The following is a 72,089-nucleotide window of genomic DNA, read 5'->3' on the forward strand; positions in this document are numbered from 1 at the left end:
GCAGAACGTGTGATTTGTGGAGATTGAGATGGCTCCCCGATGCCGCACCGTAGGTCGCCACCCACGCCAGTGCTGCACGAACATCGTCATTATTGCGTAGAAGGAGTACCAGATCATCCGCATAGGCAGTGCAGCAGAAAGTGTGTCCACCAAGGGACATCCCGGTCAGGCGTTGTCGGAGGTCGCAGAGGAGTGGTTCCAAGACGAGGGCGTACAATATCGCCGAAAGAGGGCAGCCTTGTCGCACCGATCGCTGGATCTGTATCGGCGGCGTAAGACGGCCATTATATAACACCTTGGACGTCGCGCCGCGTAGGAGACGCATCAGTACATTAACTATGACGTCCGGATACCCCATGTGTCGCAGTACCTCCATCAAAAATGTGTGGTCGACTCTGTCAAAGGCCTGGCTAAAGTCGAGTGAGGCCAAAACTCCTGGCAGTTGGCGAGCTTTGGCTAGCACGATCATATCTCTGTATCGGCACAATGCAGTGCGAATATTATGGTCACCACCTAACGATGCCTGGTCCTGCGACACAACACATCGTACTGACCGCTTTAGGCGTGCCGCCAGAAGCCGGATGAAAATCTTCAAGTCACTGTTGAGTAAGGTCAAGGGCCGATAGTCACTGATCCTGGATCCGCCTCGTGGTTTGTGTATGGGCACTATCAGTCCTTCTAGGAAAGCCCCAGGTGTCTGCGTCGTGGGAGACATAAGATCGCGGCAAATATCAGTCCACGCTGGTGCCAGCAATTGTTGGTATGTCCGGTAAAATTCCAGAGGAAGGCCATCAGGTCCCGGGGACTTATGAGCAGCCCCAGCCTGTATTGCTTCAATGATTTCCTCTTCCGTTACATCAGCAGTCAAATCCGCCGCCGCTGCCGGAAAGATCGAGCCATAAGTGAGTTGAGAGACTTCGGCGATCACCTCTGGGGGATGTCGATGTTCCAAGTACAGCATAGTGTAGTGAGCATGAAGGGCGTTTCCTATGTCACGCTGGGTATCAAGGCGTCGTCCGTCTTCCGTCGTGATAGCTTGAATCAGTGTCCTGCGTCGGCGCCGTCGTTCTGCAATGACGTGGTACATAGACGGTTCCTCCTGTGCCACTCTGTCTTGAGTGCGCGCTCTGACGATCGCACCCTCAAGGTGGCAACGTGTTAATCTGATGATCTGTGCCTTGGCACGGTTCACCGTCACCTGCCGTGTAGGTGAGTACGGCAGTGTTGCACATTCCCTTAAGATGCTGTAGTAAAAGTCCATGGTATGTCTCTTCCATGCTGCAACATCTCGGCCGTAGTCTATCAAGGCCTTCCGGAGGGCTGGTTTGGCGCAGAGTAACCACCACGACAGTGTAGACCGGTAGGTGCCACGCCGGCGGCTACAAGAGTCCCACGTGTTCTCTATAAGGCGGCGGCATTCCTGAGAAGCTAGGTGAGCGACGTTCAACTTCCAAGGGCCACGGCTGTGCCATATCTTCTGGCGGCCGAGGGTAATAGCGCAGATGTAGGCGTCGTGGTCAGAAAAAGCTGTGGGCCAAACTTCGGCAGCTCTTGTCCCCACAGCTATGGAGCGCGAGATGTAAATCCGGTCGATGCGGCTGGAGGAATGGCTGGTGTAGTGAGTAAATCCGGGCCGATCGCCACAAACATGTTCCCACGAGTCCACCAATTGAAGATTATTTATAATTGTCGTAAGTTCTGCGCATGGAGAATGATGTGGTAACTGATCCTTAGGTGCTTGGCTACAGTTGAAGTCCCCTGCCATTATCAAGGCGTCCTGACGGCCCATAAAGAGGGGTGTGATTGTATGAGCGAAAAAGGTGGATCGTTCGCGACGCCGACCAGATCCTGACGGTGCATAGATGTTAATAAGTTTGACTCCTTGGATAGTAAGAGCCATGCCTCTGGCGTCAGGGAGATACTCGACGTCTTCTGCGGATATACCGTCGCGGAGGAGGATCGCCACACCACTGCCATTGGCACACGCGTGTGAGACCCAAGTCTGGTAGCCATAGGGTCCCTTGAAGTCGGCGACATACACCTCTTGAAGGAGCGCAATGTCGATGTCTGCTGCGTTGAGTAGATCCTGTAGCAGCGCTAGTTTATGTCGGGCACGTATGTTGTTGATGTTAATCGTCGCTAGACGGTATGTTTGGTCAGCCAGGTCGGCAAACGGGTTGTGTAGGAGGCCAGGTGTGGGCGGCAGGGGCGGCCCCACAGAGGCTGACGATACAGCCGTAGTCACTGTTGTTGGCTGGTGCTGGGTACAGCCGAGGGAGCATCTCTGCCTTCGGCATCCTCCTGGTGCTGTGGCTCATCCTCGATATCATCCGCCCAAGAATCAGATGCAGCAATTGGTAACTGTTGATTAGTGCTGTCAGTAGAGCGCTTGCGCGTATGTTCAGTAGCAGAAGTGATGTTGTCAGACCGAGGCTCAGAAATTGTATCCGCCGTAGCATCGTGATGGGAAGGTTGAGTTGCGGTGGTAGAGTCCTGAGCGTCGTCCGACGCCGGATATTCGTCTGGGTCGCACATCCGAAGCAGGCAATCATCGGACAGCGTATGGCGCCGTTTCTTGCGTTTTCGAGGGGACCGTTGTTGCCGGACATGTTGTTCTGTGTCAGAGTGCGGGCGACAATCATCTGATGCGGTCTCCATTGGTAGGAAGGCAGAGGTCGGGACAATTTTAGTTTCTACTTCCATCTTCTCTTTAGGCTCGTCTTGGTGGCACAATTGATCACCGTCTTGAGGCAAGTCTGCCGAAGGCGTCGTAGAGGGGGATATTCTGTCCGCCACACGGTCATCGACCACTGACTGCAATATGGTGCTACGATCCTGGGCAGGAACAGCTGTTGCGGTTGCAGCCGCTGCATACGTGATGGGGAGTGAAGTAGGCGTCGCCGGGGATGGAACTTCACCGACCGGTGTCTGAGTCAGTCGGCGTTGAATGCATGCCGATCGGACATGTCCTTCCTGGCCACAGCCGGCGCAAGTACGGGGTTGTCCGTCGTACATGACAATGGCTCTGCAGCCGCCAATTACAAGATAGGATGGCACATGCTTCGTCAGTTCAATCTTAATTTGTCTCACTCCATTTAAGACGGGGTACGTCTCAAACGTTTGCCATTTTTCAGCCAAGTGGCTTAGCACGTTGCCGTACGGTTTGAAAGCTGTCATCACAACATCTGGCGGGACTTCGAATGGCAGCTCGAAGACCCTCAGAGTGCGAAGGCCTAATCCAGCGTGGTCGATCGTGACAGTTCCTATGTGACCATCAGAATGCTTAAATTTAAGTCCATGAGCGTGTCGGCACACAATATCAGTGCACGCCTTTTCATTGATCATTTTTATGTAGACGACACTTTGTGTTATAGAAAAGTGGATCCCAATGATGTCTTGAGGTGCAATATGCAGTTCTTCTCGGATGAAACGTTCAACGTCAAGTGCTCGAGGTCTTGCGTAGTCCGCTTGAAATGTGATCTTAATTGTGGACTTGCGATACGAGTGCGCCATGGCACTACCGAGACACGGACGCGTGACACTCGCCGCAGCGGGAGGTAAACAGTAAACACTGGCGCGCGCGGTGCGCTAACAGGGGCACGCGGGCACGACGACCTCGCCCCACCGCTGCTAACAGCGGACTACCACCCAACTGAGCTACCGAAGCACGACTCACGCCCGGTACTCACAGCTTTACTTCTGCCAGTACCTCGTCTCCTACCTTCCAAACTTTATAGAAGCTCTCCTGCGAGACATGCAGAACTAGCACTCCTGAAAGAAAGGATATTGCGGAGACATGGCTTAGCCACAGCCTGGGGGATGTTTCCAGAATGAGATTTTCACTCTGCAGCGGAGTGTGCGCTGATATGAAACTTCCCGGCAGATTAAGACTGTCTCTGTGTACTGTTTCAAGGATTTTTTTTCTTCTAATACTAAGCTACATTCACTATGATGAGGAATACTGTTATCCTCAAATATAATTTGCATTAATAACATGTTATTTACTTCGTAAAGATGTTTACACATTATTTATTCTGTTTTGTTCTAATGCTCATGTGTGAAGTTGATGTTTCAAAAGTTATTCTGATCTTTTATGTATGTACTTATGTCATAATTTTTGTAACACTGATGTATTTATTATTTCGATTGTTTTGTAAAGCCCTTATTACTACAAATGTTATCTGTATTGTTATGTTCTTTGTGATGCATTTTGTACCTTTGTTATTGTATTCTTATATTATAAAATTGTACTTGACACCAGTTCATCAAATTAAGTAACTTGTAAGTTATATTTCACTGCACACGTTTCTGTTAGTCATAGTATACGGACAATATGTGAGAAGTAGGGACTGATAGTGTTTGCACATATGTTAATAATTCAGCAAGGGACTGGTTAACAGCATTGCTGGTTCTAAGAACAATTCCAAAAACTTTGTGCATGCACGAGTGGTGGTTTATGGACTTGCTATATTGTCCACAAGACTCTTCGATGGTGATTGTGCACCTGCACAGTCGCAACAGATGGCTGCTGGCTATCTCTACAAGGATTGAAGTGAGTCTACACCTTTGATGACTCACCAATACCATTATTTCTACAAGGACTGCAGTGGGTCTGCATCTCTGGTGGCCCACCAATACCGTAATCTCTACCAGGACTACAATGTCTCTACTCTGTGTTGACCTACCTACCAATATTCTTCAAAACTTCGACTGACTCTGCTGTGTGTTTGCTCTGTTGTGGGCCATTACCTGTCTGCATGTCAAGAGTCAGCACTGTCTTTCCGTTGGAAGGACAACACTACTTCTTCAAGACTGCATGCAAATACACTACTTCCGTGTGCATTTTCTTTTACTACTCAGACTTTGACAAAAACACGGCAATTTTACTTTGATAAATGATCAGGAATATCTTTATGGACTGTGAGATAATTTTAGCTTTTGACCAACATTGTATCGATAAGTGTGTGCATTTCATTTCTTTGTTATTGTAATTATGAAAAAAAAATTCAAATCTGTATTGGCCACTGCCCAAAACAATTTGTAAATTTTTTGTGGGGAGCATGGGGGCGATGTAAGTAGGCTGTTTAGATTCTTATATTGGTAACGCCGCTGCCACATAGCGCTCTGTATAAAAAATCACTGGTTGTGCTGTGTGCAGTCAGTGGCTGGTTGGCATTGTTGTAATACTCGCCATTGTAGTGTTGGGCAGTTGGCTGTTAACAGCGCGTAGCGTTGCGCAGTTGGAGGCGAGCCGCCAGCAGTGGTGGATGTGAGGAGAGAAATGGCGGAGTTTTGTAATTTGTAAGACTGGATGTCATGAACTACCATATATATTTTGACTATTAAGGTAAATACACTGTTTGTTCTCTATTAAAATCTTTCATTTGCTAACTATACCTATCAGTAGTTAGTGCCTTCCATAGTTTGATTCTTTTAGTTAGCTGGCAGTAGTGGCGCTCGCTGTGTTGCAGTAGTTCGAGTAACGAAGATTTTTCTGAGGTAAGTGATTTGTGAAACGTATAGGTTAATGTTAGTCAGGGCCATTCTTTCGTAGGGATTTTTGGAAGTCACATTGCGTTGCACTAAAAATATTGTGTGTCAGTTTAAGCACAGTCTTGTATAATTTTTCAAAGGGGACGTTTCATATAGACCAGTCGTGTACGATTGTTCAAAGGGTACGTTTCAACCCTTAAAGTACGATTCTTGGTTTCCAACAATCTTTTTCACAAACCAGAGTCCCTAACCACTACTCATTATTCCTTACCTTATTCGTCGACACTTCTTCAATATTTCATCATAACAGATACGTAGCATAATCAGATAACTCATATAGCATCAGCTTATTGATCATAAACATACCGCAACAGCATAATACACATAGTCATCGTAATAATAACATCATAACACCTCAGTCAAATTCTTTAAATCGTCGTAGCTTCCTCCAATAATTTCAAAACCTAAAAACAAATTCTCTGCTCATGTCAAAAGTGTCATCTGCCTCAAACGTACTTTAAAAATCATGATCCCATACCAAATACATCATTCAAAGCTCTCATAGGATCATAATGGTTCCGAAAAAATATGAACATTTCACAAAGTACAGACAAAATACAATTTCCTAAGTGTGAAGTTATCCAACCGTGTAATTACGTAAATATCTGTCACTGATGTAGTAAAATAAATATTTGTCTCTCTCAGTTAAATGATCAGATAGCTCTGTAATTCTGTGGTAGAGAAATATGGTACCGATATGTAAAGTTGTATAAACAAATACCATATTAGCTAGGGCTCCTTGTGCTTGCCATACACATGGTACACAAAGTAAGGGTGTACCCCCCTGAGGATTAATGTAATTATATCCTCAGGTGTTGCAGATTACAGCAGTGGAATGAAATGTATTACGAAAAACTTTTTTTGTATATCAACAATCTTGAAAAATAAATGGTTTAAGTACCAAATTAATTACTCAAATGCGTGCCCTGTAGTGCTAAATGTGTGTTTTGCTGTAAAATACTTCTGTGGAACTATCGTAGTTATCGTCCTCTGTAAGCAAAGTTCTGCTGAAGTCAATGTACTTACCTCATCATAAACGAAAGTGAAATGCTTTCCGTATAGATATTGTAGTTATTACACTTATTGCCGTGATAAAGAAAGTACTGTGCTGTAACGTATTGTTGTGCTACGGAAAAGGCTGTCTCTTTGTAGCTATACCACAAAAGATACTACTAAAACATGTTTTACTTTCCAGAAGAATTCAGAAAAACTGTGTAGATATAAACACATACAGCGCAAAAGCAATAATATAAATTGTGTCACTCATTAGTAGCTCGTGATATAATCGTGTAGCTGTCAAATAAACTAACCACTGTGTCATCTGGTATCTTGCAGAAAGTACTTTAAATCCAGAATGTATTTTCAAGTAAACCAAAATGTTGCATTAAAATCTCATTAGCAGTACCAGTATATGTTCTAAGTATGTAAGCCTGATAGTCGTTACATAATCGTGCAACTAACAAGCAAGAATGTACAAATAACAACACTGTGTCGTCTCTTCAGTATAACAATGCATTCGTAATTTCTGTTTAAATATGTTCCCTAGGTTCTAGACTGGATAGTGAACTTCAAAACATTGTTACATGTTAACAGTTTCTAAGTCTGACAAAGCACACTAGTAAAGTGAAGTGAAAAATTTTATGGCAAAGACAAAGTTAAAAAGCAGATTATCTTTCAATAAACGGTTTTGCATGTGATATGTGGTCTAATCTTTTACCCTTTATAGTACTCAGAGTTTGAACTTGAAAGGAATTATCATGTGGTATACGGCGGTAAAGAATACTGAAGTTTTCTTAAGGTTAGCGTCTATGTTATTTTTCTCTGAGCCAGCCGGCGCACGCGGCTGCCTGCGGTGCGGGTCATTGTCTGTCTCTTTGTTGGCGCGCGTCCTTATTGGGATTAGGAGACCTAACTTCTACAAATTCACCTTGACGAGAAGGCCCTGACCTGTTTGAAGCTCGCTAGTTCTGATGGAATTCAGCTCTGTCGTTTTGTCGGTAGTTTACATAGTTTCTTGTTTGTCGGTCATGTATTACCTGTGTCAGCTGATCTTGTACTTCCCGGATTTCTCTTTGGTGTTCCGTATTAATTTGATTCTGATTTTGTTTGAATTTCCTAATTTGTTCACACTCTTCTGTGTCATTCAGATCATCATCTACCTTTGCAGATAAGTTAATGAACTGATCCGAAAGTTCGGCTACTTTCTCCGATAGTGTATTTATTTGCTCAGTGTGTTTTTCTGAACCAAATTTCAGAGTGCCCATTTGTGTTGAAATCGTATCTACTGTGTCCTTTAAGTTTTCCTGAGTTTTTGCAAGTTGCGTAACCGAATCGGTAGATGCAACTGAGTCAATTTTGGCTTGCAAGGTCTCATGATTTTCATGAACAATAGTTTGCCGTTCTTTTATGGCTGCTTCGTGATTCTGTAATGCATTTTCATGCCGCGAAAAAATAGGTTGAAAATGCTCACAAATTTGTGTTTTTACGTCATTACAGATTTTTTGACATTTCGATTCAATGTTATGTAACTCATTAGTTAAATCTTCACGTGTTTGTTCAAGCTTGGTGTCTAACTTTTGGAGCTTTTGTTCCATTGTGTCTAACTTTTGAAGATTTTGTTCCATTGTGTCTAACTTTTGAAGCTTTTGCTGTGTTTGTCTCTGATTTTGTTCCATTGGGTCTAACTTTTGAAGTTTTTGTCCCATTTGTTGCATTAATTGTAATAACAATGCACTGGTGTCTGAAACATGTTCCTCAGTGCTTTTCAGCAGTGAAGTTGCACCGGCAACATTCACATTTTGAGAAGACGAAAATGTGTCTTGACTTATTTTAGAAATCGGTGAGGACCCAAAACCTGAATCTGCAGTATTTGCAAGATTGTGTCCTGTCATTCCCGATTCATGAGGCGAGCTGTTGCCGACCGATCGATCGATAATGCTTCCCTGTTCACTACCTGTTTCACTGTCTACACCATTATTTAACGCCCGCTCCATTTCCCTATGCATAGTTACCAAATTACTACTTAGAATGTCTGTTAATTCATTACACAGTGGTGCTGGTAAGCTACGCTCGTCGTCACTATTATTTCTCAGTTTACTTTGGAGCCTAGTGTTATGTTTTTCACACGCCATTATTGTCACAATATTTCACACGACAACACAGAAAACCACAATTTGAAGGGCAAAATAAGAGAACACATTAACGTAGCACTGAAAATAATATCTAGTTAATTGCAAGTGTAGCTGCGAAATACTTGGTGCAAATCTACATGCATGCCACAACTGTTTCACTGTTGTTGTTGTTGTCTTCAGTCCTGAGACTCGTTTGATGCAGCTCTCCATGCTACTCTATCCTGTGCAAGCTGCTTCATCTCCCAGTACCTACTGCAACCTACATCCTTTTGAATCTGCTTAGTGTACTCATCTCTCGGTCTCCCTCTACGATTTTTACCCTCCACGCTGCCCTCCAACGCTAAATTTGTGATCCCTTGATGCCTCAAAACATGTCCTACCAACCGATCCCTTCTTCTAGTCAAGTTGTGCCACAAACTTCTCTTCTCCCCAATCCTATTCAATACCTCCTCATTAGTTACGTGATCTATCCACCTTATCTTCAGTATTCTTCTGTAGCACCACATTTCGAAAGCTTCTATTCTCTTCTTGTCCAAACTAGTTATCGTCCATGTTTCACTTCCATACATGGCTACACTCCAAACAAATACTTTCAGAAACGACTTCCTGATACATAAATCTATATTCGATGTTAACAAATTTCTCTTCTTCAGAAACGCTTTCCTTGCCATTGCCAGTCTACATTTTATATCCTCTCTACTTCGACCATCATCAGTTATTTTACGTCCTAAATAGCAAAACTCCTTTACTACTTTAAGTGTCTCATTTCCTAATCTAATTCCCTCTGCATCACCCGATTTAATTTGACTACATTCCATTATCCTCGTTTTGCTTTTGTTGATGTTCATCTTATATCCTCCTTTCAAGACACTGTCCATTCCGTTCAACTGCTCTTCCAAGTCCTTTGCCGTCTCTGACAGAATTACAATGTCATCGGCGAACCTCAAAGTTTTTACTTCGTCTCCATGAGTTTTAATACCTACTCCAAATTTTTCTTTTGTTTCCTTTACTGCTTGCTCAATATACAGATTGAATAACATCGGGGAGAGGCTACAACCCTGTCTCACTCCTTTCCCAACCACTGCTTCCCTTTCATGCCCCTCGACTTTTATGGCTGCCATCTGGTTTCTGTACAAATTGTAAATAGCCTTTCGCTACCTGTATTTTACCCCTGCCACCTTTAGAATTTGAAAAAGAGTATTCCAGTCAACATTGTCAAAAGCTTTCTCTAAGTCTACAAATGCTAGAAACGTAGGTTTGCCTTTTCTTAATCTTTCTTCTAAGATAAGTCGTAAGGTCAGTATTGCCTCACGTGTTCCAACATTTCGACGGAATCCAAACTGATCCTCCCCGAGGTCTGCATCTACCAGTTTTTCCATTCGTCTGTAAAGAATTCGCGTTAGTATTTTGCAGCTGTGACTTATTAAACTGATAGTTCGGTAATTTTCACATCTGTCAGCACCTGCTTTCTTTGGGATTGGAATTATTATATTCTTCTTGAAGTCTGAGGGTATTTCGCCTGTCTCATACATCTTGCTCACCAGCTGGAAGAGTTTTGTCATGACTGGCTCTCCCAAGGCCGTCAGTAGTTCTAATGGAATGTTGTCTACTCCGGGGGCCTTGTTTCGACTCAGGTCTTTCAGTGCTCTGTCAAACTCTTCACGCAGTATCGTATCTCCCATCCATCGTATCTACATCCTCTTCCATTTCCATAATATTGTCCTGAAGTACATCACCCTTGTATAAACCTTCTATATACTCCTTCCACCTTTCTGCCTTCCCTTCTTTGCTTAGAACTGGGTTGCCATCTGAGCTCTTGATATTCATACACGTGGTTCTCTTCTCTCCAAAGGTCTCTTTAATTTTCCTGTAGGCAGTATCTATCTTACCCCTAGTGAGATAAGCTTCTACATCCTTACATTTGTCCTCTAGCCATCCCTGTTTAGCCATTTTGCACTTCCTGTCGATCTCATTTTTGAGACGTTTGTATTCCTTTTTGCCTGCTTCATTTACTGCATTTTTATATTTTCTCCTTTCATCAATTAAATTCAATATTTCTTCTGTTACCCAAGGATTTCTAGCAGCCCTCGTCTTTGTACCTACTTTATCCTCTGCTGCCTTCACTACTACATCCCTCAGAGCTACCCATTCTTCTTCTACTGTATTTCTTTCCCCTATTCCTGTCAATTGTCCCCTTATGCTCTCCCTGAAACTCTGTACAACCTCTGGTTCTTTCAGTTTATCCAGGTCCCATCTCCTTAATTTCCCACATTTTTGCAGTTTCTTCAGTTTTAATCTACAGGTCATAACCAATAGATTGTGGTCCGAGTCCACATCTGCCCCTGGAAATGTCTTACAACTTAAAACCTGGTTCCTAAATCTCCGTCTTACCATTATATAATCTATTTGATACCTTTTAGTATCTCCAGGGTTCTTCCACGTATACAACCTTCTTTCATGATTCTGAAACCAAGTGTTAGCTATGATTAAGTTGTGCTCTGTGCAAAATTCTACTAGGCGGCTTCCTCTTTCATTTCTTAGCCCCAATCCATATTCACCTACTATGTTTCCTTCTCTCCCTTTTCCTACACTCGAATTCCAGTCACCCATTACTATTAAATTTTCGTCTCCCTTCACTATCTGAACAATTTCTTTTATTTCATCGTACTTTTCTTCAATTTCTTCATCATCTGCAGAGCTAGTTGGCATATAAACTTGTACTACTGTAGTAGGTGTGGGCTTCGTATCTATCTTGGCCATAATAATGCGTTCATTATGCTGTTTGTAGTAGCTTACCCGCATTCCTATTTTCCTATTCATTATTAAACCTACTCCTGCATTACCCCTATTTGATTTTGTGTTTATAACCCTGTAGTCACCTGACCAGAAGTCTTGTTCCTCCTGCCACCGAACTTCACTAATTCCCACTATATCTAACTTTAACCTATCCATTTCCCTTTTTAAATTTTCTAACCTACCTGCCCGATTAAGGGATCTGACATTCCACGCTCCGATCCGTAGAACGCCAGTTTTCTTTCTCCTGATAACGACATCCTCCTGAGTAGTCCCCGCCCGGAGATCCGAATGGGGGACTATTTTACCTCCGGAATATTTTACCCAAGAGGATGCCATCATCATTTAATCATACAGTAAAGCTGCATGTCCTCGGGAAAAATTACGGCTGTAGTTTCCCCTTGCTTTCAGCCGTTCGCAGTACCAGCACAGCTAGGCCGTTTTGGTTAATGTTGCAAGGCCAGATCAGTCAATCATCCAGACTGTTGCCCCTGCAACTACTGAAAAGGCTGCTGCCCCTCTTCAGGAACCACACGTTTGTCTGGCCTCTCAACAGATACCCCTCCGTTGTGGTTGCACCTACGGTATGGCCATCTGTATCGCTGAGGCACGCAAGCCTCCCCACCAATGGCAAGGTCCATGGTTCATGGGGGGGTTTCACTGTACAACAACGAAAAACTACAACTACAGAGGAAATCCTCTCTACAATTATGCACTAGCAATAAACAAAATCTACTCTAATTACACAAACTACAAGAAAAAAATCAGAAGATTCCAGTGAGGTATCCTGGTAGGGTCGCCATATGAAACGTCCCCTTAGAACAATTCTACAAGACTGTGCTTAAACTGACACACAATATTTTTGGCGCAACGCAATCTGACTTTCAATAATCGCTACAAGAGAAAGGCCCTGACTAAATTAACTTATACGTTTCACAAATCACTTACCTCACGAAAATCTTTGTTACTTAAACTACTGCAATACAGCGAGCGCCACTACTGCCAACTAAATAAAAGATTCAAACTACAGAAGGCACTAACTACTGATAGGCATAGTTAGCGAATGAAAGATTTTAATACAGAACAAACAATGATTTACCTTAAGAGTCATAATATATGTATCAGTTCATGACATCCAGTCTTACAAATTTCAAAACTCCGCCATCTCTCTCCCCACATCCACCACTGCTGGCGGCTCACCTCCAACTGCGCAACGCAACGCGCTGTTCACATCCAGCTGCTGCTGCCCAACACTACAATGGCGGACAACAATGCAAACCAGCCACAGACTGCACACGGCACAGCCAGTGATTTTCATACAGAGCGCTACGTGGCGGCGGCGTTACCAATAAAAAAAACCTAACTACTTACACTCTTCATGCAAATTATTAGGACATGTGATGTCTGCCTCAAGCATATACCCTACATCAGAATCGGGAGCAATACCCATTATTTTTCCACCTAATCCCTTCAATTCGTCTTCGGGCACCCATCGAAACCCACCAACCAGCAGTGGCTGCATCATGGCATGTCTGTATAAGTTATTCACATCTAAGTACATAATGTAACTTGAATCAAGGGATGCGTTAGCTCATACCTATCCACTGGTTATTTGCCTTGGCATGCCTGTGATCACATTGACAAAGTCACCTCCCCCCCCCCCCCCCCAGATTCTGCGCTTAAAAAATAGAAGCACTGCAGCATCAGTCAAAAGTTCGATGCTATGCCCCATTTTTTTTTAGTATAGAGTCCCAGGACAACCCACGTGCTACGTAATAAAAGTTGGGGTCCAGAGAGTACATGGCCATACGTACACTCCAGAACCTTTCGAAAAGATCTGCAAGCAAACACACCCTCTGTGTCCATGTATAGTCTTGCATATTCTCCCAAATTGGGGATGTTGAATTCCCACCAGACATTCACGGCATGCTCATAATCTGCTGCAGTTACGGCATCGCCTGTGAGACTATTGGTAAATGCAGATATGTCGGGAAGCCTGGTTTCATTGAGTTTTGCCATACAATCAACATACTCGTATGAGAAAACTCCTTTCCTAGTCGCAAGTTGGAACTTTTCCTCATCAGGAAATGCAGATCGAGTGGTATGCATATCATTCTGAGGTAGAGTTTCAACGAGTTTCTGGAGTGAAGTCTGCATAAAGCGTGAAGAGTCAAGGAGGCGGAGCGTAATTTTTGGCGTCATTCATTTTGAGAAAGAGATGTACTTCTCAACACTTTCAGGCAGAACACTGACCTGATTATTTTTCATACCGAAATTGGCCAAGTGCTCAACTAGAAAATGAGCGTCATACACACTCAAATTATGAAAAAGACAGGTATGTGCCGTGGTAACTTATACTTTATATTGCATGTGTTGTGAACTTCACCACGAAACTTTCCTGTAAGAGTGCAGTGATCCCTATGGGGAGTTTCCGCTTTTCTATCTAACAGTAGCCCACAAATACGACAATTAACCGTCTTTTCATACAATTCGTCATTTTCCTTTGATTTGGTCATGGGAATGTTGGTGCTGTAGAGCTTATCAACTTCCCATGAAAGTTTTTCAAGCTCAGTGAGAAGCCAAACCGCAGGTGTGTAAGGCACATGTTTTTGTGTGTGAGGCTACTGGGTTCCTTTCACAGCGAGTAATAGGAGCCAGGATGCATTCAGAGTCGGCATACACTACAAACGGGCTTCGCTGCTGGTGGTGGGCATTTTGAAATTTAATTATGTTATTTTCCTCTGTGGGCATAATAACATGTACCACATCCTTGGAAGCACAATCTAACAGATATATCAGTAATAACGTGTTTGATGAAAAATAATTCAGACACCTTAAGCAAGTATGTCTTATATGATGATCAGTTGATAGTTGGGAGGAAAGGAGGCGGGACATGTCTTTGATCCAAACATGGTGCTAATTATCACCTTCAGAGAAGAGCAGCATGTTTACATGCACCTCTCACTCACCTGCATATTTTGAGAAATGGTGGGGGCCGATAATGGTGTGCTTGTCTTGCTTATCTGGCTTGCTTTTCTTCTCCAGGCCGTAAACGTGAACCGATATGCCAGTTTTCTGGGTCTCAGATTTAGGTATGTCCTAGAACTTGTCAGGGAACTCTATAACATCAAAGTTATAACATGAATAACTATTATCACCTACATGGTATGTACTGGGATGCTCAAGATGATCTCTGTAATTGTACTTTCTCTCACAAGCCACGATTGACCATGCAAAGCAAGCTTGATTATTTCTATTTTCGACAATAATGCATGCCTTCTTGTTAGCTATATCTTTAGGGAGCTTGATATAGCTAGACCCTCCATTTACCGGATCATAGACATCTATATGGATGTCAAAGTGTGGTACATTGCTCAGCATTTTAGTGGACTCGTGTATTTCCATCTTGGAAAATTAGGCCAAAATAGCGCTCAAGGTGGATTCACGATACCACTCAGGAATGGATGTGCCCCGAGAAATAACGCCATTATCACCCCATATATAGTGCGGAGCTGTAGCCTCTGCATCACTTGGATGTTTAGGTGGGTGATTCAGCTCCCAGAATAGTACAGCGCTGCATTTAATGGCGTTAAATCTTGGATCGTCTAGGACTCTGAGGACCTCGGTTTCCAAGACAGGGAGGCACGCCTCTAAAAACCCGACAGGGTTGCGATACCTCTCTCCCAAATTCTCAATCCTTGTGAATGAGATACGCCCCTCAAAAGCCCTAGCAACTGCTGAGCATTCTAGAGGGGTCATTTTACCGTTATTCTGATGGCCTTCACTATCAATAGGATGGGGTGGAGCACCGCCACTAGCCATAGAATAATCAATACTACTATTACTAGTACTACAACTAGGAGCCCAACGGGGCTGGTGAAGGTACATCTGCTGTAGGGAGGGGTGTGCGCCTCGGTACACACACCTTTCGCTGACAGCTGAGGAGGCGCAGGTGGTGATGGTCGGTGGGAGCAACTGGACTGCGGCAATGGTTCCTGGGGTCTGATATCCCCATTACTGACTGATGAGGTGGGAGACAGATGCCTTTCTTCTTCTTCTTCTTCTTCTTCTGCCGGCTGAGTTGCCCTCCGGCACTAGAGGGCGGGGGCAGGTGCTGTTCCCACCTCTCGCGCAGCTGTGGTTGGCGCTATACACGGTGCTGGGTTTCTCCGTGGTGTGCGGCCAATTGCCGCACCCGCAACCACTGCTCTAGATACACGATGTACTTTGTGTGATATGCCTGTAACATAATTAAGAAAAAATAAGTTAAATGATCTGGATTTCAAAGAATAAATAATAAGACTAAAAATAATGGTAATAATTTTCTGTAATGATAAAGTTCAAAAATATTCCCCTTCTCCACTCAGGCTCCATGGCTTGAGCAACTCATCAGCACATTCAGTGAGGTCTCCCTCCCACTCAGGTATATCCTCTGCCTTATCTAAAAGGGTCATACACTTGCGCCTTTCGGATTCTTCTTCTTCATCCACAGTGGCCACCATCTCATGAACCCAATCAGGTATTTCACCCCCGCCTTGTTCTGCTTGCATGACGCCCTCGGTGACTCCCTCCCTATGCACAGACTCATCTACAAAGAAAAGAAAAGAATATGTCTCAGACAGCTCAACCTAGGCACTTGGAAAACCAATATACACTCCTGGAAATTGAAATAAGAACACCGTGAATTCATTGTCCCAGGAAGGGGAAACTTTATTGACACATTCCTGGGGTCAGATACATCACATGATCACACTGACAGAACCACAGGCACATAGACACAGGCAACAGAGCATGCACAATGTTGGCACTAGTACAGTGTATATCCACCTTTCGCAGCAATGCAGGCTGCTATTCTCCCATGGAGACTATCGTAGAGATGCTGGATGTAGTCCTGTGGAACGGCTTGCCACGCCATTTCCACCTGGCGCTTCAGTTGAACCAGCGTTCGTGCTGGACGTGCAGACCGCGTGAGACGACGCTTCATCCAGTCCCAAACATGCTCAATGGGGGACAGATCCGGAGATCTTGCTGGCCAGGGTAGTTGACTTACACCTTCTAGAGCACGTTGGGTGGCACGGGATACATGCGCACGTGCATTGTCCTGTTGGAACAGCAAGTTCCCTTGCCGGTCTAGGAATGGTAGAACGATGGGTTCGATGACGGTTTGGATGTACCGTGCACTATTCAGTGTCCCCTCGACGATCACCAGAGATGTACGGCCAGTGTAGGACATCGCTGCCCACACCATGATGCCGGGTGTTGGCCCTATGTGCCTCGGTCGTATGCAGTCCTGATTGTGGCGCTCACCTGCACGGCGCCAAACACGCATACGACCATCATTGGCACCAAGGCAGAAGCGACTCTCATCGCTGAAGACGACACGTCTCCTTTCGTCCCTCCATTCACGCCTGTCGCGACACCACTGGAGGCGGGCTGCACGATGTTGGGGCGTGAGCGGAAGACGGCCTAACGGTGTGCGGGACCGTAGCCCAGCTTCATGGAGACGGTTGCGAATGGTCCTCGCCATACCCCAGGAGCAACAGTGTCCCTAATTTGCTGGGAAGTGGCGGTGCGATCCCCTACGGCACTGCGTAGGATCCTACGGTCTTGGCGTGCATCCGTGCGTCGCTGCGGTCCGGTCCCAGGTCGACGGGCACGTGCACCTTCCGCCGACCACTGGCGACAACATCGATGTACTGTGGAGACCTCACGCCCCACGTGTTGAGCAATTCGGCGGTACGTCCACCCGGCCTCCCGCATGCCCACTATACGCCCTCGCTCAAAGTCCGTCACCTGCACATACGGTTCACGTCCACGATGTCGCGGCAACCTACCAGTGTTAAAGACTGCGATGGAGCTCCGTATGCCACGGCAAACTGGCTGACACTGACGGCGGCGGTGCACAAATGCTGCGCAGCTAGCGCCATTCGACGGCCAACACCGCGGTTCCTGGTGTGTCCGCTGTGCCGTGCGTGTGATCATTGCTTGTAGAGCCCTCTCGCAGTGTCCGGAGCAAGTATGGTGGGTCTGACACACCGGTGTCAATGTGTTCTTTTTTCCATTTCCAGGAGTGTATAATACACGAAATTATTTTATCTAAGAAGTACGTTTTACAAATGTACTTATATTCGCGCTGTGGTCCAGCTCTCTCGACCTCTAGCTGATGGGCTAGCTCAGCCAAGATGCGAGGGATGAATTCTAGAAAGACGGAAAAGACTGAGTATAATATCCAGTATGGAGAAAACTCTCTGTAACATGCACACACACACACACACACACACACACACACACACACACACACACACACACGCACAATCTGTTAAAGGGAGCAGCAGTCTGTGGATTGTGGCCCAAACAGATATTTGACAAACACAGAAAAGATATAACACAGACACAGATTCTATTAAAGAGCGCAGCAGTTTGTGGGCTGTGACTGAAACAGATATTTGACAAACACAGAAAACAGATACACAGAATCCGTTAAAGGGTGCAGCAGTCTGTGTTGACTGTGGCTCAAACGGATATTTGACAAACAAACATTGAACTCACACACACTCTGTCAAAGAACGCAACAGTCTGTGCTGACTGCTGTCCAAATCAGATAAGACACAGAGACATTGAACACACACACAATCCATCAAAGGATGCAGCAGTCTGTGTAGACTGTGGCTCAAACAGATATTTGAGCACCAAAAAAGTATTCACCAGGTAACTGGTGATCACGTCTTCCACAGCGCTTGCCACTGCTGCAGCTATCGTTGCTGCTGTTGTTAGTACACTTCATGATGATGGTGAACGTACAAACGAATGACCTCTGAGAAACTCGTAGAAGTACAGAAGCAGAATGACGGCGAGTTCAGTTGTGGCTTGGCTTATATAGCTTCTATGACGTCAAGTCACATCACTGATGCAGTAGCCAATAGGAGTGCATCATTCTAGAGGTTGGGGGGGGGGGGGGGTGCTACATCATGAATGTACTATGACTGCGCTCCTACTGGGAAACCTTGAACTTCTCATTTGATCATTGAATCTCCAAGTGATACATTCAATTAGCGAATATCATTAAAAATGGACTGAAATTAAGTACTTAGGTAATTCATTCTCTATCCCAACAGCTACTGCATGTTACTGTCACAAGCAGTCTTCGCTCTACAGGTCCACATTAGTATCCATGTTAAAAGCTATACCCGTTTTACAAATCGAAGTATGACATTACCTCTGAATGAAGTGGTGTTGTCCGGACAAATAGTGTGACGTTGATCATAGGAATGTGAAAGCCCATGATGCAGCCTAGTGATAAAATTACCGCATTTGAAAGTCAATCGGCTAAGGAACGCGGTATTTGCGACTCCATCACAACTAGATAATTCTATAGTATTTCTAGCGCATTCTGTCTCGAGACCATATCAGAGGATCCGCGATATATCCACTGACTAATAGGCGATGACAAAAAGTAGTAGTAGAGGATATCCCGATTGAGGTCGTAAGAAGAAAAACGTACACTGGGTGCTCAGATCTGTAGTGTTACGCTATATGTTAGAAATTATGTCCATCATTTGGAATCAGGTCCTTCCATTCAAGCACATACTTGCACAGCCTCACACCCACAATCATATTTCACACTCTCTCATATCTCTAAACGAGTCACCTTCCTCTAACCGTTCTTCTACAGTAAAATTACAACCTCCTTTTAATCACACCCTACACATCTTACAGTCGCGCCCATTTCTACAGCTTCCCACAACTGCTAGTTGCAATTTAAGTCGGAGAAGCACATACGCAACACATTCGGCACTCCATGCAGAAACAGAACGACCAGAGTTACTGCAACAGGAGCGTGTTTCGACCATTCGACAGAGATGCGTGCAATGTCCTACGTCCCCAAACTAGATTCAAGTACTACACATCCGTGTCCATTCAAATCAATCAGCCAGACATGATATCATCATTATTCTCTACCCCTCCAACATAGAAAAATTACCAACTTTTAAAAGCTCATCCTATTTACAAGTCACCTAGGCACCAATGCGGGTGCAATTACGTATAGCTGTGGTGTGCCTCCAGCGCCGAGAAAGAAATTTCACAATGCTTCCCCAGAATAGCGCAGCGTGCAGCCATCCAAACATTCCTAACGCTGTACCCAGACCCTCACATCAAACTGCTACCGCTACTGCTGCTGTCTGTATGACACGATCGTACTAAATATAGAGGCACCCCAGAGACCACTTTAAATTTTGTTCACCTATACTCTAGACGAATGATCATATGAGACGCTCCCTCTGGTCCTGTTTAGCTGTTTCAAACACTTTTTTCTAACGCGCCTTTGTACAACACCAAACTTTTCCTTTTTTCTGCCACGACTTCGATGTCCCTGTCACGTTCTAAACTGACATTAAGACGCCATGATCGACGGCCTCTCACAGAAAACTAGACATCGTACAGTGTAAATAATTTTGTTACTGTACTACGATGATACGCGACACACGGTGGATAATTTTAAATAAAAGACATTTACAGCATAAGGAAAGTAGAAGACTTTGGCTGCGTTGTGGAGAGCTTCCAAACTGATGTCCGAAAGCTATTGATGACCACTACATTTAAACTCATCTGCCACAATTACGGAATAGATTATGGCTCTGCGCTCCATTTCGAGTGATTCCTCATTCTGCACTCATGTACGCGAACTCTGTTACGCAGCTAGCAACACCCAGAAGCTGTCACCCATTCACAAAACTCATTCCCCATCTCAAAACAGACTTGCCAGTCAATCATTATGTGGTAACCAACAGCGCTCCAATGCAAGAATGGGGTGGAAAAGATACGATACATGTACTCTTATAATAAACATCACACTTGATAGTGCGAAGAATTTTACACTCAGTTCAACACTGGCCAATGATGTGACAGCATGTTTCTCCAATTTCAGTATCATAGCTAAACTAAGGCTTCTAAATGGTTCAAATGGCTCTGAGCACTATGGGACTTAACATCTTAGGTCATCAGTCCCCTAGAACAAGAAATCTTAACAAGATAAGAAATCCAATTAATATAGCAATAAAATAATTTAAAAAACGTATCACAGCAAAGTAGATAGAACAAACATATGGGAGGTGGAATACTAATGGCTGAAGGCCACAACTAAGTTTCAAAATTTTAGAATATGTTACCATAGACTTTTAAAGGCAGAGGGCCACAATGTTTAAAAACAGAAAATCTTAAAAATCAACAAGATAAAGATGCAATTAAAAGGCAAATAAAATAAATAAAAAATTCATATCACAGCTAAGTGGAAAGCCTCAAGGAAAAGCAGATAGAACAAAAATATGCAAGGCGCAATACCAGTGGCTGAAGGCCACAATTAAGTTTCAAAATTTTAAAATATATTACCATAATCCTTTAAAGGCGAAAGGACGCAATGTTTAAGCTTGAAAGATAAATTTAAGAATTAATTTGGGCAAAATTTTTAAGAAAAAATAAGAAATTACCATAAGCCTTATATTTAAAGTAGTTGACAACAGATAATTAAACACCGGTGGCTCTCAGAAGCCTCCCAGGGAGGCCGGTCTGCCTGCCCTCGTTCACTTAGGTGAGACAGGTGGTGAGCCCAACTACACTTGATCCGTTGGAACCCAACCAGGGGACAGCCACGGACCGACCGACACAACGACTTGCTTGACATCAATCGGTACATGAGGACTCAAACAGAAAAGGTCACAAACGTGATGATCCACAATGGAGTATATATTAGCTGCCAGAATTACATCCCATGTAGGACAGCGACAACAGATAAGGAAAAGACACTGCCTGACTGTTCGTTAGTGGCCTGGGAAGGTATCCGGATCACTAACAGCAACAATGCAGAAAATTCCGCTGGTGCAATCGAATTGTAGTCAACCATAATAGTTAATTGCACGGCATGGCGGCCAAATTTCAGCAGTAGAAACACTCTGTGTTGCTCACAGGGAAACCTCCCCAACAGAAAACCACCAAAACGAACCACCACAACATGAATGTAGTAGTTGAAACCACTACTCAACTTTGACGTCCTGGGTCAGTGAGCCACGAAGCCCGTAGTGATCGGACAGCTGCGCACGCGCTCCGACACTGCGCAGGGGCTGCCAGCGGACCCGCCGACTGCAGCGCGCGGAGATAACTTGCCTCGTGCCGCAGCAGCCGACCGACCCCTGCTGCTCCGTCGCGACTGCACTGCTGGTGCGTCTCCCACGCACTTCCAGACACACGACGGCGGAAATACAGGCTCGGACCCAACCATGCAGACGAAACACGCCCACTGGTTAAACGACGTCCCTGCATCGGGAAAGGACCGACCTAAGTTCCACAAGATGGTGATTGAAAGGGCCCAGAAGCACTCAGAAAATAACTTGTCAAAGGAAGTAACGGCAACTAAACACTCAACTTGGCAAACACTTACACGAAGACTTGAACGATACCCAACAGTAACTAAGCACACGCAAATACAAATCGGGAGCGCTCTATACCGCATCGGACAATACCGCTATCACGCTCGGATACTACGATACACTATTCCGTCCAACTACTGCGCTGCACCATTCCTCCGAAACCACGTCCGGGCACAGTGCTACACTCAACCGTAAGAGTAATGTGCTGTACCAGCCCGTCCTAACCCGAATTAAGGTACAGAGGCGATGTGTCCATGACTCGCCGGGGGCAGTCGCCTTTCCTCCAATGAACACCTTGCGCGCTAAATAGTGCAATTGGGCTACAATCTAAGCAGAGTTAATGACCGGGGATCACGTGACCGGAAGTGCCGCTATCGTGTATAAAATGATGCATGACAGCCGCAACCGATCAGTCTTCTGTGGTAGTTGAAAGTGTCAACATGGATTCCTCCAAAGTCCATAACATGCCTCAACTATTACAGAGGAGGACTAGACCATCTGACGAACGCTTTTGTTTGTGGTTACCACTGGAGAACCTGGACAATCTTCTTTCTGACATTGGCAACATAAATTACACCGAAAATGGTACGCTCCTTAACAAGAAGAATTTAAATGTGCTTACTCCTACTACAGAACCTTTTGCGATAACATTATGGTAGTTAAAATCTGTGCTCAAGAGGACTGTCAGGAGCAGTTAGAGAAGGGGCGATCTGTAATGTTAAAGAAGGATATGTGTGGCTCATTTAACTGTTATCTACGTAGTCACCGCGAGACATGGTGTCAAGGCGAAGCTACATGGAAGCGGCAGTGTGACAGCAAGAGGAATATTGGATAAAATCGGCTAGGAAGCACTGGAAACCATTTCGAAAAAATATAAAAATCCTGTGGCTATACCATATAAAGTGGAATTAGCGGACGTTGAATTGGATGTTCTAATGGAAGAGTTGCCTGGAATATTGCAGCAGCTACTTGTAGACGATTATTACCTTTTAATTTAGACTTAACGCAAGACTGCCGGAATTTTTAATAAAATGGATATGTGCGACTCCCTAATATCAACCCACGACTTCTGCATGGAAGGAGACCATCAGGGAAGCAGCAATGTGATTTTGGACAACGATAAGACAGCTGGAATAGACTGCTTAACGTGGATGATCTCCAATTGTAGAGTAAAGGTACATAACAAATTCATATGTCAAATCGCAAGTCCAGGAGTAAACAGTTATCGGTAACCATCTTACAGACTTTATAAAGCGTCCAGACACGCAACTACGGGAAACTTCTACGTCTTCTTTGGCTAAGGAGCATGGTATTACCAGGCTGGAGGCTACTATATACAACTAATACTAAAATGTAGACTTTCACGGCCGGAAATATCATGTCCATTATACTTGTCCGGGCTGTTATGCCGTGGTTGGTTGATGAATTATGTCTCAATTCAGTTTACAATGGAGGAGGAGGTAGACAGCAAATTACATTTCCTCGATGTGCTTGTTTTTAGAAACGAAAATGGTAGTTTGGGCCACTCAGTATACCGCAAACCCACGCACACAGACCGTTATTTGCACCGGGATTCGAACCACCACCCACAACAGAAGCAGGGTGTTATCAAGACGTTAGTGGACAGAGCTAAAAATATTTGTGAACCTGAGTTGCTCGACGCTGAGATGGAACATCTCCACAATGCATTAATGAAGAACAGATATTCGTCCGCCGAAATAAAACGTGCGTTGAGGCAGCCACGCAGAAACCACACTGACGTACAGGCTACTGCAAAATCTAAGGTATTCCTGCCATTTGTTAAAAATGTAACGGAAAGAATAAGGAAGAATCTTGACGAAGCGGAATATTGCCGTAATTTACAAGCCCACCAGGAAGATACAGGAATATCTTAAGCCTGCCAAGGACGCTCGCAAACCTTTGGAAAAAGCTGGAGTGTATATGATCCCATGCAGCTGTGGTGATGTTTATGTGGGTACAACTAAAATAACGGTTTCTAAACGTTTGGAAGGGCACAAGGGAAACTGTAGAAGAGGAGAAACGGAACGATCAGCTGTTGCGGAGCATGCTTTCCAGCCAGGGAACCACAATATTCGTTTCGAGGAGACGCAAGTACTAGCGGCCACAAGCGGATACTACGAAAGGCTCTACAGGGAGGCAATCGAAATCGCTAAACACCCAAATAATTTCAACCGAAAGGAGAAGGGCGTGAAATTAAACGGTATATGGATGCCGGTGTTACAGAAGATGTGTACCACCCGTCCACTATTGGGTGATGGCAACGGCGATCGACGGCGACGGACAGCGGCCAATTGCACTGACGTTTTCAAAACACGTGACGTCACACCGCGGCGCGGGAGCTCGCGGAGACGGAATTTAGCGGCAGTCAGTAGCGAGCCAGTGGGTGTGTTGGACCTTCTATCGACCTACGGGCTCCCTTGAAGATGTCACCCGCAGTCGGAGACGAAACGTTGGGAATTGAGACAAAATTCATCAACCGACCACGGCATAACAGCCCGGACAAGTATAATGGACACTATATACAACTACAGGATGGATCGTGTGTTCGACCCAGTGCAGAGCTGTATACGTGCATTAGATACTAACAAGCAGTATTTACAATGTGCTCCACTTTACTCTGTGCCAATTGCGTATGTGTGGTGTCGGCTAACTAATAATTTACAGAACAGTTGCTTTGTGGTGTTTGACAATGTTCTGCAATTTGTCTTCTGGGGTAATTAGAAACTCGAAAATTGACTGGGTTGCAAGTAAGTCTACCGGATTCTCAGGACCGAGAAAAACGTATAAGTTATGCACTGTCTGCATACAGTTTTAATTGTCTACCAGTAAGCTAAGTAGAGGTTCTTAACACAGACTCCAACAAAGACAGTATTAGCATTACGTAGAAGTGTTATGTTCAAGCAGGAGAAACTTATTTTTCTAAATCTAGAACCCTGTTCTCCACAATACCGTCCGATACAGATCACCGAATTGGGACTGGTTCCTACAAATATTGGTATATTCCAAGTCTTAAGTAAAAGAACCAATGTATCAGACAGACTTATACCATTCCCCATTAAAGAAATCACTCCTTTAAGTGCAGTTAATGTGTTAACTGTACGGAAACGAAAACTGGAAATGAAGGAACTCGAAGTAAAGAAAAGGAGACTGGAGTATATGGAGAAGACAACTGCTATAAAGCAAGAATATAAGCTGCAATTGGAAAAGGAAGAAGCTATGGGCGATGTGCAGGCCAGGTTTACGTACGGATTTAAACATTCTGTATGGAAGAATCTGACTACGAAGGGGGAATACAAAATATTGGCATTTACAGTAAACAGCCACAGAAACTGGTCACGCGTTGGAGTACTGGCCGAAATCAGTGGAGGCGAAAACGATTACTATATCAAGGCATACACGAAAAATATGTTTATTAAGCTCTGTTCCCATTAGGATCGGCTTAAAAAGGATGGTTATAGTATATCTAAGTGTGACGAACTGGATGTTGTCCACCTAGCAACAGAACAGCCATTTGCTGCGTTTAAAACTGATGGAATAACTACATTTAATGGACACTCGTTTGCAAAAGTTGTAAACTTAAACTTCTATACAGAAATGCCGCAAGAATGTGGAGCACAACAGTTATATACAGGAGGACGTGGAACGCTTTAACTGTAGTGGCTGCGAGGAAAAATCAAAATCTCCGAACGCTCTCGCCTAGAAGAACTGCAGGAAGCAACAGAGCCATACATCAAGTATTTTATGGGAAGAAAATTAGGTATGTACTAGATTTCGAGAATATACCATCTCTGTATTTGTTAAATTACTGGTTGGAGAAAGAAATACATGATTCAGATGTGGATTTAAGTCATAAGTTAAAAATTAAATTGGACATTATTAAAGCTACACCTAACATAAATAAGGAAAGAGTTGTTTTCTGTGAGTAAATGTACATGCAAAACTTAATAAATATTTTGTAAGAGTATATTTACCTGCCTTATTCGCTAACCTACCAAAAATCCTAAGCCATTCACTACATACATCGATCTATGTGCCTGTATTTCAGATGCGGAAGTGAGCGGTTGGGTGACCTTGAAAAGTAGTTGAAACTAGGTAGTTCAAAGCGTAGCGAACCCCTTTTCTTACCTATTTGAGTTGGGGGAGAAGTTTTGTGGGTTGGTGATGACTTCTGGGAGTTGCTAGCAGCTAAACAGCGATCGCGTACATAGTGCAAAATTACGAATAACTCGAAATGGAACGTCGAGCCATCATCTATTCCGTCACGGTGACATATGAACTAAAATGTAGAGGTCATGAATCACTTTAGGACTGTGGTTTGAAAGCTCCACACAACGCTGCCAAACTCTTCTAGTTTCCTTATGTTGCAAGTCTGTTTTATTTAAAAATCATTCAGTGTTATGCTATCCGGCGAAAGAATATGAATTGCGTTGTGTGATGTCTATTTTTCTGTGAGAGGTCGTGGATCAGAGCGTCTTAATGTCAGTTTAGAATCTGACACAGACCTCCAAGTCGTGGCAGTTAACGAAAATGTTTTGACAATGTACAAAAACGTGTTTGAAACAGGAGCAGAGGGAGTGTCTCGTACGATAATTCAATTAGAGTATAGGCGATGAAAGTTTAGAATGGTCTACGCGGTGTTTGTATGTGTCGGTGTCGGACTTGGGGAACCGTTAGGAATGCCACGGTGGCTGCTCACAGCGCTATTCTGGGGAAGTATTGTGAAATGTCTTTCTTCGCACTGGAGGCCCACCGTAGATATACGTCATTGCGCCAGCGTTGACGCCTAGGTGACTTGTAAATAGTATGAGCTTTCATAGTTCATAATTTTTCTGTGTTGGGGTGAGTATAGAATAACGAAGTTAGCATGTTAGGGATCTGTAGTACTTGTATCTAGTTTGGGTACGCACCACATTGCGCGCATTTTCACCAAATGCTCAAAACATGGTCCTGTTGCTGTAACTCAGCTCGATCTGTTTCTAAAAGGGTTTCAGAATGTGTTGAATATGCCTTTCTCCGACTTAAATTGGAACTAGCAGTTGTGGAAATCTGTAGAAATGGGTGCGACTGGAGGATGTTTGGGGTGTGATTAAACGGAGGTTGTAATTTTATTGTAGCAGACAGATTCTAGGAAGGTGACTCGTTTAGAGATATGAGAGTGTGTGAAATATGATTGACTTGTGGGTGTGAGCCTATGCAAGTATTTGTTTGAATTGACATAATTTCTAATATACAGCGTAAGGCTAGAGATCTGAGAAGTTAGCGTATATTTTTCTTCTTGGGACCTCAATCAGCACATCATCTACTGCTACTGTCTGCCATCGCCTATAGCGCAGCGGATGTATCGCGGTATGTCTGATATGGTCTCAAGCCAGAATGCGTTGCAAAAAGTATACGTTCCTTAGCCGAACGAGTTTCAGAGTTCATTGAGTATATCGCGAGGTTGCATCGTTGGCTCTTAATACACACATTTCTACGATCACCGTCATGGTACTTGTCTGGAAAACACCACCTCATTCAGAGGTAATGTCGTACCTCGATTCGTGGTTATAGGTTTTAACATGGATACTTAGGTGCACCTGTAGAACGATGAGCGCTTGTCAGAGTAACATACAGTAGTCGTTGGGATCGGGATTTTTCCTTTAACATCTGCTCGATTACGTCTGTGACACGGTGGTATGACTCGTAGGTGGAACATAAGAGACATGCACACCCATTGTCGACTTTCGATCAGTATTATTTCGTGTCGTATGCATACAGTTATTGAGGAGGTAGTATTGTACTTAGTATTAGTGCTGGGTGTATGATGTGTTCGCATTTGAGCATCAGGTTTATAAAGTATATCTGTTTGTGTAAAGGAAATGTCTATATGCTGTTATAGGGAGGGTATGGATTTGACTTGTACCGTGATAGCGAAGGGAAGAGTATATCTAGTGGTAAGGAAAGTACAGCTATTTCCAGAGCCACTGCCGACAAGAGAGTGTATTTCCGATACTTCGCTCATTCTTGAATACAGTTCAATTGAGAACACAATTGTAACATTTAAGTGTAAGTATAATGATAAACATACATGCGACCGGTTTTCCAGATTATGTCCGTGTATGCAAAGTCTATGGTGGTATCGATTCGCCTTCCCATGTTAATGGTGGAAGTCTTCCGAATGCAGAAGCCTGTTGGTGTGTAGGAATGCATCATAGTTTACTTTACCATCTTCTAGACAACCGAATAGCGAACTAATACTTAGTATGTGCTGGGCGGCTTTCGTGATCAGGTGTAATTTTGAGAAGATAGTGCATTTTTCGGTGGAGCATTATTCCCTCCCATGTAAATTGTTCGGTCGACTGCTTCTGCACATTTGGTACCTTTATTTAGTTGAGGGAGTATCGATTGTGGTGTGCACTGGTCTCACGTTTGCCTGTTCTCTAGACCTGGGAAAGACCTTAGTTGGCTTGTAAATTACAGGGATGATTTGGAATGTGTTACATCACCGACAATGGTATTCGAGAGTGCAAATATCATTTTTCGTCTGTTTGTTTCTAGTTATTGAGCTGTCTAGAGCAGGCTCAACCTAGCTAAAGTTTCTGGCTTGTAAAGAAATAATTCACAGTCTATATCTACTGCATTATGTTGCGTGAGTGACCGGTAGGATGCTGCCTGGTACTTGATATTGAGAAGTACAGCTAAAATGGTATAATATTATGATGAAAATATGGTTGTTCTTTTAATAGAGGAGTATGGAGATGTCTGTAGAAATGTGAGCAGCAACGCGCTTATGCTGGGGTGAAAAAAGCCTATCTTTGCACATCAGTTCTGAGAGAGTGACTTAGGTTCGCTGATGTAAAGGGGATGATTTGGTATGGTGAGGGGATATGAATTGAATGTTTACTAGATCGAGACAGTGCTCAGTGATATATTCCCTGGTTGGAGATTGGTCTGACGTTCCAATATTCTTGCAAGTATGGTATGTATTTGATGACCTGCAGACAATTTTGCGATGTTTAGTTTTCGGTGCGAAATAGTGATCAGTGTAAAGTAGCTTATTACCACTGAGTACAGCATCTGTAGAAAGAAAGAACAGGTTGGGGGTGTATAGATTGAGGGAACTGTCTGTGCAGTTTAGGAGTCTTTGCAAAATAACGACAAAAAGCCCCAGAAAGAAAAGGTGGATGGTGCTTCGATACCGACAGCGTTAGTAATTCGACTGGTAAATTCGATAAGAGCCAACGAGAATGCTCGATTGATTGTGGTGGTATATAGGAGCAGTGAGAACATTTGCATATGTTTAGAGCAGGAAGGCTATCACATTATGTCCAGGAGGAAGACTGGATTCGGAGATATTTTGGTAAACAGGTTCTGTTAGGGTAAGAATTTGCGTGCATACAAGCTGAGGCATCAAGAAAGCAAGCGTTAACTATTTCTGGGACACTTTACAATTCCCGAGAGGTTGACTTGGTTCTTATTTTCTTACAGAGCCATGTGACGTAAGAATAACGTTGAGAACGTTTTAGATGGAGAGTCGTCTGCTGGGGGCAGGGGGGGGGGGGGGTGAGTACGTGCGGTTCAACGCATGTGTCAACACGCTCTGTGCTGTTCTGCATTCAATGGTAAAGACAAGTGGCGCCTGGAGATGCCTCGAATATGAGACTGACGTGAACGTGCTTTGGAATGCTATTACAGCACAACGGCGACTGTACAGGGGCATGCAACCTTCACCGGTGTTCGGTAGTGGCAGCTGGCGGTGGACCCGAGCTGTGGCCGCCTCACTTCACAGGGGTTGTGGCGCGCTCAGACCAGCTTCGCTTGCGTCATCGTCGGCGTCTAGGTGAACACGTATTTGAATAGGAATTTCATGGGTGTGGAGTATGAACGCGGCTGACGCCACCTCATGTTTGCGGAAGCTGAGCAGGGAGCTGTGCACGGTTTGACAGCTGACGGGAGTGTGACTCCGCGATCCTATGGACAGGGTGTGGCAGAAGGTGCTTGCTCGTGTTGATTGCATTATTTCGAGCACGGCCCTGTAATATGTGCTATGCGATATTTGGACAGTTTGCAGATATGTGTACTGCATTATTTAGGAGTAGTTTGCTATTGTGTACTGAAATTACGAGTTGGTTGTCTGTCTGTGGGCTGTGCGACATGGCCGCAGGCACATCTCGGTGGATGTTTTGTGATAGTGTGATAAATATACTCTATCGTTAAATAAGTTGTTTCAAAATAAATAGAGTGCTGTCAGTCCTTACTCTCCCCTCCATCCCAGAGTAGGCTGAGTCTTTTTGCCACCATTTTCTCTAATGGTCTTGGTTTACGTCACGAAAACGACGATACAATCCTCTGCTGGTAGAACTATTAGACCTCGTGGAGAACACACTGTTTGCCGCCATCACGGATAGCTGTACTTGCGTCATCAGTTGGTGTCACTGTGGCATCCTCTGACGACGAGGAAATGTACTAACCCAGTTGGGGTCTGGAGCTCGTGGTGAACCCACTAGGAGGCGCCATCTTAAGTTACGGTACTTGCGTCATCACCTGACGTCACTACAGCGTCCTCTAGTGGCATCAATATGAACTATGTCAGTTGAGCTATGGACCCAGTGGCGAATACACTTGGTGGTGGTGCTGCCTCTAATTGTTTAAATAAAGGCTGGTGTATGATTTCGACAGTTGACGATTAGCAAGCAGAGTGTTTTACATGGATTATTATTTTGACAATTTACGAGTTGTCTGGCTATCTGGACGTAAATGCTCTAAATTGTTAATGAGTGGTTCGCATGTCTATAGGTTGTGCAATGTGTTATTTTTGACAGTTTGCAATTAGCAAGAGTGTGTGTAGAGCCTCATACATGAGTTATGTAGGAGTAGTTTGCAGGTCTGTATGCTGTGGGGCATGTCAGAGCGTGTTTTCTGTGATACATACACTCCACCCGTAAGATAAATTGCTCCCAAATAAATAAAGTACACTCCACCCTCTCTCCATCAACCTAGTGCGGGCTGAGTCCTTTTACCACCTGCCCCTAGGAAGAGGTGGCGGTCTGGCGACTTAGGTTAGTGGTTGTGGTGAGCTTCGTTTGCAGCCGAATCCTAGGAGGAAGTGGTGGTCGGGTGGATGAGGTTAGTACAAGTGTTATTTCTTTGCTCCCAATTTTCTTAGGTTGGTAGCGAAACCCCACGTGACCTTTCTTTACTGCCAGAATTAAAACTCGGTGACGGTTCCTAGGAAGAGGTAGCGGTCTGGTCCTTGAAAAATAGTTGAAACTAGGTAGTTGAAAGTATAGTGAACACCTTTTCATACCTATATGAAATTGTAAATTATATTATTTAATATGATTAAAATCGCAATTAATTTAAGTACTTAGGTAATTGATAGGTTAGATGTACGATGTGAGTGTCAGCATATGTACAGAAGACTATGTACGGCGCGTGTATGGAGGTGGCGGTTGAGGGTGTGTGACGTAAGTGGTCGGACGCCTGCGGACCGGTGGCGTGGCGCGTGTCCGGTTATAATGCGCACGCGACAAGAGAGAGAGAGAGAGCAGACTATCTTCCGTGATCAGGCGACGCTGCGATGGCGTCCTCTGGTGTTGACGATATGTACTAAGCTACTTGAGCTCTGGAGCTCATGGTGGATACATCGGGTGCAGCCATCTTGAATAACAGCACTTGCATCATCAGCTGACGTCATGCTGGTGCTCTCTGGTGGCGACGATATCAACTAAGTCAGTTCGAGTCGAGACCCGGCGGCGAATACATCTCCTTGAAACTGGTTAAATAATAAAGACAAGTACTTTTTTCCAGACATTTTCCTAGGTGTGATGCATTATCGTGTTGGAATTTGAACTTCCCGCCATTTCTTTGGGTGGGGGTGGGGGGTTAGGTTAGTGAAGGTAGCACAATTGACCTTCTTCCCGCCACAATCCGCCATATTTGATGACGTCATTGTGTCAGTCTCTAATGCTGACGGTATCACCTAAGTGAATTGCAGTCCAGACTCAGTGGCAAACACATATGCTTGAAACTGGTTAAATAATAAAGACATGTCCATTTTTCCCGCCATTTTCCTAGGTGTGATGCATTATCCTGTTGTAATTTGAAATTTCCTCCGTTTTTCTGGGGGAGGGTAGCTTGACACTTTCCCACCAAAATTCAAAGTTCCTGCCAAAATCTGCCATCTTGGTTGATGTCATGGCCGCCATCTTGGACGACGTCATCGCCGCCATCTTTGATGACATCATCGCCACCATCTTGGATAACGGTACTTTGCACTAGAAACCCTGTTGTTCCAATACTATCGTCAGCAAATAACTGCTGACTGCAGCCCACCCTGTCAGTCAAATCATTTATGTACATAGAGAACAACAGCGAACCTACCACAGTCTCTTGGGGCACTCCTGGTGATATGCTTGTCTCTGATGGACATTCGTCGTCGAGAACAACATACTGCGTTCGATTACTTAAGAAGATTCGAGCCAATCTCATATCTGCGACGCTATTCGTTTAACAGCATGCAATGCGGCACCGTGTCAAACGCATTCCGGAAATCGAGATATATGGCATCTGACTGTTGCCCTTCATCCATAGTTCACAGAATATCATGTGAGAAAACGGCAAGCTGAGACTCACACGAGGGATGCTTTCTAAAATCATGCTGATTTGTGGACACAAGCTTCTCAGACTCCAGAGTATTTATCATATTCGAAATGAGAATATGTCCAAGGATTCTGGAGCAAACCGAAGTTAGAAACATTGGTCCGTAATTTTGCGGGATCATTCTTTCGCCCTTCTTATACGTAGTTGTCACCTGCGCCTCTTTCCAGTTGCTTGGGACTTATGAAACCATGTGCTTAAACTTTGTCCATAATTTCTTTGCTCCATCTTAGGGAAAGTAAGTGATGTCAAATGGTTCAAATGGCTCTGAGCACTATGGGGCTTAACATCTGTGGTCATCAGTCCCCTAGAACTTAGAACTACTTAAACGTAACTAACCTAAGGCCATCACAAGCGTCCATGCCCGAGGCAGGATTCGAACCTGCGACCGTAGCGGTCACGCGGTTCCAGACTGAAGCGCCTAGAACCGCACGGCCACACCAGCCGGCTAAGTGATGTCAGTTCACTATCTAAGGAAGATGATAGCAACACTCTCCCAGCCTTCTTAACCCTCCAACAGTAAGGTGAAATTTCCTGACATAAACGGTAAGGTGGGGTTGGATCAGACCTCACCCTCCAAATATCGATTTTTCGGGGTGAAATAAAAACTGAATAATGGGAAAAAGTTTCATTATCAATTAAACACATATAATATTTGTTATAACAACAAGTTTTTTTTATTTTTATAGCCAATAAGTAAGAATATAAACTACTTTGGAAACAAATTGGAACTTGATTACAAAAAAATACCTTAATAGAAATATTCTCTATAAAATTATTGGAAACATAGTAAAAATCAATCAATTCAGTCATCAACTACGAACTTGAGTGCTTTAGAAATTCTAAAGATAGGAACTAAATGAGAAACGTCTCGTACTAATTGTAGAAAATAATTATAGTGTGAGCAGTTTCGAAATATAAAGTTCTCAATAATAAATGTCTTTGTACACATCATGTAATAGGAACAAATAATAAATGTATAATGTTGTCCTGGAAACGATCACATGATCACATACAGCCCTGAAAAAACATATTTGGCACAATTTATCACATCTCAGTTTCTTTACAGCCAGGGCATATAATAACTTTATGCTCCCCACATATAGAACGATTACACTTACAACAAAAAGCATTCCCCTTCCTATCTTTTGATCTGTCACAAAAATCACATCTTCTTTTCGTTAGTGGCTGTGTTTGGGTAGGCTTGTCTAATTCGATTGGTTCTTTTTCTAAAAGTTTTCCAGTAGACGAACGGAGCTCACGGGGAAGATGTGTGTTATTCAACCTCTTTTCCATAAGAGGTTTTGTCAAAGAGAGCGCAAGATTTTTGAGAAATGATATTCTCGCGTCATTTGAAAAGCTGTCCATTTTGCTATTGCTTTTGTAAATGATAAAACTATCTATAGCAGCGATGTCTAAAATAGCATAAACGTACCGCATGGGCCATGTTCTCGATTTTCTTTTTGTGGTCCTGCTATGGAAAAGCATATCTAATACATCGACCCCTCCTTTAGATAGATCGTAGAAATCCACAATTTCAGGCTTATCTGATTTTTTCATTTATCTCTCCAGAGAAGAGCATAGACGACAATCAATAAAACTTTTTTATTTTTCTGTGGGGTAAATGACACCAAAGTTTTGTCGTTGTGATACATAAATGTTGAAGAGCCTACTGGAGCAGAAAATAGCTTTGATGGTGGTATTATCGGTTTGGTCCTCCTCAATGTACCTACAAATGGGAGTTTCTTTTGGAGGAGGGCGTCAGTCACCTCCAGTGAGGAGAACCAGTTGTCCGCTGTAATGTTTCTATTAGAACCCCTGATAGATTTCGGGGCCAGGGATTTTCTCTGCCTCGTGATGGCTGGGTATTGTGTGCTGTCCTTAGGTTAGTTAGGTTTAAGTAGTTCTAAGTTCTAGGGGACTGATGACCATAGATGTTAAGTCCTACAGTGCTCAGAGCCATTTTTGAACCACTGATAGATTCCGTCAGGCGCAAAACATACTGGGCAGGTAAAGGAAAATCTCCAGGTCTTCTCTTCATTCTGTTGTCCTTACCAGTGTATGGAAAGCCACGCAAAAATATAATGTCCTTGCGTCGCATAGTGACATTATTTTCAACCCATATTTGTCGGTTTTCGATGGGATATAGGTTTTGAATGCACTGGCACCCCGAAAACTCAGTACAGTCTCATCTACTGTGACATTCAGATGGACTATCATTTTTTTCACTGTTAGATTCAAACATGCCTCCCACTTCTCTCAAACCGCAAATTTGTCGTTGATTTTTCTGGCCTCTCTAGTGGCTTTATCATCGAAGCGGAGGTTTTCTAGAAGAATTTCAAACCTTTTCTTGCGCATATTGTTGTTGTGGTGGTCTTCAGTCCTGAGACTGGTTTGATGTAGCTCTCCATGCTACTCTGTCCTGTGCAAGCTTCTTCATCTCCCAGTATCTACTGCAGCCTACATCCTTCTGAATCTGCTTAGTGTATACATCTCTTGGTCTCCCTCTACGATTTTTACCCTCCACACTGCCCTCCAGTACTAAATTGGTGATCCCTTGATGCCTCAGAACATGTCCTACCAACCGATCCCTTCTTCTAGTCAAGTTGTGCCAAAAACTCCTCATCTCCCCAATTCTGTTCAATACCTCCTCATTACTAATGTGATCTACCCATCTAATCTTCAGCATTCTTCTGTAGCACCACATTTCGAAAGCTTCTATTCTCTTCTTATCTAAACTATTTATCGTCCATGTTTCACTTCCATACGTGGCTACACTCCATACAAATACTTTCAGAAACGACTTCCTGACACTTAAATCTATACTCGATGTTAACAAATTTTTCTTCTTCAGAAACGCTTTCCTTGCCATTGCCAGTCTACATTTTATTTTATGTCCTCTCGACTTCGACCATCATCAGTTATTTTGCTCCCCAAATAGCAAAACACCTTCACTACTTTAAGTGTCTCATCTACATCTACATCTACATGACTACTCTGCAATTCACATTTAAGTGCTTGGCAGAGGGTTCATCGAACCACAATCATACTATCTCTCTACTATTCCACTCCCGTACAGCGTGCGGGAAAAACGAACACCTAAACCTTTCTGTTCGAGCTCTGATTTCTCTTATTTTATTTTGATGATCATTCCTACCTATGCAGGTTGGGCTCAACAAAATATTTTCGCATTCGGAAGAGAAATTTGGTGACTGAAATTTCGTAAAAAGGTCTCGCCGCGACGAAAAACGTCTATGCTATAATGACTTCCATCCCAACTCGTGTATCATATCTGCCACACTCTCTCCCCTATTACGTGATAATACAAAACGAGCTGCCCTTTTTTGCACCCTTTCGATGTCCTCCGTCCATCCCACCTGGTAAGGATTCCACACCGCGCAGCAATGTTCTAACAGAGGACGAACGAGTGTAGTGTAAGCTGTCTCTTTAGTGGACTTGTTGCATCTTCTAAGTGTCCTGCCAATGAAACGCAACCTTTAGCTCGCCTTCCCCACAATATTATCTATGTGGTCCTTCCAACTGAAGTTGTTCGTAATTTTAACACCCAGGTACTTAGTTGAATTGACAGCCTTGAGAATTGTACTATTTATAGAGTAATCGAATTCCAACGGATTTCTTTTGGAACTCATGTGGATCATCTCACACTTTTCGTTATTTAGCGTCAACTGCCACCTGACACACCATACAGTAATCTTTTCTAAATCGCTTTGCAACTGATACTGGTCTTCGGATGACCTTACTAGACGGTAAATTACAGCATCATCTGCGAACAATCTAAGAGAACTGCTCAGATTGTCGCCCAGGTCATTTATATAAATCAGGAACAGCAGAGGTCCCAGGACGCTTCCCTGTGGAACACCTGATAGCACTTCAGTTTTACTCGATGATTTGCCGTCTATTACTACGAACTGCGACCTTCCTGACAGGAAATCACGAATCCTGTCGCACAACTGAGACGATAACCCATAGCTCCGCAGCTTGATTAGAAGTCACTTGTGAGGAACGGTGTCAAAAGCTTTCCGGAAATCTAGAAATACGGAATCAACTTGAGATCCCCTGTCGATAGCGGCCATTACTTCGTGCGAATAAAGAGCTAGCTGCGTTGCACAAGAGCGATGTTTTCTGAAGCCATGCTGATTACGTGTCAATAGATCGTTCCCTTCGAGGTGATTCATAATGTTTGAATACAGTATATGCTCCAAAACCCTACTGTAAACCGACGTCAGTGATATAGGTCTGTAGTTAAATGGATTACTCCTACTACCCTTCTTAAACACTGGTGCGACCTGCGCAATTTTCCAATCTGTAGGTACAGATCTATCGGTGAGCGAGCGGTTGTATATGAGTGCTACGTAGGGAGCTATAGTATCAGCGTAATCTGAAAGGAACCTAATCGGTATACAATCTGGACCTGAAGACTTGCCCATATCAAGCGATTTGAGTTGCTTCGCAACCCCTAAGGTATATACTTCTAAGAAACTCATGCTAGCAGATCTTCGTGTTTCAAATTCTGGAATATTCCATTCGTCTTCCCTGGTGAAGGAATTTCGGAAAACTGCGTTCAATAACTCCGCTTTAGCGGCCACAGTCGTCGGTAACAGTACCATCGGCACTGCGCAGCGAAGGTATTGACTGCGTCTTGCCGCTTGTGTACTTTACATACGACCAGAATTTCTTCGAATTTTCTACCAAATTTCGAGATAATGTTTCGTTGTGGAACCTGTTAAAGGCATCTCGCATCGAAGTCCGTGCCAAATTTCGCGCGTCTGTAAATTTTAGCCCATCTTCGGGATTTCGCGTTCTTCTGAACTTCTCATGCTTTTTCCGTTGCCTCTGCAACAGCGTTCGGACCTTTTTTGTGTACCACGGGGGATCCGTTCCATCTCTTACCAATTTATGAGGTATGAATCTCTCAATTGCTGTTGCTACTATATCTTTGAATTTGAGCCACATCTCGTCTACATTTGCATAGACAGTTTGGAAGGAATGGCAATTGTCTTTTAGGAACGCTTCTAGTAACACTTTATCCGCTTTTTTAAATAAAATTCTTTTGCGTTTGTTTCTGATGGATTTGGAAGAAACTGTATTGAACCTAGCTACAACGACCTTGTGATCACTAATCCCTGCATCAGTCATGATGCTCTCTATCAGCTCTGGATTGTTTGTGGCCAAGAGGTCAAGTGTGTTTTCGCAACCATTTACAATTCGCGTGGGTTCGTGGACTAACTGCTCGAAATAATTTTCGGAGAAAGCATTTAGGACAATCTCGGAAGATGTTTTTTGCCTACCACCGCAACTGTATCATCGGAGTCTGGGGGTCGGTAGAAGGAGCCAATTATTAACTTAATTCGGCTGTTAAGTATAACCGCCACCCATACCAATTCGCACGGAGTATCTACTTCGACTTCACTACAAGATAAACCACTACTGACAGACACAAACACTCCACCACCAATTCTGCCTAATCTATCTTTCCTGAACATCGTCTGAGACTTCGTAAAAATTTCTGCAGAACTTATTTCAGGCTTTAGCCAGCTTTCTGTACCTACAACGATATCAGCTTCTGTGCTTTCTATTAGCGCTTGAAGCTCAGGGACTTTTCCAGCGCAACTACAGCAATTTACAACTATAATTCCGACTGTTCCTTGATCCAAGCACGTCCTGTAATTGCCATGCACCCTTTGACATTGCAGCCCACCCAGTACTTTCCCAAGTCCTTCTAACCTAAAAAACCGCCCAGTCCACGCCACACAGCCTCCGCTACCCATGTAGCCACCAGCTGAGTGTAGTGAACTCCTGACCTATTCAGCGGAACCCGAAACCCCACCACCCTATGGCGCAAGTCAAGGAATCTGCAGCCAACACGGTCGCAAAACCGTCTGAGCCTCTGATTCAGACCCTCCACCCGGCTCTGCACCAAAGGTCCGCAGTCGGTTCTGTCGACGATGCTGCACATGGCGAGCTCTGCCTTCATCTCTTAAGCAAGACCGGCAGCCTTTACCAAATCAGATAGCCGCTGGAATCCAGAGAGAATTTCCTCAGATCCAAAGCGACACACGTCATTAGTGCCGACATGTGCCACCACCTGCAGCTGGCTGCACCCTGTGCTCTTCATGACATCCGGAAGGACCCTTTCCACATCAGGAATGACTCCTCCCGGAATGCACATGGAGTGCCCACTGGATTTCTTCCCCTCCTTAGCCGCCGTATCCCTAAGGGGCCCATTACGCGCCTAACATTGGAGCTCCCAACTACCAGTAAGCCCACCCTCTGCGATTGCCCGGACCTTGAAGGCTGAGAATGATCCTCTGAAACAGGACAGGCAGCTGCATCTGGCTCAGCCAGAGACAGTGCCTGAAACCGGTTTGTCAGACGCACCGGGGAGGCTTTCTGATCAGCCTCCGGGGACGCCTTTCGCTGCCTGCCACGCCTTGGAACGACCTCCCAATCAACCACAGGTGAGGGCTCAGCTCCACTGCGGGCAGCAACCGGGGCAACCACAGCGGCAGACCGATCTGGGCACAGACGGGACGACGTTGACATCCCCGTGATACCCAAGTCCGGATCCCCACAGTGGTGTCCATTGGCAACAGCCTCAAGCTGCGCGATCGAAGTCAGCGCCGATTGCAGCTGTGAGCGAAGGGATGCCAAGTCAGCCCTCATCCGAACACAGCAATCGCAGTCCCTGTCCATTCTAATCGATGTTGAACAACAGTTACTGAAACACGAGTCCGTGCCTAGATAACGCAAGCGAAACACGCAAAGAATGCATCAACTAACCTGTACAAATGCCTAACGACTGTGCTACAATCTGCTGAATTTACGATTACAGTAACTAAAACTCGAAATTGCACCTCCTATACGAAACTCACACGTGATTTAAGTAAGAATCTACCAAGTAAACACTAAAGTGCGATTCTACAACTGTCAAATACTATAATACGCCCGAAATATGAATTAAACAATGCAAGTACCCTAAAACACGCAAAGAAATTAATTAAACTATCTAACAAATAAGTAAGCAAGGGTTATACGACTTGCTGCTGCAGCTGCTTATCCAGCGGCGGCAGGGAGCATTTCCTAATCTAATTCCCTCAGCATCACCTGACATAATTCGACTACATTCCATTATCCTCGTTTGGTTTTGTTGATGTTCATCTTTTACCCTCCTTTTAAGACATTGTCCATTCCGTTCAACTGCTCTTCCAAGTGCTTTGCTGTCTCTGAGAGAATTACAATGTCATCGGCGAACCTCAAAGTTTTTATTTCTTCTCCATAGATTTTAATACCTACTCCGAACTTTTGTTTTGTTTCCTTTATGGCTTGCTCAACGTACAGGTTGAATAACATCGGTGATAGGCTACAGCCCTGTCTCACACCCTTCCCAATCACTGCTTCCCTTTCATGTCCCTTGATTCTTATAACTGCCATCTGGTTTCTGTATAAATTGTAAATAGTCTTTCGCTCCCTATATTTTACCCCTGCCACCTTCAGAATTTGAAAGAGAGTATTCCAATCAACATTGTCAAAAGATTTATCTAAATCTACAAATGCTAGAAACGTAGGTTTGCCTTTCCTTAATCTTTCTTCTAAGATAAGTCGCAAGGTCAGTATTGCCTCATGTGTTCCAACATTTCTACGGAATCCAAACTGATCTTCCCCGAGGTCGGCTTCTACTAGTTTTTCCATTCGTCTGTAAAGAATTCGTGTTAGTATTTTGCAGCTGTGGCTTATTAAACTGATTGTTCGGTTATCTTTACATCTGTCAACACCTGCTTTCTTTGGGATTTTGAATTATTAAATTCTTCTTGAAGTCTGAGGGTATTTCGCCTGTGTCATACAACTTGCTCACCAGATGGTAGAGTCAGCAATGTCTTTCCCAAGGCTGTCAGTAGTTCTAATGGATTGTTGTCTACTCTGGGGACCGTGTTTCGACTCAGGTCTTTCAGTGCTCTGTCAAACTCGTCACGCAGTATCGTATCTTTATCTATTTTCTCTTCCATTTCCATAATATTGTTCTCAAGTTTATCGCCCTTGTATAGACCCTCTATATACTCCCTCCACCTTTCTATTTTCCCTTCTTTGCTTAGAACTAGATTTCCATCTGAGCTCTTGATATTCATGCAAGTGGCTCTCTTTTCTCCAAAGGTCTCATTAATTTTCCTGTAGGCAGTATCTATCTTTCCCCTAGTGAGATAAGCCTCTACATGCTTACATTTGACCTCTAGCCATCCCTGCTTAGCCATTTTGCACTTCCTGTCTATCTCATTTTTGAGACGTTTGTATTCCCTTTTGCCTGCTTCATTTACTGTGTTGTTATATTTTCTCCTTTCATCAATTGAATTCAGTATTTCTTATGTTACCCAAGGATTTCTACTAGCTCTCGTCTTTTCACCTACTTGATCCTCTGCTGCCTTCACTACTTCATCCCTCAAAGCTACCCATTCTTCTTCTACTGTATTTCCTTCCCCCTTTCCTGTCAATTGTTCCCTTATGCTCTCCCTGAAACTCTGTACAACCTCTGGTTTAGTCAGTTTATCCAGCTCCCATCTTCTCAAAGTGCCACCTTTTTGGACTTTCTCCGGTTTTAATCTACAGCTCATAACCAATAGATTGTGGTCAGAGTCCACATCTGCCCCTGGAAATGTCCTACAATTTAAAACCTGGTTCCTAAATCTCTGTCTTGCCATTATATAATCTATCTGATACCTTCTAGTATCTCCAGGATTCTTCCATGTATACAACCTTCTTTTATGATTCTTAAACCAAGTGTTAGCTATAATTAAGTTATGCTCTGTGCAAAATTCTAACAGACGGCTTCCTCTTTCATTTCTTAGCCCCAATCCATATTCAGCTACTATGTTTCCTTCTCTCCCCTTTCCTACTGTCGAATTCCAATCAGCCATGACTATTAAATTTTCGTCCTGAAACGTCTCCTTAGAAAAATTTATACACGACTGCGCTTAAACTGACACACAATATTTTTAGCGCAACGCAATCTGACTTCCAAAAATCCATACGAAAGAATGGCCCTGACTAACATTAACCTATGCGTTTCACAAATCACTTACCTCACAAAAATCTTCGTTACTCAAGCTACTGCAATACAGCGAGCACCACTTCTGCCAGCTAAATAAAAGATTCAAACTACTGAAGGCACTAACTACTGATAGGCATATGGAAACAATGTATTTACCTTAATAGTCATAATATATATATATATATATATATATATATATATATATATATATATATATATATATATCAGTTCGTAACACCAATTCTTACAAATTTCAAAACTCAGCCATCTCTCTCCCCACGTCCACCACTGCTGGCGGCTCACCTCCAACTGCGCAATGCTACGCGCTGTTAGCATCCAGCTGCTGCTGCCCGACACTACAATGGCAGACAACAACGCAAACTAGCCACAGACTGCGCACAGCACAGCCAGTGATTTTTCATACAGAGCGCTACGTGGCGTTACCAATAAGAAAATGTAAACAGCCTACTTACATAGCCCCCATGCTCCCCACAAAAAAATTTACAAATTAAAAAATTTACAAATTGTTTTGGGCCGTGGTCAATACAGATTTGAAAAATTTTTTCATAATTACAATAACAAAGAAGTGAAATGCACACACTTATCGATACAATGTTGGTCAAAAGCTAAAATTCTCTCACAGTCCATAAAGACAGTCCTGATCGTCCATCATAGTAAAATTGCAGTGTTTTTTTCAAAGTCTGATCAATAAAAGAAATTGCACTTGGAAGTAGTGGATTTCTAAGCAGTCTTGAAGAAGTAGTGGTGTCCTTCCAGCGAAAGACAGTGCTGACTCTTGACATGCAGACAGGTAATAGGCCACAGCAGAGTCAGTCGAAGTTTTCAAGAATATTGGTAAGTAGGTCGTCATAGAGTAGACCCATTGTAGTCCCGGTAGAGATTACGGTATTGGTGGGCCACCAGAGGTGCAGACCCACTGCAGTCCTTGTAGAAATAATGGTATCGGTGGGTCGTCAAAGGTGTGGACCCACTGTAGTCCTTGTAGAGATGGCCAGCAGCCATCTGTTTGACTGTACAGGTGCACAATCACCATTGAAGAGTCTTGCGGATAATATAGCAAGTCTATAACCACCACTTGTGCACTCACAAAAATTGTTTTTGAAATGTCCTTACAACCAGCAATGCTGTTATCCAATCCCTTACTGAATTATTAACACACATGCAAACACTATCAGTCCCTACTTCTCACATATTGTCCATATACTATGACCAACAGAAACGTGTGCAGTGAAATGTAATTTACAAGTTACTTAATTTGATGAACTAGTGTCAATTACAATTTTATAACATAAGAATACAATAACAAAGGTACAAAATACATCATTAAAGAACATAACAATACAGATAACATTAGCAGTAGTACAGGCTTTACAAAAGAATCGAAATAGCAAATACATTAGTGTTACAAAAATTACGACATAAGTACATACATAAAAGATCAGAATAACTTTTGAAACATCAACTTCACACATGAGCATTAAAACAGAACAGAATAAATTATTTCTAAACATATTTAAGGGAGACGAAAATTTAATGGTAATGGGTGACTGGAATTCGAGTGTAGGAAAAGGGAGAGAAGGAAACATAGTAGGTGAATATGGATTGGGGCTAAGAAATGAAAGAGGAAGCCGCCTAGTAGCATTTTGCACAGAGCACAACTTAATCATAGCTAACACTTGGTTTAAGAATCATGAAAGAAGGTTGTATACGTGGAAGAACCATGGAGATACTGAAAGGTATCAGATATATTATATAATGGTAAGACAGAGATTTAGGAACCAGGTTTTAAGTTGTAAGACATTTCCAGGGGCAGATGTGGACTCTGACCACAATCTATTGGTTATGACCTGTAGATTAAAACATAAGAAGATGGGAATTTAAGGAGATGGGACCTGGATAAACTGAAAGAACCAGAGGTTGTACAGAGTTTCAGAGAGAGCATAAGGGAACAATTGACAGGAATAGGGGAAAGAAATACAGTAGAAGAAGAATGGGTAGCTCTGAGGGATGTAGTAGTGAAGGCAGCAGAGGATAAAGTAGGTACAAAGACGAGGGCTGCTAGAAATCCTTGGGTAACAGAAGAAATATTGAATTTAATTGATGAAAGGAGAAAATATAAAAATGCAGTAAATGAAGCAGGCAAAAAGGAATACAAACGTCTCAAAAATGAGATCGTCAGGAAGTGCAAAATGGCTAAACAGGGATGGCTAGAGGACAAATGTAAGGATGTAGAAGCTTATCTCACTAGGGGTAAGATAGATACTGCCTACAGGAAAATTAAAGAGACCTTTGGAGAGAAGAGAACCACGTGTATGAATATCAAGAGCTCAGATGGCAGCCCAGTTCTAAGCAAAGAAGGGAAGGCAGAAAGGTGGAAGGAGTATATAGAAGGCTTATACAAGGGCGATGTACTTGAGGACAATATTATGGAAATAGAAGAGGATGTAGATGAAGACGAAATGGGAGATACGATACTGCGTGAAGAGTTTGACAGAGCACTGAAAGACCTGAGTCGAAACAAGGCCCCCGGAGTAGACAACATTCCATTAGAACTACTGACGGCCTTGGGAGAGCCAGTCATGACAAAACTCTACCAGCTGGTGAGCAAGATGTATGAGACAGGCGAAATACCCTCAGACTTCAAGAAGAATATAATAATTCCAATCCCAAAGAAAGCAGGTGTTGACAGATGTGAAAATTACCGAACTATCAGTTTAATAAGCCACGGCTGCAAAATACTAACGCGAAATCTTTACAGACGAATGGAAAAACTGGTAGATGCAGACCTCGGGGAGGATCAGTTTGGATTCCGTCGAAATGTTGGAACACGTGAGGCAATACTGACCTTACGGCTTATCTTAGAAGAAAGATTAAGAAAAGGCAAACCTACGTTTCTAGCATTTGTAGACTTAGAGAAAGCTTTTGACAATGTTGACTGGAATACTCTTTTTCAAATTCTAAAGGTGGCAGGGGTAAAATACAGGGAGCGAAAGGCTATTTATAATTTGTACAGAAACCAGATGGGAGTTATAAGAGTCGAGGGGCATGAAAGGGAAGCAGTGGTTGGGAAAGGAGTGAGACAGGGTTGTAGCCTCTCCCCAATGTTATTCAATCTGTATATTGAGCAAGCAGTAAAGGAAACAAAAGAAAAATTTGGAGTAGGTATTAAAATTCATGGAGACGAAGTAAAAACTTTGAGGTTCGCCGATGACATTGTAATTCTGTCAGAGACGGCAAAGGAATTGGAAGAGCAGTTGAACGGAATGGACAGTGTCTTGAAAGGAGGATATAAGATGAACATTAACAAAAGCAAAACGAGGATAATGGAATGTAGTCAAATTAAATCGGGTGATGCTGAGGGAATTAGATTAGGAAATGAGACACTTAAGGTAGTAAAGGAGTTTTGCTATTTAGGAAGTAAAATAACTGATGATGGTCGAAGTAGATAGGATATAAAATGTAGACTGGCAATGGCAAGGAAAGCGTTTCTGAAGAAGAGAAATTTGTTAACATCGAATATAGATTTATGTATCAGGAAGTCGTTTCTGAAAGTATTTGTTTGGAGTGTAGCCATGTATGGAAGTGAAACATGGACGATAACTAGTTTGGACAAGAAGAGAATAGAAGCTTTCGAAATGTGGTGCTACAGAAGAATACTGAAGATAAGGTGGATAGATCACGTAACTAATGAGGAGGTATTGAATAGGATTGGGGAGAAGAGAAGTTTGTGGCACAACTTGACTAGAAGAAGGGATCGGTTGGTAGGACATGTTTTGAGGCATCAAGGGATCACAAATTTAGCATTGGAGGGCAGCGTGGAGGGTAAAAATCGTAGAGGGAGACCGAGAGATGAGTACACTAAGCAGATTCAGAAGGATGTAGGTTGCAGTAGGTACTGGGAGATGAAGCAGCTTGCACAGGATAGAGTAGCATGGAGAGCTGCATCAAACCAGTCTCAGGACTGAAGACAACAACAACAACAAACATATTTACATAGAAAACGAAATATTATTAATGCAAATTATATTTGAGGATAACAGTATTCCTCATCATAGTGAATGTAGCTGAATATTAGAAAATTATACAACATAAGTCTTATCAGATGAACATATAAAGACAGGAAGAACATAAATACACAAGGGTACACAAACACATAGTGGTATAACACAAGGAAAGGGCAGGGTTTGTTTTACTGCAGTATTTTGCAAACAAAACTTTCTTTACTTCTCGGAGATCTCCCTTCGTTCTTCATTATTTCCAAAAGGTCCTATCTATACCTGCTTTCTGTACTTTTCTCATATAACCTCTCAGTGCATTTCTTCAAATCCATCGCAACTCATTCTCTTATATAGGCTACCCCCTCTTAAGCTAACTTAAATCTACTGAGCTCAGATGCTAAACTAAGGGACGAGGCAATGCAGCAGCACAAAACAATTAACACAAACAGCAATGATAAAAAAACGGAAATTGGCAAAAAAGGCAGCAATATTACAACTAATATAAGGCAATGCGCAGCAAACAAGAAAAAATAAATCCATAGTAAAACTGGCTTAACAGAGTAATACAAAATCAAATTCAGTAACATTGTGCCTGGTAAACAGCAGCAGCAAATGCAACAACTTATAACTAAACATGACAAAGCTCAAGCAGAAAAAATATTACAGTAAAGACAACAATGCAGAAAAGGGAGATGTCGATTCACATCTTAATGTCTATATAATTAAAGTGGTGCACCACAACTTATTCTACCATAAAAATTACCGAGTACTTGAAAAGAAAATTATGTATGCAGTTCCTGTGAAGGGAAGTCTTTTTGTGCTCCTTTGTTTTTTTTAAGTACATCATAATTATTTACTGGATCTGTAGGCATAAAATATCTAAATTAGTACATCCATTAAATTTTATTGTAACCAATACTGCAGTGCAGCTAGAAAGTAGATATTAAACAAAATAGGCAAAGAAAGGCGTGAAACATCATTTGCTAGCCATAAGTCATTTCATAATGCAGTAAACAATCTTCCAACTAGCAAGACAATAGACATGAAATGTTTCTCATCATTTCATTTCAGTAAATATCATAAATTAAGAACTCCAAAGTGTAATCATATGTTTTCAAGTTTGAGCGTGTCGTATTTGCGGCGCTTTCTACAAAGAAATGTCAATAGCGAGGATAATGGCACTCTCTTTTTTTACCTGTGCCTCTGAAAGGCACACACTAATGGCTTTTTTCCCAGGCAACTGTCGCACAGCTGGGTGCCCACGACGCATTACGTGCAGGTGGCCACTTACCTTTCTTACTGAAAAATTTACGACAGTAGTTCCCGCTACAGTGACAGTCTCATATAAAAAAAATTCACAGGTCAAGAATTTGCGTTGCAAATATGTAAAAACAAAATCCTTTAAATAGAATAGTGTCCAAAAAATTTTCGCCAGCATAGTGATACATTCACACATATACACACATTTCATAACTCTTAAAGTACGATTCTCGGTTTCCAACATCCTTTTTCACAAACCAGAGTCCCTAACCACTACTCATTATTGCTTACCTTATTACACATATTCATATTCGTCGTCACTTCTCCAATATTTCATCATAACAGATACGTAGCATAACCAAATAACTCATATAACATCAGCTTAAACATACCTCAGCAGCATAATTCACATCATCGTCGTAATAATAACATCATAACACCTCAGTCAAATCTCAAAAACGTCATAGCTTTCTGCAATAATTTCAAAACCTAAAAAAAATTCTCTGCTCATGTCAAAAGTGTCATCTGCCTCAAACGTACTTTAACAATCATGATCCCATACCAAACACATCATTCAAAGCTCTCATAGTATCACAATAGTTCTGAAAAAAATATGAACATATCACAAAGTACAGACAAAATACAATTTCATTAGTTTGAAGTTATCCAACGGTGTAATTACGTAAACATCTGTCACTGATGTAGTATAATAAATGTTCGTCTCTCTCAGTTAAATGATCAGATAGCTGTGTAATTTATGTGTTAGAGAAATATGGTACCGATGTGTAAAGTTGTATAAGCAATAATAAAGGAAGTGAATTGCTTTGCGTATAAATATCTTAGTTATTACGCTTATTGCCGTGATGAAGACAGTACTATGCTGTAACGTATTGCTGTGCTATGGAAAAGACTGTCTAATTGTAGCTATACCACAAAAGTTACCACTAAAATATGTTTTACTTTCCAGAATAATTCAGAAAAACTGTGCAGATATAAAACAGATACACCGCAAAAGCACATTGTAAATTGTGTCACACATTAGTAGCGTCGTGATATAATCGTGTAGCTATCAAAGAAACCAAACGCTAAGTCATCTTTAATCTCACAGAAAGTACTTCAAATAAAGAATGTCTTTTCAACTGAACCAAAATGTTGCATTAAAACCTCATTAACAGTATATGTTCTAAGTATGTAAGCCTTATAGTCGTTACGTAATCGTGCAACTAACAAGCAAGAATGTACAAATAGCAACACTGTGTCGTCTGTTCACTATAACAATGCATTCGTAATTTCTGTTTAAATAAGTTCTCTTGGTTCTTGAGTGGGTATTTACTTCAAACATTGTTGCATGTTAACAATTTCTCAGTGTGACAAATTGTACTAGTAGCGTGAAGTGAAAAATTTTATGGCAAAGACTAAGTTAAAAAGCAGATTATCTCTCAATAAACGGTTTTACATGTGAAATATGGTGCAATCCTTTACTCTTCATAGTACTCAGATTTTCAACTTGAACGCAATTATCATGCGGTAAACGTCGGTAAAGAATACTGGAATTTTTCTCAAGATTAGCGTCTATGTTATTTTTCTCTGAGCCAACCGGCGCACGCGGCTGCCTGCGGTGCGAGTCATTGTCTGTCTCTTTGTTGGCGCGCGCCGTTATTGGGATTAGGAGACCTAACTTCTACAAATTCACCTTGACGAGAAGGCCCTGCCCTGTTTGAAGCTCGCCAGTTTTGATGGAATTCCGGTCTGTCATTATGATTATATCGTCTGTCGTCATGTCGGTAGTTCCTGTAATTTCTTGTTTGTCGGTCATGTGGTGGAGAATTTCTCCCTGAATTATCACTGCGCGGTGGACCCTTGCGTCTGAAGTTATTCTGTCTCCTGTGATAATAATAGTTCTGGTTGCCATATTGTTTGTTTCTTTTATTGTCTCTGTCATGTTCATTACTACGGAAATACGATCTTTCTCTGTAACTGTTACTCTGCCAGTGGTTGTCATATGGGTAGTGTCTGTTTTGGTCACGATATGTGTTGTGAGAATGGCCTAGTTGTGTCCTGTTATTGTTTCTTCCATCGCGGAATTGCGACGGATGTGACATGTAGTGATCGTTTTCCTGTTTTCGCATCCCGCGACTGTCTGTGTCAATTTCTAATTCTTGTAAGAGTTCCTGAAAAGCTTCAATGTTGTCTTTGCAACGTCCTGCCAAAATAATATGCCGTAAATGTTCAGGCAATTTGATTAAGCAAATGCGGATGAGTTCTGACGAGCTGTATGGGTTTGAAAGATCTGATTCTTATGTAACATGTCTTCAAAATATTTCACAAGACTTGAAAATTCAGATTGTTCGAAATTTTTCATCATTATGATGCCATGTTTTACTCGGTCTTGTGTGGCTTGAGACCAATACGCTGAGAGGAAGGCGTGGTAAAATTCTCCTTCACTGTCGCAATCGTGAATAACCGATCGCATTCTTACAGCTGGTTCATTCTCTAAATAGACACACATAAATTCTAATCTGTGCTCTAATGACCAGTTGGGAGGAAAACAATGAGAGAATTGATGGAGCCACGCTTGTGGATGAATGTCATTGCCAGAATTCTTAAATGTTTTGAATTTACGTGAAGTAATGAACAGCTTATAGTCAAAATCATCGTGTCCGCGGGTCGCATGTCGGTCATTGTTACGTCGTTTCGGCGGTTCCATCTCAAAATTCGGTGTACTTTGCCAATTTCTTTCATAATCTCCAAAGTGCCCTGTGTTATTATTTTGTGGCAGTTCCGTATTTTTATGTCCCTCTTCCCGTATTGGTGTGCGAGAGTCCTCTGAAATACGTATTTGTTGTATTACCTATGTCAGCTGATCTTGTACTTCCCGGATATCTCTTTGGTGTTGCGTATTAATTTGATTCTGATTTTGTTTGAATTTCCTAATTTGTTCGAACTCTTCTGTGTCATTAAAGACTACCGGTTTTGTGTCATTCAGATTATCATCTACCTTCGTAGATAAATTATTTAGCTGATCCGAAAGTTCAACTACTTTCTCTGATAATGAACTAATGTCCTCCATGTGTCTTTCTGAACCAATTTTCAGAGTATCTACTGTGTCCTTTAAGTTTTCTTGAGTTTTTGCAAGTTGTGTAACCGAATCGGTAGTTGCAACTGAGTCAATTTTAGCTTGCAAGGTCTCATGATTTTCATGAACAATTGTTTGCAGTTCTTTTATGGCTGCTTCGTGATTCTGTAATGCGTTTTCATGCCGCGAAAAAATTGGTTGAAAATGCTCACAAATTTGTGTTTTTACGTCATTACAGATTTTTTGACATTTCGATTCAATGTTATGTAACTCAGTAGTTAAATCTTCACGTGTTTGTTCAAGTGTGGTGTCTAACTTCCGAAGATTTTGTTCCATTGTGTCTAACTTTTGAAGCTTTTGCTGTGTTTGTCTCTGATTTTGTTCCATTGTGTCTAACTTTTGAAGATTATGTTCCATTGTGTCCAACTGTTGCTGTGTTTGTCTCTGATTTTGTTCCATTGTGTCTAACTTTTGAAGATTTTGTCCCATTTGTTTCTGATTTTGTTCCATTTGTTGCATTAATTGCAATAATACTGTATTAGTGTCTGGAATCTGTTTTTCTATGCTTTTTGGCAGTGCATTTTCACCGGCAACATTTACATTTTGACAGGCAGAAAATGTGTCTTGACTCATTTGAGAAAACGCTGAGGACCCATAACCTAAGTCTACAGTATTTGCAATATTGTGTTCTGTCATTTCGGATTCCTGAGGCGAGCTGTTGCCGACTGATCGATCGATAATTGTTCCCTGTTCACTACTTGTTTCATTGTCTACACCATTATTTGCCGCCCGCTCCATTTCCCTATGCACAATTACCAAATTACTACTTCGAATGTCTGTTAATTCACTACACAGTGGTGCTGATAAGCGACGCTCGTCGTCACTATTATTACTCAGTTTACTTTGGAGCCTAGTGTTACGTTTTTCACACGCCAGTATTGTCACAATATTTCACACGATAACACATAAAAGCACAATTTGAAGAGCAAAAATAAGAGAACACATTAACATAGCATTGAAAATAATATCTAGTTAATTGCAAACGAAGCTGCGAAATACTTTGTGGAAATCTACATGCATGCCACAACTGTTTTACTGTACAACAATGAAAGACTGCAACTACAAAGGAAATTCTCTCTATGATTACGCGCTAGCAATAAACAAAGGCTACACTAACTACACAAACTACAAGAAAAAATCAGAAGATTCCAGTGAGGTATCCTTTGCTAAGGGTCGACATATGAAACGTCCCCTTAGAAAAATTTATACACGACTGTGCTTAAACTGACACACAATATTTTTAGCGCAACGCAATCTGATTTCCAAAAATCCATACGAAAGAATGGCCCTGACTAACATTAACATATATGTTTCACAAATCACTTACCTCACAAAAATCTTCGTTACTCAAGCTACTGCAATACAGCGAGCACCACTACTGCCAGCTAAATAAAAGATTCAAACTACTGAAGGCACTAACTACTGATAGGCATAGTTAGCAAATGAAAGATTTTAATACAGAACAAACAATGTATTTACCTTAATAGTCATAATATATATTTCAGTTCGTGACACCAATTCTTACAAATTTCAAAACTCCGCCATCTCTCTCCCCACGTCCACCACTGCTGGCGGCTCACCTCCAACTGCGCAACGCTACGCGCTGTTAGCATCCAGCTGCCGCTGCCCGACACTACAATGGCAGACAACAATGCAAACTAGCCACAGACTGCGCACAGCACAGCCAGTGATTTTTCATACAGAGCGCTACGTGGCGTTACCAATAAGAAACTGTAAACAGCCTACTTACAGTCTCCCTTCACGACCTGAATAATTTCTTTTATCTCATCATACATTTCATCAATTTTTTCGCCATCTGCAGAGCTAGTTGGCATATAAACTTGTACCACTGTAGTAGGCGTGGGCTTCGAGTCGATCTTGCCACAATAATGCGTTCACTATGCTGTTTGTAGTAGCTTACCCGTACTCCTAGTTTTTTGGTCATTATTACACCTTCTCCTGCATTACCCCTATTCGATTTTGTATTTATAACCCTCCTCCTGCCACCGAACTTCACTAATTCCTACTATATCTAACTTTAACCTATCCATTTCCCTTTTTAAATTTTCTAACCTACCCGCCCGATTAAGGGATCTGACATTCCACGCTCCGATCCGTAGAACGTCAGTTTTCTTTCTCCTGATAACAACGTCCTCTTGAGTAGTCCCCGCCCGGAGATCCGAATGTGGGACTATTTTACCTCCGGGATATTTTATGCAAGAGGACGCCAACATCGTTTAACCATACAGAAAAGCTGCATGCCCTCGGGAAAAATTACGACTGTAGTTTCCCCTTGCTTTCAGCCGTTCACAGTACCAGCACAGCAAGGCCGTTTTGGTTAGTGTTACAAGGCCAGATCAGTCAATCATCCAGACTGTTACCCCTGCAACTATTGAAAAGGGTGCTGCCCCTCTTCAGGAACCACGCATTTGTCTGGCCACTCAACAGATACCCCTCCGTTGTGGTTGCAGCTACGGTACGGCTATCTGTATCGTTGAGGCACGCAAGCCTCCCCACCAACAGCAAGATTCATGGCTCATAGGGGGAGGGGTGGAGGGGAGGGGGGAATACCGGAGGTCCATAGGTTGCTGAGAACCTCTCATCTACACTGAGGATAGAATTTTTTAGGACACCACTCATGAAGAGAAGGCCCATCAACCCATTTAATTCAAAGGTCTCTGTTGGTGAATGAAACCACTGGACCGTATTGTACTTTTGCCTAGATTTCTCGATTTCATGATTTGGGTACAAAACAATTTTTTCTATAATTTTCGAATTTATAAATAATAAAAATATTTACAATTCGCTAGTGACCCCTCTTGCTTCCCCATGTGGACCAGGGAGATGAGTAATAATATTTGAGGCTAGTGTCCTAGAAAATTTTGAATGGATGGGTTTGTTTGTCCATATTGTCTCTAAGTCTTTACCTTGCTCAAAATTTCTCTCATCATCTACATCTTACTGACAATTATCAAACTCGACTGCCGCACATCATCCTCGTCATCAGTATTAGATAGTACATCATCCTCGGTTTCTGAACAGTTTTCTGCATCGATATTGTCGCCATCCTGTCGGAGAAACTCGTTGTATATCTCCTCAGGAGTTCTAAGGAGTTGATACGGCATTTTAGTATGATACTAGAAGAGAAAACAAAACTTAGATGTAATTTAAACATCAATATGGGGTTGAATCCTCCCCGCAAAAGAAAGTAATAAGTGTGACGTAAACAATAAGGTGGGGTCGGATCCAACCCGAGCGAGGGTAATGTAGGTTCCGGATAGAGGGGGTGGCTGCAGGTCACTCACCAGACTGACGTGGCCTCCTCGGCTGGTAGGGTAGCTGGAACCACAGCACTCTCAGAAGAGGGAGTGGGAGTTATAAACAAAACAGACTCGCTGGGGTCGGATACAATCCCAACCTTACCGTTAGAGGGTTAACTGATTTACTAACTTTCGTGACCACAGTATCCGTAATGACATCATGATCGCTAATCCCCGTCTCTGTCATGACGTTGTCGATAATGTCCGGCCTATTTTTAGCTACAAGGTCTAACATTCCGTGTGGGCGGCCGAACACTTTTCAGAAAACTTGTTCAAAAGTATTTCGCATGACTGTCTGCCTGTACCCCCTGCAGTGAATCCATAGACATCCCAGTCAATACTCGGCTGGTTAAAGTCGCCTCCAACTAGTATTGCGTAATCTGGGTATTTACGCGCTAGTGGCCATAGACTTTCTGCGAATTGACTCTAGAACTGTCACAGCGGAAGTAGGTGGCCGGTAAAAACATCCAACAATTAACTTGGTATTACCTACACCTGCTATAAGCGACCAGATGACTTCACTGTCACACTCAACTTCGGCCCCAATAGAGACAATATTTTTGTCATCTGCAATGAATACTCCCCCTCCTATAACCTCTAATCTGTCTTACCGATATACGTTCCAAGACTCTCTAAATATTTCAGAGCTTTCCACTTCGGGTTTCAGCCAGCTCTCGGTCCCAGAATAATTTAAGCTTGAAAACTTTGCTGGAGGGCAGTAAACTGGCGAACGTTATTACGAATACGTTGGCAGTTTACTGGTAAAATTTTGGGGTCGAAGTGTCTTTACTCTGAACTTGGTCTGACTTCCCTTGCTGCGTATCGACTGGCTAGTGTTCATCAGAGTACATCAAACTATCTCCCAGCCTAAAAATCCCTCATGTGCACTCCACAAGTACTCTGCTACCCGAGTAGCTGCTTCCTTTGAGTAGTCCACTCCTGACCAATCAAACAAAGTCGAACAAATCCCCAACCTATAGAGCAGGTCGAGAGCTCTACAGCCAGTACCGTCACGGATCATCCTTCAGACATTTCCGACTTGGCACCTATCCGATTTTCATCTTTTTCCAAAATTTAAATAACACCTTCGTGGACTTCAATTTGGTAGACATGAACCGGTGCAAGGAGAGGTGATTTTCTGGTTCCGTCAACCAACTGGTCTCTCGTTGGGAGAAATGCGTTCATCGCCAGGGTGACTATATAGTCAAATAAATACCTAGACGTGAAGAATAAAGATGTATAATATTAATAAAGTTTGTATTATTTAAAAGCTTTGAGAATTTTCGCATAAGAAATTCGGAGACATTAGTTTTCAGCACGCCCTTGGTATTCTGGTTTCAGTTCGCGTGTCTCAGTCTTGACTTCTTTCTCGGGCGTTGTTGACTTTGACAGGGACGTCTGCTCAGTTTGACGATCCGAGTGCCTACTCCTTCGGAAGACTATTTGTACGTGTTGTATTTCTTAAGCGAGGCTCTACTTCTACGAAAGTGTTTGAAATGAATGGATAAAAGTCTTAAGCAAGGAATTTTTGTCTAATGGATGGCGATGGCGCGATGTGATGGGACAGAGCTCCGTGTGCGTAGGTTTTCTGTATACACTGCGGCTCAGCGTTCCATCCGGTAACCGAATCTGAGTTCTCTAAGAGGCACTGAGAAGTGTGCAACACTCATTCATGGAGCTAGGCAGTGAACATGCAGTAGTTTTTAGAAGCAGACGTGCATCGTGGCACACGTTACGCGGTGTGACTGATCAGACATTATAATGAGACAAGCGGACGGTATTTACCTTCGATATTACTTGATGAACATTCCCTAGCTCTGTTTGCTACTAATGGAACAAGCATTCAACATCTGAGAAATTTTTAAATAAATTCCCATTATTTCTGTCGACTCTGTCACTGAGGAACATGTCGGCGTATATTGTGCCGTTTATAAAAACTTCGAGTTCTTCGTATAAGATCGTTTGTTTCCCCTTGTCCATTGTATGTAACACATCAAGCTCATTTTTGACATCATGTAAATTGCATCCAGCGTCGTTAATGTGGATGTGGGTGGCTATTGCTGATTTAGACCAACTACTTGTGTGTTAGGCATTTTGAAAGTCTTTACCAGTTTGACCTAGCTACATGCATTAAAACAGACAGCATATTTCTTTTTTTTTTTACGCCTAACAGCGTGTTTTTATCTGTCCGCTTGTGTATGTTGTGTCTGAGTGTATGTTGTAGATTGTTCGTAGTTTGAGAGTGCCGCCCGGTGCTCGATGTTGCATGTTGGTAACTGGCACGGATCTGAGGGGTGGGGGGGGGGGGGGGGGGGACGTACGGGGCGGTTGAAAATCTTAAAATTTTTACATGCATTATTTCATGATCTAATAAAATCGGTAATTTTTTATATACAAGGCTGTGGATTGTTGTCTTATTAAGGTCATGTCCGGAAGAGGATGGGCACCAGGTTGAGGAAGTTGAAACAAAGTTTGAGAGACAAGAAACTTTCTGATGGTAAACCACAAGAGGCAGGCTGACAGATAAAATGATTGAAGGACTACAGCAGTATGGCCATTAGAAGTAATGCTGAGGATTTGTTGAAAATGAAGCAGGCACTATGGGCTACCTTCTTCCAGAGACTGTCCAACTGATGAGAAACCAGTACACTACCTACGCCCTCTTGGACCTGATTCGTGGTGCAATTACCGCGATGCCCAGTACTCAAACAGTTCATACAGCCATAAAAATTCCATCCCAGCAGCAATCATGGATATCATAAAACCTATTTACAGAAACCTGGCATACCCTGAATTACTCAAGAAGTGTCTGAATAGTCAGACTCAAAAAAATGGTTCAAATGGCTCTGAGCACTATGGGACTCAACTGCTGTGGTCATTAGTCCCCTAGAACTTAGAACTACTTAAAACTAACTAACCTAAGGACATCACACACATCCATGCCCGAGGCAGGATTCGAACCTGCGACCGTAGTAGTCGCACGGTTCCGGACTGCGCGCCTAGAACCGCGAGACCACCGCGGCCGGCAGTCAGACTCAAAATCCCAATGAGTCATTCAGTAATTTTATACGGACGCGCATATCATACCAAAAAATGTTTTTGTTGGAATGAAGACACTAAAGTGTGTGTGTGTATGTGGGGGGGGGGGGGGGGGGGGAGGGTCATGGATGCAACATTGGTAGGGTGAAAGTGCTACAGAATATGGGAATTAATCCTAGCGCAAACTGCATCAGAGAACTTGAACGGATGGACAAGGTTCGCATTGATAAAGCAGAGTATGCAGCACAGTTGGCCACTAAGGAGTCCAGAAATAAGAAAAGAAGAAAAAACTTGGAACAAAATCAAGAGGATATAATATCTCTTTATATTCGATGAATTGTTCTGATACAATTCTACCCTTGAATGACGTTTACAAAATTTCTATCTTCATACTCGCAGAATCCATGCGGAAAATAGTTTCATACAATAGCTATGCCATGAGCGTATAATTATTCTTTGTAGTACTCTCTCTGGTGGTTGTTAGAAAAAAAGGCTTCCGATATATATATTTGGTCCTTCACACAAAAGGTGTGTATTTAACATTTGATAATTAATGGTATTAATCGATATATTGCGTAGCTGTTAATCAGAAGGGAACTTTCGAAAGACTGGATACGAACCTGCATTTAATAATCCAAGAGCTCCATTACTTCTTCGGAACGTTAAACTTCATCAAAGCCAAATATCCGCTTGATCTGAGGTTTCCCGACTGATTATACAACGCTCCCAAAATTACGACGCATTTTATTTGTACAGATTAGCAGACTGGCGCAAAGCACGAGCCTGCAGAGAAGAAGAATCATCGCCTGATTTCATTCTAACAAGTAACATTTCTGAATCATTTTGAATGACTGGGCTATGACTGTGTTTCCTATCATAAATGATTGATTGCTCGAACGAATTGAGAACTACATAGATAGGAGGAAAAATTACAAGGATAATATTCAATATGGCGCAGGGTGCTTCTTAGTGACTAAAAATAAAAAATTAAACATATATTAAGTGAGTTACAGTATTTTGCAACTTTAGAAGCCGTTCCTGAAAATTTACGTTTTCTGTTGCATTTTTCCCAAAAACTCAGTAACCACTTCGAATAGAGTATTCAAATTTTCAGGGAGTAATAACATACATATCCTGCGTCTACTGAACTAAAAGAAGATCATAATGTTATGTATAATTAAAATTATTCAGGATAACTTACAAAAAAGTACACAAGGTCTTAACTGTGTGATTAAAAAATCGTATTTCCGAAATCAGTGGCTGAAATGGAACTACTGTAGTTCAGTAGACTCAAAATATAGAGTTTAATGTCCTGTAAAAGTATCATGTCAACAGCTACAGTGGTTCCTGAAACACAGGAAAGACAAGTCACTAAATTTAACATTGTCGGGATAGAGCATTCCTATTCCCATTAAGACCGAATAACATGTCTCAAATTTCCTCGAACAGATATGTTTTACATATCAAAATCTTCAGAAAGATAGCCGCTACAAAATGATCATATTTGTGAAAAATCGATTTTTTCTTTTACTTTTGACGTCCTACCTCAAACGCTTTTTTTAGAAGAAGTATATAGAGGGAAGGAGTGTATAGAGGGTCTACACAAGGGCGATGTTCTTAAGGACTATATAATAGCAATGGAAGAGAATGTAGATGAAGATGAAATGGGAGATATGATACTGCGTGAAGAGTTTGACAGAGCACGGAAAGACCTAAGTCGAAACAAGGCCCCGGGAGTAGACAACCTTCCATTACAACTATTGACGGGCTTGAGAGAGACCGTCCTGACTCTACCATCTGGTGAGCAAGATGTATGAGACAGGCGAAATATCCTCAGACTTCAAGAAGAATATAATAATTCCAATCCCAAAGAAAGCAGGTGTTGACAGATGTGAAAATTACCGAACTATCCGTTTAATAAGCCACGGCTACAAAGTACTAACACGAATTCTTTACAGACGAATGGAAAAACTAGTAGAAGCCGACCTCGGGGAAGATTAGTTTGGATTTCGTAGAAACAATGGAACACGTGAGGCAATACTGACCCTACGACTTATCTTAGAAAATAGATTAAAGAAAGGCAAACCTACGTTAATAGCATTTGTAGACTTAGAGAGAGCTTTTGACAATGTTGACTGTGATACTCTCTTTCAAATTCTAAAGGTGGCAGGGGTAAAATACAGGGAGCGTAAGGCTATTTATAGTTTGTACAGAAACCAGATGGGAGTTATAAGAGTCGAGGGGCATGAAAGGGAAGCAGTGGTTGGGAAAGGAGTGAGACAGGGTTGTAGCCTCTCCCCGCTGTTATTCAATCTGTATATTGAGCAAGCAGTAAAGGAAACAAAAGAAAAACTTGGAGTAGGTATTAAAATTCATGGAGAAGAAATAAAAACTTTGAGGTTCGCCGATGACATTGTAATTCTGTCAGAGACAGCAAAGGACTTGGAAGAGCAGTTGAACGGAATGGACAGTGTCTTGAAAGGAGGATATAAGATGAACATCAACAAAAGCAAAACGAGGATAATGGAATGTAGTCAAATTAAATCGGGTGTCTGAGGGCATTAGATTAGGAAATGAGACACTTAAAGTAGTAAAGGAGTTTTGCTATTTGGGGAGCAAAATAACTGATGATGGTCGAAGTAGAGAGGATATAAAATGTATGCTGGCAATGGCAAGGAAAGCGTTTCTGAAGAAGAGAAATTTGTTAACATCGAGTATAGATTTAAATGTCAGGAAGTCGTTTCTGAAAGTATTTGTATGGAGTGCAGCCATGTATGGAAGTGAAACATGGACGATAAATAGTTTAGACAAGACGAAAATAGAAGCTTTCGAAATGTGGTGCTACAAAAGAATGCTGAAGATTAGATGGGTAGATCACATAACTAATGAGGAGGTACTGAATAGAATTGGGGAGGAGTTTGTGGCACAACTTGACAAAAAGAAGGGACCGGTTGGTAGGACATGTTCTGAGGCATCAAGAGATCACAAATTTAGCATTGGAGGGCAGCGTGGAGGGTAAAAATCGTAGAGGGAGACCAAGAGATGAATACACTAAGCAGATTCAGAAGGATGTAGGCTGCAGTAGGTACTGGGAGATGACGAGGCTTGCACAGGATAGAGTAGGATGGAGAGCTGCATCAAACCAGTTTCTGGACTGAAGACCTCTACAACAACGAGTCTACAAAACTAAAAGAAGATCATAATCTTATGTATAATTAAAGTTATTTAGAATAACGTACAAAAAAGTAAACAAGATTTTAACAGTGTAATTATAAAATTGTATTTCCGAAATCAGTGGCTCAAATGCAATTATTGTAGTTCAGTAGACTCAAAACATAGAGTTTAATGTCCTGTAAAAGTTTCATGTCAACGGCTACAGTGGTTCCTGAAATACAGTGAAGCCAAGTCACTAAATTTAACATTGTCGGGATAGGGCATTCCAATTCCCATTCAGGCCGAATAACATGAAACTCCCTGGCAGATTAAACTGTGTGCAGGACCGAGACTCGAACTCGGTACCTTTGCCTTTCGCCGGCAAGTGCTCTACCAACTTTTTTTTATCTCATGTTGTTCGTTTTCGTTCGTTGTATCTGCTCAGGGCGGACGTCGCAAGACACCCGTTTCAGTTCGTCCTTGAACCACTAACTCAGTTTTTTTTTTATTACAGAGGGTAGCAAATCCTCTGACCGAACACGCTGAGCTACCGTGTCGGCTACCAACTGAGCCACCCAAGCACGACTCACGCCCCGTCCTCACAGCTTTACTTCTGCCAGTACCTCGTCTCCTACCTTCCAAGCTTTACAGAAGCTCTCCTGCGAACCTGGCAGAACTAGCACTCCTGAAAGAAAGGATATAGCGGAGACATAGCTTAGCCACAGCCTGGGGGAAGTTTCCAGAATGAGATTTTCACTCTGCAGCGGAATAACATGTCTTACATTTCCTAGAACATGTATGTTTTACATATCAAACTGTTCAGAAAGATTTGCGCTACAAAATGAACATATTTTTGAAAAATCGATTTTTTCTTTTATTTTTGACGTCCTACCTCAAACGCTCGAGTGTGGTCAGGGGGAAGGGGTGGGGGAAACTATGAAGTTTTTGCCCCGGTTCGGAAACATTGTAGATCCGGGGCAAGTTCTGAATTTATTAGCTATTTTCCATGTGAGATGGAAAAACTTAAGGCACTACCTTTTCCTAATGTTGATGCCCTGCGACGTTCACGAAATCACGATGCTATTGTTGAAATGGAGTAGACTACAGAAGGTGAGGAACTGGATTCGACGGCTGTATTTTGTAACGGCGATCTTTACCGCTCACGGGTAGTGCGACACTGTCCTGCTCCTTTGGCTGGGTGCCGCTGCAGACAGCTCGCCCCCCCCCCCCCCCCCCCCCCCCAGGAACTTACCACCTCTCCGGTACGTGGCGGGCCGCAGCGCAGAGCGGAACAAATTTTGGCGGAAACGCGGCGGCGACGGCACGCCGAGCGTTCGTGCCCGCACGTGAATGGCAGCGCGCCCGCTGCCGCCGCAGTATATCTGTTCCGTTTTATGCGTTTATGACGGCTCGTATAAGCGGGCCGACTCACAGAGCAGTTTATTTTCTGCGGGCATGCCGTTACGGCGCCAGATAAACACTCTGATTTATAAACAACGCGCTTGTTTATGAACTCGTCGCGAATATAATTTCCCCTTTTGTCTGGCGGCGGGACGGCAGGCAGTCTGCCGCGCCCGAGTATATTTAGCGTTCCACCCGCCGGAGTGACAAATTTACGTACCCCCTTATCAGCACACACCGCACAGCCTAATTTGACATCCTCGTGTTAACACTCTCGAAAGCAGTAATCAAAACAGCACGCGTACAATTACTCACTTCAACATAATGCGGTGTCAGCCTCACTCCTGAGCGTTTCAGAAAATAAACCGACGAGATAGAAAGTGCACAGTTGCGTGCGATTCCGAACACACGACGGCGCAAGTGAGGAATGTTAAACCGTGAAGCCCCAGTGTGAATGAGACACGAGCTGCTGTCGTCGTATGCAGTGTCCAAATGACTTACGGCGAGGCAGCCGGTCGGCGACGTCGACAACCGCAGATATTTCGGCACGTGCACGCCCTCTCATTTACAGTCTAAACATTCATCGTGGTGTCTGTTTGTTCTACATCGTCACTCCCTACCACTTTCGCGCAACGACGCTCTGAGCGTGTTTTTTAGGGAATTGACTAGTTTGAACCTGGGACCTGTTGCTGGAAAGGAGACGCCAGACTACACATGACATGTAGAATTCAGAAGAGTTCAGTGAGACTAGCGATGATATAACCAAATACTTAATGATCTCAGCGTCATCTCCACTGCACCCCCTGTAAAAGAATCTTAATACTAACTAAATTTAGTGGAAGGGGTTCAAGGCTTTCCTATTTTTAGTTAGAAGCAGTTAAGTTTACCATTGGAAATTTTTTTCTACTCACAAAACATTGTTTATAAATTGCACTATTGATAAAAGGAGATGTTTCAATACAGGATGGTAAAAACCAACTGCGTTCAACAAAAATGTGAACGAATATTCCCTGAATGGGTTTCCAAGTTCTACAATCGATCGAAGGATAACCTATGCCATATCACATCTATAATCTAGGTTTAATTTAAGTTTCACAAAAGAGAAAACGATCAAAATGGTCTACAGTGACCCTCAATTATCTTTAATTACTTATCTAACTTGTCGTAAATTACAGTGGCTGATGTGGCTTCTCAATAACTATATAAAAGAAAAATCATCGCGTTTCAGATCTGTTCTTCAAGTGGCAAAAGTGAACACCATGAGTTTTAATTAACGATCGACACTAGTATTACGCAAAATGGGGGTGTTACAGATGAGACTTCTGCAGTTCTGAGTGAAGCCTTATGCGCTCAAAAATGCGGCATCGCGTGCGTTCATTACCTTGTCGGTGTTTAGGCAGCGTCAGGGCAGCGGCGGGCAGCACAGCCCCACTCACCTCGCCATCTAGGAAGCAACTCTCTACTAACTTCTCCTTACTACAATTTACCGAAGTTGGTTTAAAAAAACTATCTGGCAGTGTTTTTATCTGACCAAGCAGGGTCTCAATGTTAACCTTAAGCTCCGCCTACAAAACTTCTGTCTATCCAATGAGAAACGTTATACTTTTCGTGGTGGGACAATGTTTTTAAAGTCTGCAGCGTAACAGAGACGCTAAAAAGTCTTACGCTAAAACCTGCAGCTGGTGTGGTCCTTTTAGCGTTATCGTAAGATCTATACTGTTCTTCTGGAAGGCTCTATCTTTTAACATGGGCTGGGGGTGGTCCTAATGTAACGCTTACGCTAAAACTTGCGGGTGGTAGTGGCCCTTTTTGTGTTATCGTAAAATCTATACTGTTTTTCTGGAGGGCTCCAGCTTTTAACATGGGCTGGGGGATGGTCCTTGACGTAACAGAGACGAGAAAAAGTCTCACGCTAAAACGTGCGGGTGGTAGTCTTAGAGGTAGGCTGGCGACGTGGGTGTCCAGTCCGTCCCTTATCGTAGGGCCTTCTAGCTTAACAAGGTTCTGCTCTCGGCTTCTATTCTCGTTTCTCCCCTCGGAACAGCGTCGGTCTCACGGTGGGAAGGTACGACATGCATTTAGGCATTCTTGTGTTAGTCTGTGGTACTCCATTTCCTCGCTCGTTACTCGTATTACTTTGGTTAATTTAATGTCACGATTTATTTGGAGCTATGTGACATACTACTGGATTTGCTTATCATGTCAGGGTTTTCATGGAAGATGTTGGATTTGCCTGACACCTTACTACAAGACTAAATTGCAGCTACTAAAGCTGCGCGGTGTGGCCGCGCGGTTCGAGGCGCCATGTTACGGATTACGCAGCCCCTCTCACCGGACTTCGAGTCCTCCCTGGGGCATGGGAGTTTTTGTTGTTCTTAGCATAAGTTAGGAAATTTTGGAAATTTGCGGTAACATCTTATAGGATCACTGCTGAGGTCAGCAGTCCCTAAACTTAACCACTACTTAATCTAACTTAAACTACACTACTGGCCTTTAAAATTGCTACACCAAGAAGAAATGCAGATGATAAACGGGTATTCATTGGACAAATATATTATACTAGAACTGACATGTGATTACATTTTCACGCAATTTGGGTGCTTAGATCCTGAGAAATCAGTATCTAGAACAACCACCTCTGGCCGTAATAACGGCTTTGATACGCCTGGGCATTGAGTCAAACAGAGTATGTGTGGCGTGTACAGGTATACAGATTAAAGATACTACAGTTCATCAAGGATAGTGACTGGCGTATTGTGACGAGCCAGTTGCTCGTCCACCATTGATCAGACGATTTCAGTTGGTGAGAAATCTGGAGAATGTGGTGGCCAGGGCAACAGTCAAACATTTTCTGTATCCAGAAAGGCCTGTACAGGATCTGCAACATGCGGTCCTGCATTATCCTGCTGAAATGTTGGGTTTTGCAGGGATCGAATGAAGGGTAGAGCCACGGGTCGTAACACATCTGAAGTGTAACGTCCACTGTTCAAAGTGCCGTCAATGCGAACAAGAGGTGACCGAGACGTGTAACCAATTGCACCCCATACCATCACGCCTGGTGATACGCCAGTATGGCGATCACGAATACACGCTTTCAATGTGCGTTCACCGCGATGTCGCCAAACACGGATGCGACCATCATGATGCTGTAAACAGAACCTGGATTCATCCGAAAAAATGACGTTTTGCCATTCGTGCACCCAGGGTCGTCGTTGAGTGCACCATCGCAGGCGCTCCTGTCTGTGATGCAGCGTCAAGGGTAACTGCAGCCATGGTTTCCGAGCTGATAGTCCAAGCTGCCGCAAACGTCGTCGAACTGTTCGTGCAATGGTTATTGTCTTGCAGACGTACCCATCTGTTGACTCAGGGATCGAGACATGGCTGCACGATCCGTTACAGCCATGCGGATAAGATGTCCGGCATCTCGACAGCTAATGATACGAGGCCGTTGGGATCCAGCACGGCGTTCCGTATTACCCTTCTGAAGCCACCGATTCCATATTCTGCTAACGCTCATTGGATCTCGACCAACGCGAGCAGCAATGTCGCGATACGATAAACCGAAATCGCGATAGGCTACAATCCGACCTTTATCAAAGTCGGAAACGTGGTGGTACGTATTTCTCCTCCTTACACGAGGCATCACAACAACGTTTCACCAGGCAACGCCGGTCAACTGCTGTTTGTGTATGAGAAATCGGTTGGAAACTTTCCTCATATCAGCATGTTGTGGGCGTCGCTACCGGCGCCAACCTTGTGTGAATGCTCTGAAAAGCTAATCATTTGCATATGACAGTATCTTCTTCCTGTCGGTTAAATATCGCGTCTGTAGCACTTCATCTTCGTGGTGTAGCAATTTTAATGGCTAGTAGCGTAACTTACGCTAAGGACAACACAACACCCATGCCCGAGGGAGGACTCCAACCTCCGACGGGAGGAGCCGCGCGAACCGTGACAGGACGCCCGAGACCGCACGGCTACCCCGCGTTGCCATAAGTTAGGTTAAGTTAGTTTAAATAGTGCGTAAGTCTTGTAGACTTTGAAAAGCCAGTTGACAGTATAAATAGAACAAAAATTTGGAGTTCACTGCGAACTTTTGGAACCCGCAAGAAAAAAATAGCTCTCGTCAAGTGCATGTATGAAAATTACACATGCACAGATTCAACATCAAGGTGTGCTTTCAGATCCAATAAGCAGTGAAAACAGATGTTAAGCAAGGCTGCATGCTCTCACCGATACTTTTAAACATAGTACTTAATCTTGTAATGGCGGTTTGCCGGAGTGGCCGATGGGTTCTAGGCGCTGCAGTCTGGAACTGCGCGACCCCTACGGTCGCAGGTTCGAATCCTGCCTCGGGCATGGATGTGTGTGTCGTCCTTACGTTAGTTTGCTTTAAGTTGTTCTAAGTTCTAGGGGACTTATGACCTCAGCAGTTGAGTCCCATAGTGCTCAGAGCCATTTGAACCATTCTGTAATGGCGCAAGCAATAGATAAAGTGAGAGGAATAAAGTGGAGCAATGGGACACATTGTAAGTAGGCTGTTTAGGTTTTCATATTGGTAACGCCACATAGCGCTCTGTATGAAAAATCACTGGCTGTGCTGTGCGCAGTCTGTGGCTAATTTGCATTGTTGTCTGCCATAGTAGTGTAGGGCAGCTGGATGTGAACAGCGCGTAGCGTTCCGCAGTTGGAGGTGAGCCGCCAGCAGTGGTGGATGTGGGGAGGGAGATGGCGGAGTTTTGAAATTTGTAAGAATGGATGTCATGAACTGATATATATATTATGACTATTAAGGTAAATACATTGTTTGTTCTCTATTAAAATCTTTCATTTGCTAACTATGCCTATCAGTAGTTAGTGCCTTCAGTAGTTTGAATCTTTTATTTAGCTGGCAGTAGTGATGCTCGCTATACTGCAGTAGTTAGAGTACGAAGATTTTTGTGAGGTAAGTGATTTGTGAAACGTATAGGTTAATGTTAGTCAGGGCCATTCTTTTGTAGGGATTTTTGAAAGTCAGATTGCGTTGCGCTAAAAATATTATGTGTCAATTTAAGCATAGTCTTGTATAATTTTTCAAGGGGACGTTTCATATGTCGACCCTTAGCCGAGGATACCTCACTGGAATCTTCTGATTTTTTTTCTTCTAGTTTGTGTAATTAGTGTAGCTTTTGTTTATTGCTAGCGCGTAATTATAGAGAGAATTTCCTTTGTAGTTGTAGTTTTTCATTGTTGTACAGTAAAACAGTTGTTGCATGCATGTAGATTTGCAGCAAGTACTTCGCAGGTTCGTTGCATTTAACGAGATATTATTTTCAGTGCTACGTTAATGTGTTCTCTTATTTTTGCTCTTCAAATTGTGTTTTTCTGTGTTGTCGTGTGAAATATTGTGACAATAATGGGGTGTGAAAAACGTAACACTAGGCTCCAAAGTAAACTGAGAAATAATAGTGACGACGAGCGTAGCTTACCAGCACCACTGTGTAGTGAATTATTCGAAGTAGTAATTTGGTAATTGTGCATAGGGAAATGGAGCGGGCTACAAATAATGGTGTAGGCAGTGAAACAGTTAGTGAACAGGGAAGCATTATCGATCGATCGGTCGGCAACAGCTCGCCTCAGGAATCTGAAATGACAGGACACAATCTTGCAAATACTGTACATTCAGATTTTGCGTCCTCACCGTTTTCTCAAATAAGTCAAGACACATTTTCTGCTTGTCAAAATGTGAATGTTGCCGGTGCAAATGCACTGCCGAAAAGCATAGAGGAACAGATTCCAGACACTAATACATTATTTTTGCAATTAATGCAACAAATGACTCAAAATCAGAGACAAACACAGTAACAGTTAGACACAATGGAACAAAATCTTCAAAAGTTAGACACAATGCACGGCCTTTTTACCTTAGGCAGGGACCAGCTCTAGCAGAATTGTTCATATTTCGCGAAATACGATGTGAAGCATGTTTTTCGACCAGCATCTAAGACTGGCGTCATTTTACGTTTCGTAAAGGATGATCTTGGTTTGCGTAAGGCGGGAGTGTATTGTATTGCCTGCTTGTATGGGATGTCATATACTGGTCAGACTATCAGGTCTGTGAAGGACCAGTGGTCTGAGCATAAACGTGACATACGCTTACAACAGCCTAAGAAATCTGATATTTCAGAACATCGTCTTCGAACTGGTCATCCTATGGAATGTATGCACTTCCACCTGTTCGGATAATGTAGCATTTTGTTAAAATCGTATCGTAATAGTGTTATTAAGGAAGCAGTTGAAGTTAAATTAGCAAGTAACCTTAGAAACAGAGACAGACGTTTTAGTTTAAATTCTGTGTCGAATCCTGCTCTCTCGCTTGTCAAAAAAATAAATAAATAAAAAACGAGGGTCGGAATTAGTGATGGCGGTAGTGTTTTATCTTTCCGGAATTGTTCTGCAAACTAAGTTTTAAATTCGCTTGCACTGTGCTCACTTGCTGCAGTTTTGGTTTGAAAAGGATACCGTGTGCACGTGGCGACATATTGCCTGTTGTAGACTACGCCACCGGGATGCATTTCCGTACGCTATTTGAACATGAGGCACCAGTTTCGGTATTTACGAAGCGCTGTAGAGACCTTCATAACGTGACAGGTTCAAATGGTTAATCTTTCGCTCCATTCGAAACTGATGCCAACTATCAACAGCTGCATGGGGTGAGACTATCTCCACCCCGTCTCGCAGGCACGATGCACTCTTGTTCTCGTTGTAGAATGGAAGGAAACAGGCTGCAGGTATCATGTTGAGGAACTTTTCGCCAAGGCAGAAACATATGCTGTGCAAGTGCACGAAACTGCTGCCTTGAAGATGATACGAAAGTGTACGTCTTCTCATCGCACCGCAAACATGCCGTATGAGTGACAAGTCAGTGTAACAGGCAAGCAAATTCAAGGATCCGTGCACTGCTCGAGGCATTTGTGATTTGAGCTGCGATGTCGGCTCTTGTACTGCACTGCCCTGGTAGAATGTGGCATTTGACACCTATAACGCCTCCTCTTCTTGATGATTTGGTTTGATTTGTACTTGGCCTCGGCTAAAACTCGGCGACAGTCGGTAGAGTGTTGAGATCGTTATCAAGTTACGAAGACGACGTTACACAAAATAAAAGTGCTGAATCGAAATGTAGACGTGCGTGAGATATTTACTTCACCAAGAATCGTAATTAATCGTTCGTAATCGATGTTTAACTGATTAATGATGAAATATTAATGATAAAACCAATACAGTCACATCCACAACAAATTTCCTACAAGCTGGTCGTAATTTCAAGTATCTAAGAAATCGTAACAGTGGGCTTGTTATTTGAGTCAAAGATTCTACACAAGCGCCGAGCGCTACAGTCAGATATTATCGCTGCGAGTAATTATTACTCGGGAGTTTCATGTCACTAATTTGATAGAATTTTAAATCACAAATGCGCGACCGACTTGGCACGACTTCCTAACCGAGCCTAGAGAAGAAAACTTTCCCAGGTGTTGGGGGGATTTAAATTATATGGTTCGGACCTATCACTGAAGTTCCATAAACCACTGGCTATTAGGAATGAAAATTGTCTATCAGTGTTTGTTGCCTAAATCACTGTCTATGTTTAGTTAAATTATCTAGTTAAAAGTTCACTTTATTCTAGTAGGTAAAAGTCCTCCGTTCGAATTCTAATGCTGTGATATTTGAAGTCAGAAGATCGTATTACTGCGTCATAATATATCGCAATTATTCAGTCCCAAAAACAATCTAAGTGCGCCTACATGTACGAGCTATCAAATATATGAGCTGCTTCGGCTAAGTCTCGTAACGTAGTGACAATGCATTGAATTATACTTAGTCATTACTCACGATTCCCAAAGAGTACTCACATGGAGTATTCTTTGGGATCGTTGGTTCTACTTTGCGAATGTTAATTTATGCCAATGTTGCGATTTATTATGATTTTGATTTTAATTGTACTGAAATTTAATCTTTCTTTCCTAGATTGCTAAATTGTCAAGTCTTAGACTCCTGATTTAATTACTCGTTATTGCCCTAATAATAGTGATAAAAGAACTTCGTTCGCTTATTCACTTTTCTGGGAATTTGGGACTTGGGGGGAAATATTTGGGATACTGGGAGCTAATTTTTTATTTTTATTTCTCGTCCGAGGAAGTGGCATTACACACCCTTGTTATGAAAGTTGTGACAACAGGGCTTATGACTATTGCCACGTACCGGCGAGCATTCAGCCTCCCTTCAACAGTTCAAAGATCAGCCCTCTTGTCGTATGCACCTCCTCTTCACACCATGATTTCAGGAGTTGTATGGGTCTGGTTGCTGTCACCTCTCACCAGGTAGTGTACAGACACACTGGAGTTGATGTGACCGACCCATTCAGGAGAGAGACTGATCACTGAACACCGCAGATTGTCACTCGCGTCTCGGGTGAGTCTGGATCTACACCGCGCAAGTCCCTGTTGTCTGTAGTATAATGTCAGTGGTAAGCTGTGCACGGTAAGTCGATACCTAATCCCAGCTTCACGACGATTCACGGTGACGATCCGCCCAGCTTCCAGCTGTTGACACCCATCAGAGCCAATCCTATGATCTCCTGGAGCTGTGGTCCCTCTAGGAGGATCGCGATCCACCATTCTTCAGTGACGGCGCTGCAGCCAGCTATCTGTGCCATTTGTCGGGACGATGCTTGTGTCCCCCATACCATTGGCTTTTTCAAATTCTGGAAGACGACGGTAAGTTTTACATGGATATCCTTTGGGCATGCTGTGTTGCAATGTCCACTTACTTACTTACTTACTCACTGCCCGTACCGGACTCGAGAGTCCATTACCGCAGCAACATATTTTTGCCATCTGTCCCTGTCTTAGGCTACTTCCTTCCATTCACCTTCAATATCTAGGCTCCTCAAATCAGCCTTCACATTGTCCTCCCATCTACGCCTCGGTCTCCCCACAGGACGTTTTCCCTCTAGGTGCCCTACCAGTACTCTGCGCGCTGCCCTGGCCTCATCCATTCGAGCTACGTGACCCGTCCATCGTAGCCTACGTGATTTAACAATACTGATTATGTCGGGGCTTGAATAGAGTTCGTGAACCTGTTCGCCACTCTCCTCAAACGTCATCCCTTTTCGCTCCGAAAATTTTTCTCAAAATTTTGTTTTCAAATACTCGAAACGGTTTTTCATTTTGCACAGTGAGAGATCAAGTCTCACACCCACACAGCATAACTGGTAGAATAATAGTTTTGTGTATTCTAATCCTTAAATTCCTAGACAATATCGGTTATGAAAGTAATCTATTCAGTGAGAAGTAGCACGCATATCCCGCCCATAATCTCCTCTTCAGTTCGGATTCATTCTCATTTCTCGAAGTGATGTCCACGCTTAGATACTTAAATGTGATCACTTTTTCAAAGTGCATATCTCCAACTCTTAACATTTCATGATCTACTGCTGTTGGCATTCTAGTGGTAATTAGGTATTTAGTTTTGTCTTCACTTATCCTTAGACCTACATCTTCACTAGCCGTAATTAACGCATTCGCATTTGCTGTTACAGATTCTTTCCTATCGCTAATGATGTTTAGATCATCTGCATACCCTAATATCTTAATATTTCACTACAAAATTAAATGCAGCTGCGGTAGCCACAGTGCCGCGATGGTTTAGGGGTTTGCACATCTGCCTACTAAGCCCTTGGCAAAAATTTTAATTAATTACTTCAGCTCCTAGCCACTTGAAAAGTTCCAGGAACGTGGACACACCCGTTAGCCATCATGAACTAACATCAATCTTCATCTCAAGGGATTGTATTTTCCTGTACAGGAAAAAGCTTACGTAAGGGTGACCTTTTAATCAGCATATCCTACAGGCATCGAAATATTAGCATTCGGTCAACCGGATCGTGCTCACAGCTACGCTGGTGACGGCACTTTCTAACCTCCTGCCAGCACGCCAGCCACCACGCGGTTTTCCTCTTCTATCGCTCGCTGCCTCCGATGGGGGCGCCACTGGGCAGCGGTGATTTCTGATGATCTCAGGTCCCGCACCACTGATTGCCCCGAGCGTCTTTTTGGGCAGCTTCAGTCTGACTCAGAGAGTCTACAGTCTTATCGTAGTTACTACAGAACATTACAGCGATAAAAATTTCATCGACGCAGCGTGAAGCTATTAAACATTATTGGTAACCACTAACTTACAGACGTCGAGAGGCCATCGAAATTCGCACCAATGACGACCTCATAAACCGTGACTGTGGCTATAATCTTAGCAAGGCTTGGGAACCAGCGATTGGATTAATCAAGAGTAAATCGAGCAAACGCATAGTTGTGACGACCACGGCGGACAGAGCCATCACACCGACGTCATCTCAGACGCCGTCGCAATCTGTTCCACCGCGAGACCGTGGCGCGGGGCGCGGACGGCGGAGGGAGCGCGCCGCGGGCGGAGGGTATTTAAATCGGCCGCCGCCGCGACCGAACCCAGTTCCCTCTGAGCAGCCATAGCGTACGGATCTCCGTGCCGGCACGTTCACAGGAGCTCAGTCCGTCAGTTCACCTGATGATGGCGACATGTTTGATCGCCGAAATATTGTGCCCGTTGGACACTATAGACCGGCAGAACACCCGTGGATATTTTGATTATTAACTTACCTGACTGTTTCACCATTTAAGACTATTTGTTAACTATCCTTGCTCTCACTCAATTAACTCAACACCATGGAACGACCTATAGCACTTCACAGTTATGTATGTTTCAACAGTTAAGTGTACATATTGTAAGCAAACTCATTAATGTGTTAACTTTTTGTAGATGTGTGACTGTCTCTATTGGCTACCTGAACTACGGACACATCAGTGGGACACCTTACATTTTGTTATATTACTTAAGAAGTAGTAGAGCCTCTGACGTATCTACAGGGGGCAATGTGTCAAATGGCTTCCAGAAATCTAGTGCTAGTGGACGGTGTGTTATAGCTTTTGGGTTACGTAAACTGGTCATTTTAACCTGACATAGGTAAATCATAGCCCCCCTCCCCCCAAAATGATGAATAAGGAATTAGTCAGCTACGATATTAAACAAGAATCGCAACCGATAAAGTTTATTGTATTGAAGTGCACATTAA

Source organism: Schistocerca gregaria, chromosome 7 (assembly GCF_023897955.1).
Source record: "Schistocerca gregaria isolate iqSchGreg1 chromosome 7, iqSchGreg1.2, whole genome shotgun sequence".
NCBI lineage: Eukaryota > Metazoa > Arthropoda > Insecta > Orthoptera > Acrididae > Schistocerca > Schistocerca gregaria.